Source organism: Salarias fasciatus, chromosome 11, assembly GCF_902148845.1.
Source record: "Salarias fasciatus chromosome 11, fSalaFa1.1, whole genome shotgun sequence".
Taxonomy (NCBI): domain Eukaryota; kingdom Metazoa; phylum Chordata; class Actinopteri; order Blenniiformes; family Blenniidae; genus Salarias; species Salarias fasciatus.
The window spans coordinates 25,850,895-25,920,476 of NC_043755.1; the positions used below are offsets into that span (position 1 = coordinate 25,850,895).

The 69,582-nt window shown below is 48.8% G+C and overlaps 4 protein-coding genes across 8 annotated transcripts in view; all 4 read right to left on the reverse strand.

Moving 5' to 3' along the window:
* Nucleotides 1-14,161: 14,161 nt before the first annotated feature.
* On the reverse strand, nt 14,162-31,450 carry hace1 (HECT domain and ankyrin repeat containing E3 ubiquitin protein ligase 1). 3 transcript variants are annotated; one of them, XM_030103319.1, is made up of 26 exons: nt 31,172-31,450; nt 30,588-30,642; nt 30,034-30,123; nt 29,733-29,837; nt 29,087-29,162; nt 28,761-28,892; nt 28,586-28,668; nt 28,333-28,429; nt 28,155-28,256; nt 27,908-28,014; nt 27,613-27,763; nt 27,055-27,072; nt 25,300-25,410; nt 23,713-24,005; nt 21,496-21,564; nt 21,280-21,367; nt 19,411-19,522; nt 18,883-18,980; nt 18,701-18,788; nt 18,449-18,598; nt 18,178-18,374; nt 17,930-18,061; nt 17,752-17,850; nt 17,557-17,627; nt 16,977-17,090; nt 14,162-16,098 (listed from the first exon to the last, which is right to left on the reverse strand). In XM_030103319.1, exons 1-26 carry the CDS (start codon nt 31,257-31,259, stop codon nt 15,996-15,998), a joined length of 2,829 nt encoding a protein of 942 aa, XP_029959179.1. In that variant the 5' UTR covers nt 31,260-31,450; the 3' UTR covers nt 14,162-15,995. The 3 variants fall into 3 exon arrangements, with proteins under 3 accessions (XP_029959179.1, XP_029959180.1, XP_029959181.1); XM_030103320.1 differs by lacking the exon at nt 27,055-27,072; XM_030103321.1 differs by lacking the exons at nt 25,300-25,410; nt 27,055-27,072.
* Nucleotides 31,451-35,135: 3,685 nt separating this feature from the next.
* On the reverse strand, nt 35,136-47,298 carry popdc1 (popeye domain cAMP effector 1). 3 transcript variants are annotated; one of them, XM_030102679.1, is made up of 9 exons: nt 47,248-47,298; nt 45,601-45,864; nt 44,021-44,145; nt 43,155-43,342; nt 42,489-42,597; nt 41,097-41,264; nt 40,743-40,884; nt 38,341-38,382; nt 36,694-36,785 (listed from the first exon to the last, which is right to left on the reverse strand). In XM_030102679.1, exons 2-8 carry the CDS (start codon nt 45,827-45,829, stop codon nt 38,360-38,362), a joined length of 984 nt encoding a protein of 327 aa, XP_029958539.1. In that variant the 5' UTR covers nt 45,830-45,864; nt 47,248-47,298; the 3' UTR covers nt 36,694-36,785; nt 38,341-38,359. The 3 variants fall into 3 exon arrangements, with proteins under 3 accessions (XP_029958537.1, XP_029958539.1, XP_029958538.1); XM_030102677.1 differs by lacking the exon at nt 38,341-38,382 and having other exon boundaries at nt 35,136-36,785; XM_030102678.1 differs by lacking the exons at nt 36,694-36,785; nt 38,341-38,382 and adding an exon at nt 40,269-40,352.
* Nucleotides 47,299-48,717: 1,419 nt separating this feature from the next.
* popdc3 (popeye domain cAMP effector 3) lies at nt 48,718-52,653 on the reverse strand. The gene is made up of 3 exons (XM_030102438.1): nt 52,097-52,653; nt 50,626-50,734; nt 48,718-49,035 (listed from the first exon to the last, which is right to left on the reverse strand). The coding sequence occupies exons 1-3, from the start codon at nt 52,600-52,602 to the stop codon at nt 48,718-48,720; spliced, it is 933 nt and encodes a 310-aa protein (XP_029958298.1). The 5' UTR covers nt 52,603-52,653.
* Nucleotides 52,654-67,023: 14,370 nt separating this feature from the next.
* Nucleotides 67,024-69,582, reverse strand: part of stx12l (syntaxin 12, like) — an 8,457-nt gene continuing 5,898 nt past the window's right edge. Inside the window, exon 9 of the mRNA XM_030103257.1 lies at nt 67,024-67,133. Coding sequence (XP_029959117.1) covers nt 67,041-67,133 — 93 coding nt within the window. The 3' untranslated portion in view covers nt 67,024-67,040. The remainder of the gene's footprint in view (nt 67,134-69,582) is intronic.

Below are 69,582 nucleotides of genomic sequence, written 5' to 3' on the forward strand. Positions count from 1 at the left end.
CAGTACCGTTACACACTGGTTTGGTTTATTTATTTTTTGCCTAATCTAAAAGTGCATTTGTTTTTTTATTTATAACTTTATTCAGATTCTACAAAATATTTTCAAATAGAGTCAAATTCTATGCTTAAGTTGTGTAAAATGTTACTACTGCTTTGGGAGCAGTGAGATAGATACCTATTATTTTATATATTTTTTGTCAAGATGGTGGATTTTGTACAGTTTTTACAAAGTGCTTGTTCTTATATTTCTTGGAGCATTTAAATAAAAAAATCCCATTTATTTAAAATTGTAAATCTTATTTTATTCATACAAATGGAAAGAACATTTTACACTAAACAGATTTCATGTTGTGTTGGTCATATTTAAAACAAATATTTATGGCTTTTTTGGGGGAAAAAGAAGATAAAATAATAAAATCGCATTTTAAATCGCAATCGCAATATTAGGGGAAAAAATCGCAATTAGATTATTTTCCCAAATCGTTCAGCCCTAGTGGTCTAGAGCTTAGAGAAGAGAGCTCGAGGTCAGAACTTTGCAGGTTTCAATCCCAACAGCTGACAAATCACCAGTTTTGCTCCCTGAGCCTGACCCCTGACCCCTGACCTCTGACCCCTATCAGCTCTCCAGGGTGCTGCAATGTGGCCTCATGGTTAGTTTATTGTTAAACAATTCACCTACCCAGCAGTGATCCATCCACTAACATTAAAACAATCCTCTCAGTGGCACACTGGGACAGTGTTTGATTTTTTTATCTTTGGTTTAACCTTAATTTAAATAAATGATTAAAAACAGATTCTTACAAGGACGAGCTGCAAAACACAGGAACCTTGACATTAATAAAATAATAGAACAGAGGAATACAAATGCAAACTGTGTGTGTGTGTGTGTGTGTGTGTGTGTGTGTGTGTGTGTGTGTGTGTGTGTTGCTTGACAGACTGATCGCCATCAGTTCATTAATTCATTTATTATTAATTAATACATTCATATTATTGAGTCTGGAAAAGGAAACCACATTATTTGTGGTTCATGGCCGCTCTCTGCTCTCTACAGATAAATGAGGTAAAGGAAGATGAAATCTTCATTTTTGTTTTGTTTTTTTTTTCAGATGGTGGAAATATTAATAGCGAAGGATATTTAAATAATGAAGACGTCAGAGAAGATCTCTGCGCTCTGCTCCGCTCCTCTCCCCTTTCATGGAGAGATTTAACGACCAGCCGGCTCGTCTAATTCCCCAAATGCACCACGGATGTATTTATTATTTCTGCGCTGAGGGTTTATATGTCAATCAGGGTTGGATTTAGCAGCGTGTGATGATTACAGCTTTTCACTGCGGGACGCATTCAGAAAGTAATCAGAATAATCACTCTAATGAGGTTTCTCTGCAAACCACGGCACGGCTCGCCACTTCCTGTGTGGCCCACTTTAATGAGAGGAGAGAGGAGAGACCAGACGAGTCTGGTCTTCATCCCGCCCTCTCCTGGCTCGTCACTGGACCGCACCTTTGAGTCAGAACGCCCTTCGAGGCTGCCGTGTGGCGGCGTTACGACGAACACATCCAGCAGAACGAGGAGAACTGGCTTTACTCTGGTTCCACAACTTGACAAAAAATTGTCCCGTTGAAGGCAAATTTAAGCAGAAACTATTGAAAATGATACGAATCGACTTCTGAAGAGAACTTTTGAAGTGTGGATCTGCATTAAGCATGTAATCAATAAAACTCCCCGACGATCGCCGATCAGAGGAGGACAGAACATTTCAATGGAAGTCCTGCGTCATCTTAATTCAAGCTGAATATGTATGTCGGTCCGACCTTCCTCACCTCCACCGTGACCTCATTACCCAGGATGCTCTTGGAGGGGCAGCGGAGGCCTTTAATTACCCCGTGGTGGCACACATCAATCAGGAGTCGGCGGGACCTTGTAAGCCACAGAAAGGCAGACCAGACAAAAATCCGTTTGACCTGTCCGCGGCTAAATTAATTATCCAATTACTCCTTTCCGAGTGACTGTGCCGCCCAGATAACTTCCCGGCTATTTACAACAGACTGCCGGGCCAAGATAACAAAAGGGCCAGTCGCCGCATAATCACTTCACGTGGTGAACGATCGGCTGCAAACTCCTGAGACTGCCGGAAAGTCCGCGGACCTTCCAGAAGTCATCAGCATATTTTACAATTCCCCGAGAAGAGTCCACGATAAGGTGATGAGCACAACTACTCCGGGGAAGGAAAAAAGAGGGAGAAAGAGAAAATAAGATGCCGCAGAGGTGATTTAACACCAGGAACTCTCTTATTTTGTCACTCATTTGCTCTCACGTCCATCCTGCGCCCGTCCTCAGCCTCTGCTGCTCCCTGTTTCATTACTATTGCAGCCATCCATTTTCTTTTTATCTTGCCCAAAGCCGCGAGCGGAGGGGTGGGGGGTGGAGGTGCTGCAGGAGTGGGTGTCGCTTGTGTCTGAAGCCCAATTACACCCTCCATCCACTCATCACCTTGGCGAGGAGAGGAGGAGCGGCAATGTTTTAATCCCGAGTTTTCAGCACCGCGGCCAAGGACGGCGGCCGGCGGGGAGATCTATCAGAGCGCTGATGAATCAGACGCCGTTCGGCGGACAGCGCCACTCTGCACGGGGACCATGGATCCCACTGCCCGCCTCCTCCAGGAGAGAACGAGTATTTTCCACACTAAAACAAGAAAGGGAAGAGTTACATACATCTTTCTGCTGCTTGGAAACAAGTGTCAAAAGGCTGCTGCCTGTTATCTTTCTCCGAGCGCCGCAGCTCAATCTCCTCCTTACATATGCTAATGGCGGCGCGTCCTTGCTCCCGTCACACTGCGCTTTGTTTCCTTTTCTCATGCCTCCGCTAGAGGAGAGCCACCTCAAGAGTCTCTATAAAGACGAGCTTCAAAAGGACGACTGGAGAGAATGGACGCTAAAAACAGGAGTGGAACACAAAGCCGGCAGTGGCGGCGTTTCAGCCAATCACGGGCCGGCGAGCGGCGCCGCCCGCCGAACCACTCGACACGCGGCTCGGAGAGGGGAGCCGTGAGATCCGGTGGCGGTCGGATGAAGGTTTGGAGGGCCGAGGGCGTCGGTACGAGCGCCGCAGCCCCGCTCGCTCCACGACCTCCCGCTTCAGAGCGAGTTCAAACGCAGCGGCGCGATGGGCGACCTCTCAGCACGCTCACACTTCATGTGTATTCATGACTGACAAGTTTAAAAAGAGCCAAGGTCACAGTGTGAGAGAACACACACACACCTACACACAGAGACACACATTACAGAGCAGCTAATCTGCGTTTTGATGCTCTGACCCCGGTGCTGCTGCAGGCAGCAGAGTGAAAAACCCTCAGCAGCAGGGCGGCCCTGGCACTGACCTCTGACCTCCACAGGCAGAGCCAGAGTGGGAGGATGAAAAAACAACCCGAGGCGCCCCCCCCCCGAGTCACGGCTGCTCCTGCAGGTGCAGCCGGCTGGCTCCTTCCTCTCAGCTGCCTGCCAAAGTTCCTCAGTTCGTCCTGAGTGGGATGGTTATTGCCCCGCTGTGGCTGCTGGAAGAAAAGCTCTCATTACAAACCGGTGGGAGGAGAAACATCCCCTCAGAGATCATAAAACACTGCAGCAGGGAGGAGTGGGGGGGTCCTGCACAGTGAAGAGGTTTCAGCTTTACCACACGTCCAGCTCTTCTCTGGTGAAAGGCTTCGGTTTGAGGATGCTCTATGTTAGTTATATCTTGATATTTTGAACAACTAAACGCTGCTGATGCCATCGTGATTTAAACAGCAAACTCCCAGATCTGAAGGCACGGTGCAGGGACAATGCTAAATGCTAAATGCTAAATGCTAAATGCTAACCTCCAGATTCCTGCAGGCAGCAGAGTCTCCAACATCAGCTGACTTTAATATCCAAACACAAGCTGAGGCTTCAAATCATTCCACACTCTTTCAGGATCTTTTTCAACCACGAGAAATACAACCTTCTGCAGGCCGACATCTGGAAGCAGCTGGACGGAGCCGAACTCCAGACCGAGCCTCAGGAGAGAGAGTCCAGCGGCTCTGAATAGAAACTCCTGTAAAGGAGTGAAGAAGCGCTCCTGGAACCGTCAGAAAGACCCGTTATTAGACGAGTTATACACAAACCTGGAAGCTCAGTCACAGTAAAACACACAGTCATCACCACACAGGGGGTTTACCACAGGTTAAAGGCTAAAGGTCAGAGGTCGTAGAAACAGGAAGAAGACGGCGCTGGATGGTTCTGATGGGACTAATGATGCTTGTATATCATGATGACAGAAAATAACAGTTTACATTTATTTTAGAACTGAGACTTACGCCTGTTCACCGGGTGTCCCTGTTCACCGGGTGTCCCTGTTCACCGTGTGTCCCTGTTCACCGGGTGTCCCTGTTCACCGGGTGTCCCTGCTCACCGGGTGTCCCTGCTCACCGGGTGTCCCTGCTCACCGGGTGTCCCTGTTCACCGGGTGTCCCTGCTCACCGGCTGTCTTTGTTTCGCTGCTGCTCGCAGGTGAGCTGGGCAGAGAGCCTAATTGTGCTTCTGTTTCGCTCAGGAAGACCATATATTGATATTTGTTTGTTTGTCGCTGCACCTTAATTAATATCTGTTCGTACTTTCAGGCAGCGGCGCCGCGTCTCCGTCTCTTGACGTCGCCATGGTAACAGCGCCGCTGCCATCCGGGAAACATGGAGCCAGAGAGAGAAGTTGCAGAGTAATTGGACATGGTGGCTGAACAAATCCTCCACGTTACCCAGCAGTCTGGGCGGTCTGCCTCAGACGGCCGCGGCGCCACGCAGCAGAGGTCTCCAGAGCGCCATCAGCTGGACGGCTGGACACACCTGAGACCGGCTGCCCAGCGTCAGGGCTGTCCTCATGAAGAAAAACTTCAACCTGCTGTCTGTTTCCAGGGTTCTGACTGGCTAGCCTGGCTTCCGCTCCCGGTCACACCGCCCCCTGCAGGCGAGGCGGCTCACAGCAGCTCTGAACCAGCTTCGTCTCAGCAATTTATTTATTTATTCTGTAAATACCCAGCGATGTGCCATCGTGTCCACAGATAGAGTCTTTGTTCTGTGTCTCCCCTGCATGGACAGACGGGGGACGGACAGGACGGCGTGTTGAAACGTTGCTCAGAGCCGCCGGAGTCCCGGTTCGATTCCCTCTGCTGACTGAGAGCGGATGGAGGCAAATAGCATCAGTCAAGCCGACTCCTGCTGAATATTCAGCAGCACTGACAGAGCAGTCAAACTTGTTTTTTGGTACCTTGTCGGGGGCTGTGACTCACAGCACAGATACCCCCCCACCCCCTCCACCCACCCCACCCCCACCTCCACCCACCCCCTGCTCTCTCTGAGGCCCGAATTAATGAGTGAAAGCAGCTCCGGTAACGAGGATGCCAGAGCAGGTTAAGGCTGCAGCCCGGTCCCGGTGAGCAGCGGTGAGGGCTGCAGTCTGTTTCAATGAAGAGCCGGGAGGGGTAGGGAGGTGGGGGGGGGGGGGGGGGGGGGGGGGGGGGGGGGGGGGGGGGGGGGGGCAGCTTCAGGGAGGACAGCCCCGATTCCTGCCAGAGCTGCAAACATCACCTGATACTCACTTATTCTAGCACGCTAAAGGATTTCAAGTGTGAAGAGCTCTAACATGAAAATGTATGAGGAGACGGACCAGGACACCCGGAGACGGACCAGGACACCCGGAGACGGACCAGGACACCAGGAGACGGACCAGGACACCCGGAGACGGACCAGGACACCAGGAGACGGACCAGGACACCCGGAGACGGACCAGGACACCTGGAGACGGACCAGGACACCCGGAGACGGACCAGGACACCAGGAGACGGACCAGGACACCCGGAGACGGACCAGGACACCCGGAGACGGACCAGGACACCCGGAGACGGACCAGGACACCAGGAGACGGACCAGGACACCAGGAGACGGACCAGGACACCAGGAGATGTGAGGGACCCACAGGAGGACAACAACTCAACATGGAGGACGTTCTGCTGCCTGCACCATCCTCTGGAGGAGGGTCAGTGATGCTGTGGGGAGGCATTTCTTTGGAGAACCACACAGCCCTCCATGTTCTCTCCAGAGGAACCCTGACGGCCAGGAGCTACCAGGATGAGACCCTCAGAGCCGCTGTGAGACCCTCTGCTGCTGCAGTGGTTCCTGGGTTCCTTCTGGCACAGAGCAGAGCTCGGCTCCATGTGACTGACTGAGTCAGCAGTTCCTCCATGATGAAGGTCTCGATCCTCTGGACCACTCTGCCGGTTCCCCACACCCAAATCCAGCCCAGAACATCTGGAACATCAGGTCTGGTTCCATCCACCAACAGACTGTCCAGGAGCTGAATGGTTCTTTGATCCAGGTCTGGAGGAGAACCTCAGGAGAGCCTCAGTGTAAACTTCCTCCTCACCATTGGGTGCTGTCCAGGCACCGTATGGAGGCCATAGAGACAGGTGGAGGGCTCACACACTGCTGCGCCTGTGGAGGATTTCCCCCTGAGGCTGAATCAGCCTGTGAAGTGATTTAACCTTTTATTTTACACATGATTCCAAATCCAGGCCTCCATCGGTTGATAGCTTTGATTGAGCTGCAGCGTCTCTCAGCCTGAGGGAGGAGACCCAGCTCCACAGGGCATCCTGCTTCACCACCCGCCTGGTCATTTCTGAATGAAGACAACGACTGAGGGATAGAGAGGCTCCACGTTTCATAGCACACCATCTTCTTTCTCTGTGAAACAGTCACCCAGGCAGTGGAGTGTGGCTGCAGCCATGTGGGACTCAGACCGGAGTGTGAAAGCACCAAGACAGCTTCAGCTGATCATTAAACAAACTTCACACTCAAACAGGACATTACAGAAAAACGGCTTTTCAACAGATTATATCTGTGTGATCTACTTTCATGTGCAAATGTGATTTTTTTTTATAATGTAAGGTTCTGTTTCTACTGGTCATTTTAGACTTCAAGAGGAAACAAAAGTCATCAGTATCATCTCATCTCAAACTCCAGCAGCTTCCTGGTGTCTTCGCTCAGGCTGGCCTTCACTGAAGCACCAGGCCGCATCCTCACACTGCCACCTGCTGGTCTGACCGTGGAACAGCACCGAAAGAAAAAAGAACCCGTCTTCTTAAGAACCAAACACCTAGAAGAAATCGGATTTTACTGCATGTAAGACAAGTGAATTCATCCAAAATGAAGATCCAGACAGTGGACGTAGTTCTGGATGAGGAGTGTGTGCAGAACGAGGCAGGAGGAGGTGTGTTACCGAGCGCTGTCCAGCTGCAGCGGAGTGTGTTTCTGTGTGTGGGAGAAATAATCAGCATGTAGAGTCAATAACGCCACATGGGGGGAGAGCAGAAGTGACTCTGTCTCTGTCAGCGGAGCGTGGACCAATCGGGGGAAGCCGGCAGGTGGAGGCAGGAGAGCACCGCCTGACGGAGGCCGGCCAGCCATGAAACACCAGCCGTGAAGAGTTAACGGCAGTCGTTACAGATGCCGGTCCACGCTGGCCCAGGTGAAATTTACCTGAAGGCTCCGTTTTGATGGCACGAAGCTTCAGTCGATAAAAACCTGCGTCGTTAATGCTGGAGTCCCGTAATTAACTTGATACAGTCATTTAAAAAGCAGGACGCTGTGTTAGAAACAACCTTTAAAGTCACCAAGTTCTTCACAAGTCAGACCAGGACAACCAGGTTCACCCGGGTCCCGGGATCAGGTCTGGGCTTCTGGGGCTTAGTTTTGTGGGCTGGCATGGAGTTTGTTTGTGTACTTCAGAAGGCTGTAGCGTCATTCCACTCTGGACTGGACAGAGTGTTGGACGACACACACCTGTCTGGGTACATCGCGGCCTCTGATCCTGGACCTGGAGGCTCCCGGTCCTGCCTGCTAACCTGCTCTGAAGGAGACAAAGCCATGACGGAGGTTTTAACCTGGGTGAGGGCGGAGCCAATTCTGACTCCAAGGTTGTTAATTAATGCAGAGGCGAGAAGAATCTGAGGAGGAAATGCAGGAAAGCAGGTTTCAGGCAAATAACTGAAGTGGTGACGAGGCCACAGGCCAGTCCGTGCTGGTCTTTATACCCAGGTGTGGGCCATCAGCACAGCACTCCATAAATTAACTGAGTTTGAAATTAGCAAACGAAGTGACTCAGCGATGATTCCTCGGTCCCCTCTGTTTAGAGTCAAGCTGAATCTTCAGAAGTCTTGACGTGAGTCCAGAGACGGTCCTGTGTGGGGACTTCCTCTTTGCTTTGAGTCTGTTCAGATCGACAGCGGACCCAGCACCAAATCGGGAGGAACTCCACAGGTGAATGAACATGTGGAGGAGAACGTTAAGACTCTCGTTGGGCTCTTTCAGACTGACGGACTGGTTCTGCTGAGGTCTGTGGATCTGGGCCGTGGAGCGGTGACCTTTGACTGGAGGAACTCAGTCCAGAATGTCAGCCTGGACGAAGACAATGAAGGACAAACTCAGCATGGAACCATGGGAGATGTTCCACAATCGCACGTAATTCATCCACAGCTCTCTGCTCCAGCATTTTTCCTTTTCCCATGATGACCAGCTCTCTGGTTCTGGCATGCAGACATGTGCCACATGTCAGGTTATCCCGTCACGTGTTGACGTCCACATCATCTCACAGCATCCATCCTAAAGTCACGTACCAGACGACCTGGCTTCTGCAACAGAACGTATCCCGTAGTGAACGAGGTTCCATGGCTGAGGTTCCAACCCGGGGGTCCAGAGAGGGTCCAGAGAGAGGAACCCGGTGAGGGTCCAGAGAGACAGAGGAACCCGGTGAGAGTCCAGAGAGAGAGAGGAACCCGGTGAGGGTCCAGAGAGAGAGAGGAACCCGGTGAGAGTCCAGAGAGAGAGAGGAACCCGGTGAGGGTCCAGAGAGAGAGAGGAACCCGGTGAGGGTCCAGAGAGAGAGAGGAACCCGGTGAGGGTCCAGGGAGAGGAACCCGGTGAGGGTCCAGAGAGAGAGAGGAACCCGGTGAGGGTCCAGAGAGAGAGAGGAACCCGGTGAGGGTCCAGAGAGAGAGAGGAACCCGGTGAGGGTCCGGCCTGGCCCCACACTGTCTCCTCTGAACTGTGTCCTCTCAGGTCGCTCTTGAAGAGCTGTGGCCATGGCAATGCCAGACTAATGTGGTGAGGATGTTGTTGCCATGGTGCTGAGGGGAGAGGAGGAGGGGTTGCCATGGGGACCAGGTACTGTGGTGAGCTTGGGCAGCAGTGGAGAGTTTCAGGAGAAAAAAAGCACAAATATTATCCAGCAGGTGTCAGACGTTGTGTCTTAACTGCTAATGACAAAACTCCAGAGGAGAGAGCAGCACCTCCACAGGATGGAAACACTGCACTTAAACAGCCTCCAGATACAATGTAGTTTTACATGAACAAGAGAAATGACTAGACAGTTATTCAGTGAGACTCTGGGATTTTACAAAGATAAAGAAGTCTGAGTCTGGTTCTGCAGGAAGTCTCCTCTGGGTCTGGTTGTGTCGGTCTCTCGTTCTGTTCCACTGTCTTCTTGTTCCTGAAGTGGAATTCTTGGTTTTTCTCTGTGAAATGCGTTGAGGTGACCATGTTGTATCTGGAACTACAGAAAAGAAAGTTTGACACGAGGTTGTTATTCTCTGACGTTTCTTTAAAAGCGTGTGATAAAGTGTGATGGCTGCACGTCGGAGTCTCTCCAGCAGGCCTGATGACAATATAATGACTCGCTTTTCATTTCTTGCTGAAATAAATAAATGAACCAAATTCTTCCAGGAGAATCACAAAGCTTGTCAAGATTTAATGCGTTTTTAATCTTAACACACAAAAAGGAGCTTTCAATTCAAACTTTGCACTACATGAAATGTGTGTGTTGAACAACACACCCTCACTCTGAAGCACTTTGTTGGTTCTGTAGGAGAAACACATTTCACTCCATGAGCGTTCTTCAACTGATGGACAGACTTCATCCACAGGCTGTAACAACATTTAGACTTTTCACACCGTCCTCAGTCTTCGACACGTTTTCTTTCTGGGTCCATCATGCAGTGTATTCCTGTCAGCTCCACAGTGGTATTTACACACAATATCAAGCCCTCCAAATTTATTCCTGTGTAGCTAACTGGAGTCCAGGGGTCTCTAATCTGGTCCTGGATCGTCTCTCATTTGGTCCTGCAGGGTCCCTGGTACAGTAACCTGCTTTCACTGAGCAGTCCCAGTCAGTGTCTTGAGGTTTGTCAGATCATGATTCGAAGACTCCATACAAACGAGTGTTTTCATGTGAAAACAGTAGGGGTGTAACGATACACAAAAATCTCGGTTCGATACGTACCTCGGTTCTGAGGTCACGGTTCGGTTCGGTTTCGATACAGTAGGGAACAAAATGCAAAACCTAAATGTTCTTGTTGTCCATGCTTCCCATGTCCGCGTGTCTGTGTCGGCTTCGCGGCACATCGCCGATGCCAACGCTCTTCTCTCCTGCTACATTTGGGCTCAGCTGTGTACGTTCCATGCAGGCACACTGATCCAACCATCCTCGAGAAGCTTTTCCGGCTCTCTAGACTGTTTATCTGCTCCTTTATTTCAGATTATTTATAGGAAATGAGGCGCATACATTGTCAGTACGTTATCATTTAGCATCAGAGTTTATTTAGCCTTTTTTTTTTCTGTTTCTGAATCTCAGGGCGGCGCCCGAGCGATTAGATACTTTCACTCAGGGTGCGAACTATGGGGGGGGGGGGGGGGGGGGGGGGGGGGGGGGGCACAGGGGGGTCTCAGCCCCCCTTGATGAGACATGAACCCCCCTGAAAACATGATTTGTCAAAATTTTTTTTGGGGGGGGGCTAAATATTGGAAAAATCCTTTAATTTATTATTATTGATTTTGTATGATCATAATCATGGATTATATGCAGAATTAGGCCAATTTTAATGGATGATTTAGATGCCGACCTGCATGCAGTACTTGTCCTCACCATTGAAGCGTGGGGGCGCTATGCCTTAAGCGTCACTTAAAGCAGACATATTCCCTCCGAGGCACGCGCATCCCCCCCAGGAAGTGAGCCCCCCGACAGCGGCGGTACAGTTCCACACTGCTTCTCTTCAGTGACAGACCTCCTCCTCCTCCTGACAGAGTCTGCTCTCTCCGTCCTCCAGCTTTTCTCTGAGTTTCTTCAGACGGAGTTGCAGCCTGTTCGCTTCACAGACTCACTTTTCACAGTTAGCGTCTGTCACGGTTTGTTTGCTGTGGCGCTCTGGCGCATGCGTGTACCGGCGCGACGTGCGCATACGCGCAACGCGGTCACAAAGTCTGTCCTGCACGCGGACGTCCGTGGACAGAAATTCATGAGATTACGTCCCAGGGACCAATGCGCCACGCGGACATGTGGAGCCTGGACGAAGCTGCTAGCAGTAGCAACCATGGCTGCAGGTGTAGCTGCACAAGCTAGCAGCAGAACGTAAACACACGCACCACCCGGCCTGTGAGCCGGGGGAAAAAAAACTTTGGCCCGTGAACTCACCCGTACACAGTCCTGTACCGAACCGAACGGCCCGTACCGAAACGGTTCAATACAGATACATGTATTGTTACACCCTTAGAAAACAGCAAAGTTGGTCTGGGAGAACTCCAGGGTCTCACCCCAACACCTGAATATACTGGAGATCTGAACGCTTCAGCTTCACCTGGAGCTCTGCACGTTGCTCGTCATGCTCCTGCACCACCTGGTGGCCTGGCAGGAAGACTGCAGCGAGAGCCAGTCCTCATCGTCATGGAAACATGGCCTGAGAAGAGCGCAGCCAGAAGCAGCGGTTTGATTCCATGTACAATCTGTCTTCAGGAAAAGAAGGTTCCGTCTGCAGGTTCGGGAGTTGATGTGAGCGCCGCTGTGATGGAGGCTGAATCAGATGAAGAGGAGAAGAAGGATGGAGGATCGTGTTTGGTGTGGCGCAGATTGGAGCCTCGTACACAGTTCTTTTATCGATTCTCACAATACGGGTCTTTCTTCTGGTCCGGCCGGCTCTCTGTGGTTCTGAGCTCGGATTCCCTCCGTCTTTGGTCTGGTTTCATGCTCTCTGCATTGTGCGCCGGCTGAATGGAGCACTTTCTCCTGCAATCACAAAAGCAAGTGAGCGGCGGCGACGCTGCTGGTGGGGCCTCGCAAGATTGAAATTCTAATGAATAAAAGATAATCACTTCAGCAGAGCCTTTGTCAGCCAGTTTCAGCTCATTTTCAATTATAACCCCAGCCTCCCCTCCACCCCTGTCAGCGCATTATGCTCAATAATATTTAAAGCCGCTGCTTCTTTTTCCTGCTGTCAGCTGGGAGAATGTGGCGCCGGCGCTGGAGGCTGAGGCAGGACCAGCATTCCCCTCCAGCCGCCTGCAGCCACCAGGGGGACCAATCAGGACTTCACAAGGCCAGCGGTGAACGGTGGAGCAGTGGCTAGCACTGCCAGGGCACAGCAGGATCTGCCCGGTTTGATCTGGAGGCCTGTCGGGGGTGAGTTTGCATGTTCTGCCTGGTTTCCTCCAGGGGAACATGGATCATGGCCTCTTTACTGCTTTAAGTGAAAGAACTTCACATAACGTCAAAGAAAAAAGTCTTGAATCAAATGCATGAAGGTTCACTGTCCGAATGAAACGATGGGAAAAAAAACCAATAAATAGTCACCAGATTTTCTGCTTCAACCTGAAGATGCTTTGGTTCAGACCAGAAGGAAAATCCACCAAGAGCTTCATGAGCAGCTCAGTTTGTGAATAAATGAAGCTGTAATTCATCTTTCCTGCAGCCTGATGCAGACAACATGCAGCTGTGTGGAAATTTAAGATCAACCAACAGTCAGTGGTTCTGAAACCCAACGCTGGAAAGCTCCCACACCGTTTAAATTCTAAATGTTACAGTGATGTCCTCAGGTTTGTTCACAATAACACCCAGTAGAAAAAGAAGAAGATATTTCTATCTTACATTATTGTGACTTAAAGCTGCTGTAGGCAGGATTTTGCTAGTCAATGCTAATTTTTCTGTGTTTTCTTTGGATTAAATGTTAGAGTATCCATTGATAATCCTTGAGGAGTGTAGCATAACTGCTCTACCGCGAGGGCGCAGCGTTTCCATCTGTCTCTGTTCTGAGCTGAAAAGGAATCTCGACAGCTCCAGGTATCTTTGACCAATCAGAAGAGCTCATGAGGCTCTAAGCGTGATTGGTCGAGGGGCGTTCGTCACATGTTCTTGTGGGAGGGGCTTAACTTACGTAAGGGCGTGATGTCAGAGAAAACAGGACAGGATCGGCTGCGCTGGGTTTCACAACGCCATCTTAGATGGGTCAAATCGCCATCTTGCTTAGGTAAACCTAAGCAAGATGGCGGAGATGCCGAATCCTGCCTACAGCATCTTTACCATAAAATAATTTAAAAAATGTTTCAGTTCATGTTTAATTCATGTAAGACGTTTGGATTTGTCACTTTTTGAATTAAACTTTCTCATTAGATCAAATGTTGAAATGCAGACACACAGAGGGCTGCTCCTCTTTGAATCATTACTACATTTTTATTTCTCCTTCAGTGTGGTAAACACAGATTTAAGTGAAAGGTTAACAGCCATATTTAAAGGAGCACAGCGCAGTTTGCTCGTTTTATGCGAAACACCGACCCCTGCAGGCCTCAGGCGTAACTGTAGCTTAGTGAAAAGCTCGTGTCTGTGGCTTGTGCCCATGTACATGCACAGAAGAGGGGAACTCCTTCCTCGCTCTTTTAGCAGCGCTCGAGTAAAATGTAAGTTTCTTCTGCCTGGTGGGTCTGTGCTGGAGCTGTGGCAGTACTAGAAGCCGGTCTGTTCTTACTTTCTGGAAGCTCCATCCTCAGTACTGCTCAGTTGTTGCTGCTAAGCGTCTGGCGGAGTAATGGCGGACAAATCGAAACTTAGGATTACCAGGCCAGCGGGAGGCGCATTACGTCAGGCTCAGAGCGATTCGTACCCGAATCACTCATATTGCTGTGCCTTCAGTAAAATAGGAAAATAGGAGCGTCTGCGATCTTGCAAAAATAGCTCTTGCTGCCCATCAGGCAAAGGTGAAAACGTGTGTGAGTGTGAATAATTGATAATTTAATATTTAAAACTGCGCTGTGCCCCTTTAAGAAACTCACATTGAGGCTCCTGCAGTATCAAAACCAGATTTATTCCAGAAAGTCTTTGAGCACGACACATATTCCCAGATAAAATACATCATTTGATACGGAGACGTTTACAGTACAGGTATAAAGGTTCATGTCGTCTACAAAACAATACTGATAAATGAGCGAAGCCAGCAGAGGATCCCTTTACACCCGGAAACAGATACATTCAGGACAGGACGTCCCTCTCAGCAGAAGATAATCAAATAAAAGAAGGAGTGACAGAAGATTCCAGCTTCGGCTCTTTGGCACTTTAAATCAAACATTTGTCATGCAAACGGAAAAAAACTCCACAGATACAGAGAAAGACGTGACTGAGGCCGGGAGGTCAGGGAGGCTTCTCATTGAGCACCGCTTTTCTGTTCTTTTGATGTAGCCAGTCCAAAGCTTCCCTGCTCACAGCGATGCTGGCGTGGAGCCTTCCGTCTCTGAAATGTGTTGCACTCTTGATTTATTTGTATATTTCTCCAAAGCTTCAATCAAACCAGCAGTTTTCGTTCTGCGAGTCCGAGCTGAGCGTTTTCCTTTACTGGCTCTGAATCCAGACCTCACAGGAACGCAGCAGGAACCCGATCCGGAGCTCCTGCTCTCTCCTGGGATCAGACCCGGATCTGCACCGGAGCAGGTTCCAAACCCGGACCTGACCAGGCCAACATCTGCACAGACAGATGTGATCTAACTTGTAAAGCATGTTGGATGATTGGAGTGGCGACTGCGGTCGTCTCGCAACTGGAAGGTTGTTGGTTTGATGGTTTGATTCCCCATCTCACCCTGTCCATCTGTCAAAGTGTCCTTGAGCAAGACACTGAAGCCCAAACTGCCTCTGGCGGTCGGCCTGAGGCAGACGCCTCCGGTCCAGTCCAGGACCACTTCCTGTCTGCCACCGCAGTGAAGCAGCTCAGCTTCCTGCGTCTGGTTCAGTCTTTGGTCTGATTAACTTCGAACTTAACAAATCAGCAAAAAGCAGCAGAGTCAGTTCAGCGAGCGAGAGCACAGCCTGCTGAGGCTCAGCCTCACCGCTCCACCCTGGAGCCGGAGCGCCGTCTCCCGCCCGCCCGGCGTCGCCGCACACAGCTCAGTTTGGCTGCAGTGCTGAACAAAAGGCTCCGGTCTCTTTACAGTCACTGACGCATGATCTGGACACGTGAGCAGCGTGACGAGAAAAGAAAGACACAGAAACACTGATGGAAACACACACCAGCTTCAGGAGAGTCTGGACTCTGAATCAGTCTGATGTGAGAGCAGAAGGTCTGCAGCCCTGAAGACGAGGCTTCACGCTGATCACTCCACTGAGTCCCATCCAGGCCAAACGCCACCAAGCTACACTTCACAACCAACGAATGAATGAATGGATGACTGGATGAAACACTGCAGGCCTGGCTGGCAGGCACGGTGGAGGCAGCATCATGGGGAGGGGCTGCTCCACTGCTTCTGAAGTTCTGTAACTACATGACGGACATGGCGGAGGGTGAGGCGGTGAAACGGCCGCCGCCGCTCACTCTGGAGGAACAGCAGAGCTTCCTGACCCTCAGTCCTCTGAGCTCCTGTGATTCAGCCACGTGGGACTTTGTCTCAGCTCGCATTTGGATGTAGGTTTGTGGTTGTAAATGCTATTTATCCTTAAATAAATATAGACACAAAAAGATTTAAAGATAATTATAAAGATGTCTTTGCATAAATTACCAGATGAACCAGCTTTGACTACAAAACTAAACCCTGAAAGTCTGGCGGAGGTCCGAGAGCCTGCAGAGCTCGGCTTTCCCTTGGTCGTCCGGCGAGAGCAGCACCTGAGGGGGCGGAGCCAGAGCGGCGCCCGGCGCTCACGCCATGGTGTAGCCGTAGCTCCCGCAGTGCAGAGCCACCAGCAGCCGGTCCCGCAGCACCTCCTGACTGGGGTATTCTGGGAGCTTCAGCATGTTGATGCTGCAGAGGAGGAGAAGGGAGTGAGGACACACACACACACACACACACACACACACACACACACACACACACACACACACACACACACACACACACACACACACACACACACACACACACACACACACACACACACACACACACACACACACACACACACACACACACACACACACACACAGTCTTGTATTTCTATCCTTGTGGGGACCGTCCATTGACTCCCATTCATGTCTAGCCCCTAACCCTGACCCTTACCCTAACCCTAACCCACACCACAACACAGCCTAACCCTAAAGAAATGTTTTTGCACTTTTACTTTTTTCAGTAACAACAACATGGTCAAGAAAACACTGTTTCTCCTACTTAGGACCAGAAAAAGGTCCCCACAAGGCACGTCGTTCCACGTTTTGCTATCCTTGTGGGGACATTTGGCCCCGACAAGGATAGAAATACAAGAACACACACACACACACACACACACACACACACACACACACACACACACACACACACACACACACACCCCTCTGTCTCATAGAGCTCTACTGCCCTCTAGTGCTCAGTTCAAATATTTGAAATCTGCTCCAAACACAAATGTGTCTAAAAAAGCAAAAATCATTATTTCAACTTTTTCTTCATTTTAGGAGTAAAAATCTCACATCCAGAAGATTTAGTGTGAGAAATATATTCTTAGTTTCAGCGTTTGTGTCTAATATCATCTTGACAGGACACTACATTTAATAGTTTCTATGTAAAATAATGTGTCAGATTCACACAGGAGCTTCGCTGAGGAGGCTGATCCTCACTGCAGCTGCATTTTAAACCAGGAACAGCCTGACAGGTCAAAGGGCAGGAGGAGCAGGGGGGCGGGGCCTCACCAGGTGCTGGAGGTGGGCAGCAGGTTGGAGGTGTACGGCACCGCCGCGATGGTGAACTTCTGCAGCCCGCTGCCCCCCATCAGGAAGGCGAAGCCCCCGTGAGGGACCCTGGAACTGAAGCACAGACACAGGCGCCTCTTCAGTTTGATTTTCAGCTTGCGGGACGTGGAGGCTGCTGCTGAGGGCGGAGCAGCGCCCCCTGTCTGCAGGTCTGCCTCTACATTCAGAGCCTGTCCGCACGGCAGCGGCTCCTCTGATCTTCTACATGAGTCCTGAACCTGTTTCTCACGTCTGTTCTCTGGAAACCAGTGTGAACATTACAGAGCCGCTGATCCATTACTGAAGCTGGAAACACAACAACAACAACAACAACAACAAATCTGATGAAGTCGCTTTATTTTGAAAGGTCAGTTTTCAGCAGTGTGACGTCAGCTGGTGATTTGACGCCAGCCTCCTTATGCTTTTCAGTTGTTGAGCCAGTGAGTGTAAAGTTTCTAACCCCAGACTTTCTCTCAACACTGATCTCTCCTCGGCGTTCCAACAGAAAACAGCTGATGAGAGGAAGTGAAGCCGGACTGACCTCCCAGTGACGAACTGCAGCAGCAGGACCCGCTCCTCCTGAGTCAGGCTGTTCACCACCACCCAGAACCACTGCAGCACACACACACACACACACACACACACACACACTGATTCCCTGATCATATTCAAATTTCAGCTCTGCAGCTTCCGAACACTGAGACAGGAAGTGGAATGTTGGTCCTGACAGGCTCACCTGGATGACCGGGTCCTGGGGGTCGTAGCCGCTGGTGTACTCCGTGTTCCTGCACCAGTCCTGAACGTCGATCTCCGGCATGCCCGACAGCAGCAGCTCCTGAACACACACACCAGGAAGATGAGGAGGAGGAGCAGGAGGAGCAGGAGCAGGAGGAGGCCGCGGCGCTGGGACTGACCAGCTCGTATTCGTCGAAGAGCTGGATGAGCGAGGGAGGGATGAAGGTGTGGAAGCCCTGCAGGAAGGCGTTGATCTGAGGCTGGATGGCCCGAGTCATCCTCAGCTCGGTCACCAGCTGGACGTACTCCGCCTGGGAGGACACACACACACACACACACACACTTATTTATTTATGTTTATCAACAACTGACCTTTGGCTAAGCCCCGCCCCCAAACACAAACAAGCCAATAGACAGAGTCTCGGACCTTGTTGTCCTGAGTCACCAGGATGCCCGTCCCTCCCGGCTTCAGAGGAACCTCCTCCATGGCGCCGAAGACGTCGGTCTCCACGGAGAAGGTGAGCTCCAGGCCCAGGTCGCTGATGTCGTTGTCCAGGATCCACTGCAGGTTCTTGGCGTACTCCGGGTCGATGGAGGACACGTCCTGGTAGTTCACTGGAATCCCTGAGCAGCACACACACACACACACACGTGAGGCGGTCGGGTGTGTGTGTGTGTGTGTGTGTGTGCTGCTTTACCCAGGATGTGCTTGTAGAAGGAGCGGGTGAAGTAGATGTTGACCAGCTGCCGGTGGTACAGAGCCAGGCCCAGGATCTGACCCGCAAACCGGAAGTAGTTCAGGTGGTCCGGATTGACCGAGGAGTTGCTGTTGGGCTGGAACGTGGTGCCTGGACACACACACACACACACACACACACACACACACACAGAGCACAGAGTCAGGAGCGAAGAGCAGGGCGTGGCGGCGGCGCCCCCCGGAGGTTCAGTACCATCGGCCGACTGCGTGAACAGAGCGTAGTCTGGGTTGATGATCTCATTGGACAGGATGTCGAACCACTCCCGAACCACGCCCTGACCCTGAAACACACAGCCGGCAGCTCAGCGTCTCACACACACACACACACACACTCTCACACAGACACACACACACAGAGCACACGTCGGCACTCACCATGCCCTCCTCGCCGTGGAAACGCACGGCGATGCCCTGCTTAAGCTTCTCGTTGGTGGACTTGGAGACCATCTCACAGCTGCTCCGGAAGATGGAGTCTGAGGAGAAAGCAGAGACGTCCTGTGGTCACAGTGACGTCTGGACGGTCTGTACCAGGGTTCAGCACCAGTGGCGTGGCGTGGCGCCCCGGTGTGTGTTGTGGTGTGGCGTGATATGGCGTGGTGTGGCCTGGCATGGCGTGGCGAGGCAAGGCGAGGCGTGTTGTGGCGTGGTGTGGCGTGGCGTGGTGTGGCGTGGCGTGGCACGGCATGGCATGGCGCGGCATGGCATGGCGCGCCATGGCATGGCGCGGCGTTGTGTGGTTGGGCTTGGTGTGGCCTGGTGTGGTATGGTGTAGTGTGGTGTGGCGCGGTGTGGTGTGGGGTGGTTGGGTGTGGCGTGGTGCGGTGCGGTGCGGTGCGGCGTGGCGTGGCGTGGTGTGGTGCGGCGTGGCGTGGCGTGGCGCGGCATGCACAGGGCGGTGTCTACCTCTGTGGATGAGCAGGATGTCGTTCTCGTTGACCGGACGGTGAACCATGTCAGTGTCGGGCTGCCCGGCCAGTAGATGCTCGTAGAACCACTCGGATCGGTCCTTGAAGGGCTGGGGGGGGGGGGGGCACAAAACAGAAGACTTCTTCCCACGCTGCACTGCTCTTCACCAAACTAATTACCGCCTGGCTTTCAGCTTTCACACCGCGGCTCTCAGTCACAGCTGAAGGCTCAGACTGAAGGAACCCGGCTCATTTGCATAATATCTGCCTTTGTTCTGTGAGAGGAGGGCGGGGGGCCGAGGAGAACGAGGCTCTCCCCGAAACGGGAATCAGGAGGAGGAATCGAACCCAGCAGGTTAAAGAGTGGTTAAAAGCGGGCGTCCTCCCGGGCGAGCGGGCTCCATGACCGAGGAGAGACCAGAGTCTCAGAGCCGCTTCACAGTCACCAAGCTGTGGAAGTGGAACTGAAGACGAGCGCTCCTGCAGCAGGCTGCTCGCTGTCAGACCGCCCTGCAGCCAGGACGCTCAAACACACACACATACACACACTCCTCAGATAAAGACTTCAGTGGACTGGCAGCGGTGGACCGGTTCTAATCCAGATCGCTCCCTGAATCCGGTGGTTTGAGACATATTCCGGCCACCACCAGGAGAACGTTCCAGCTGCGGGTCAGATGTTAGAACTTGCTGCAGGCTAATCCAGCACAGACGACGGGTCGGCGCAGTTTGACCTCTGGTCTAAAAGGAGCCCCGGTTTCAATCCCAGAGTCAGTGAAGAGGAAGGACCACCGGCGTTGTGCCAGCGACCCTGGCGCCTCAGCATGTTGAAGCTGCAGAGCTGACGGAGTGAGCTCTCCCTCGGTGAGAAGCCGCTCGGCGGGTGTGAATGGAGAGTAAACTGCTCATCTGTGGTTCAATAAAAGCTCCATCCCGGTTTACCATGGCCTCAAAGGTCCTCGGGTGTAGAATGTAGGTTTATCGCGGATGGGGGGGTGGGGTGGGGGGGGGGGGGGGGGGGGGGGGGGTAGTTCTCAGTGTGTTGACTTGTAAGAAATGAAAGGCCTAAAGGTGTAGCGTTAAATATGGACACATCAAAACTATACCTGAGATTTCTCAAATAAGATTCTGAGCTACAGTTTGGAGCAGCGACACTGAACTGAACTGCTGTTTGGGGTTTTTTGGGTATTTGATCAGATCTTATTTGTAGATTTAGATGCTTTAATCAATTTTAGCTTTCTTGGCTGGCTTACTGTAATTTTTTCTGTGGTTTAAGACATTTTACTGATTTTAAGCCGCTTTGTGAGCTTTAGCTGATTCATTCACTGTAGCTGTTTCTCCAACGAGTCATTTAAAACGGCGAGCCTGCCCTCTGGGTCCTCTAACTTATTTATCAGAAACCAGTCTGACCAATCCCCAAACTCCCTGGGCTACAGTTCACAGAGGACCACAGAACTGGACCAGAGAGGGTCTGAGGAGTCTCCGTTTCTGCTGAAATATTCAGAATTTGGTGAATTCTCAATGGAACACTGGATCCATTGCTCTGACTGTTTCCTCTCAGAAGGTAAGGCTGTGTGTGTGTCGGGGTGTTTTGTGAGCCCAGTGGTCTAAACACATTGATATGTATGAAGGTGACTTTCTGTCCAATGTCATGATAGATGCTCTTTGAAACACATGTGTGTGTGTGTGCGTGTGTGTGTGTGTGTGTGTGTGAGAGAGAGACGCGATCCCACATGGTTTGACGTCTGATAAACCAAGATAATTAATCCATGATCCTACAGCTCCTACATGAGGTGAATTTAGCTCCATCATCACGACAATATTCCATCAGTGGAGCTACAGACGGACTGACGGCCTCCAGCCTCCTTACCTGGCCCTTAATGATGTGCATGAAGCGGGACATGAGCTCTGGACACTCCAGCAGGAAGTGGAAGTGGTTAAAGATGATCTTAGGATTCCTGGACAGAGTGGGCAGAGACAGCAGCGAGGAGCAGGCATAAATTAGAGCAGAATAAGTCTGGGGATCGATGCCCAGTCTCTGGTGTGCTGAGAGCTTGACGTATGGCAGAGGGCCACATTGACTCACCTGGACACAAAACACTTGAGGACCTCGTCATGCTTGCAGACAAACTCGATGAATCGGGGAGACGTCATTCTGCGGAGAGTCAGAGGAAGTGAGGATTAAGAGAGAAACATCAAACATCCTCAGACTGACTGGAGACAGGGTGGAGGGAGCGGCAGAAACAACCAGGAGCATCGACGGCTCGTCTCAGCTGATGTGTCCTTAACTTTCTGCAGCGTCTTCGTTAAGACGAGTATTAAGCCGTCGCATAATTACAGAGCAGGAGGATTCAAACACAGACAGATCGATGTGCGAACAGCAGGTAGCTGAGGCGTAAGTGGCCACAGTGGGAGCCGTCCCACTTCTCTGGAATCACCCTCCACAAAGCCCCACAGAAGCACAACTCCAGCAAAGTTGAAGAACAGAGTGTCTCCACCCAGCAGTCCGTTCATCCTTCTTCTGCAGAGATTTGTCCACACGGGGTCGCAGTGGCAGCTTCCAGTAAGAAACCCAGACACCTCCGACCCCGAAACTTCCTGCAGCTCTCCGAGGGGGGCCCACGTCTCCCCCGGACCAAACCAGTGACTTAACCTCTCCAGAGGGTCCTGGACCCCGCTGGACGAGCCTGGCTGACACACCTTTAAAGAGAGCCAATCAGGGGCCGTCCTGATGAGGACTCCCCTCTGAGTCTCTCACGGAGGGCGGAGCTCCTCACTCTATCACAGAGAAACGCCGTCCCGCCTGCCGAGAAAACTCATTCAGCACTTCTCACAAGACGTGTCTGGAGACGGCTGCTGGCCTTCTCCAGGTCTACAAGACACATGTAGACTGGACTGGTAAATCCCATCATCCCAGTCAGTGTAGACGGAGTGTTCTGCAAGACTTTCCCAGCATCCCGCACTGTGCACTTGGGCCTGCCGGGTCTGGCCCGCAGCCGCCCGATCCACCTCACAACCGGCTGGTTTTCAACGGCCAGCTCGGTCCCTGTCTTCACCCGAGTGTCCAGGACAGACGTTTCAGGCCGGGTGACATGAAGTCCATCCTGGGCCGGACACCCAAGGCGCTCTGCGAGCAGGTGCTGAAGAGCATCCTTGTGTTTAAACACGCCGTTTGTTTGGTTGAGGTCGGGCAGGGGTAACCCCTTCATCACCAGCCCGCAGGCCCAGAGCTGCTGAAGTGTCTCAGTGAGACCATGGGGTCCATTAGCCGTGCCCTTCCAGGACCTCACAGACCCGCACCGAGATGGACGAAGTTTATCGATTTTAAATCATAATTTAACTATTAACTGAGCCAGATATTAAAAAAGGGAAAATCGATTTTTGCCATGCCCTGCCTGACATGTCTGCCGCCTCCACTGGTGTGTGAATGTGTGTGTGAATGGGTGAATGTGACCAACAGTGTAAAGCACAATATAAGTGTCGTCCATTCACCATTCATCATAATTACACCGCAGCACACACATGCATACTCCCTCTCGCTTATCTTTGGGCTGTTCACCTCCAGGCCAACGAAGTTTGGAACCACTTCCTGTCCAACAGTCTACTGACAAAACTACAGAAGCTTCAAGAGCTGCAGAGAGGTGGCTGGGCGAAACGAGTCACAGGTTCTCCTTCATCGCAAAGTAGAATTATTCACTGAATTTTGTACCGATTTCCAAACGATTAGATCAGTTGAGAATGTCACACCTGTAGCTCGGACACAGGACGCTGGATGTTTTAAAAACGCCAGTTTTACCATCCAAACAGAGAGGACAGACTGAATCCATCCGCCCTGCGTCCGGGTTCTCTCTATAATAAATCATCTCACTTGACATTATTCCACGTGTCACACATTTAACCCTAACCCTCGTCAAAATGGCAGTCCTCAGGCTGAGAACTCAGAGAAGCATAAACAACCGAGGTTTCCTGCCCAGCAGCTGAAACTGCAGGGAGAGGAATGCCATAAAAATGAGTTTATGTTCCTGGATCTTACAGTTTCTGAGGTTCACTGGCAAAACCTGGTTAACAGAGGAGGACAGGAGGGAAGGACAGAACGGATGGACGTCTCCGAGGTGAACTCACAGAGCTCCAAACAGCTCCCAATATGGAAAGGACCAACAAGACCAGCATCATTTTATGTACATGAAGAACATGCCTGTGCAGCGGACCAGATACAGGAAGTGAACTGTGTTACCATGGCAACATGCCACAGGGTTTGTTAAATAAATAAGGTGAAATAATCTAAAGGTGGCGGAGGACGAACCCTTGAGGCATCTGGCAGGAGCAGCACATGTAGAAGGCCTGGATCACGGCGCTCAGCCGATTGGCCGTCATGGAGATCACGTCCTCCCCGTCGGGGTACACCTCCACCTCCACGCCCATGGCCTGGTCCAGCACCGAGGGCAGCTTGGAGTGCTCCGAGTCCCGCTGCTTCAGCAGCAGGGAGGCGATCTCGCTGCTGGAGGACGAGGAGGACGGGTTCTTCTGGGTCCTGTCCAGCTCGGTGGAGATGAGGACCAGCCACTCATCCAGGGAATGCCACAGCAGCTCCAGAGGCTGGCGAGAGACAGACGGGAGGGGGGGGCATCAGAGAGGGGGGGTATCAGAGAGACAGCAGGAGGGGCATCAGAGAGAGAGGGGGGTATCAGAGAGACAGCAGGAGGGGCATCAGAGAGAGAGGGGGGTATCAGAGAGAGAGGGGGGTATCAGAGAGACAGCAGGAGGGGTATCAGAGAGAGAGGGGGGTATCAGAGAGACAGCAGGAGGGGCATCAGAGAGAGAGGGGGGTATCAGAGAGACAGCAGGAGGAGTATCAGAGAGAGCCAGAAAGAGAAAGGATCCCTAAAGACACCACAGGTCTGATCAGCAGAAGCTTTAAATTCATCGTTCAGTGTTTTTAGCGACTCGTTTCACATCATTTTGAAAGAAAGCACAAGCTGAGCAGCAGCCACTGGAGCTGCACCGGCTCTTCAGGAGCTCAGACGAACTTCCTCCTTCTAGAGTTCAGTTCAGCCAAAAGTCACTGGGAAAACCAATCAGAGAACAGCAGAGAAGTCCTGTCCAGGTGGATCTCATATCAGACTGATACAATTAGAGCAGGAAATCCTTGAAAGAATGACTTCACAGGGTCTTTATGAAAAAATCCACACTTGTGTACTTCTGGTTTGTCTGAAGTGTTTCCCCTCTGGGGCTGCAAGTTTCCACAGAACGGATTTAGATGATGTGATTTTGACAGTAAAGGGAAGAGTCTGCAGCAGACAGTGTGTGCTGATCACTGCAAAAAAAAAACCCTCAGCAGCAGCCGGCCGCTTCCTTCTTTCACTGTGCCATCAGCCGGCTTTAGTCCCGGGCCGCATGTTTGACACCTCTGAACAACAGAAGCATGTTTACTGCAGTTGGTATGTACGTTCATGTATGGTGGGCCAGTTTCAGGGACGCCAGAGCTGTGAGAGCACACGCATGCTAGCATAACAGAGTTAGCATCAAGGTCAGTACTACTCCAAGACCATCCTCATTTCCCAACACACACACACTGCATGCAACCTGAGAACAAACCAAACCAGTAATGGCATTCATACATCTGGATCAAAGACATCAGATCCTAAACAAATAATACATCTGGCAACACTGGCCAACTCAGAAAAACTGAGAACAGGACAGATCGGAGCAGTTCGTCCTGCTCTGTGACAGTTGTGACCGTGCTGTAGTCCCAGTCCGTTCACGTGAAGCACAGAGAGAGGGAAACGCTGGAAACACAACGCATCGGACTGCTGCTCACACAGAGGCGTCACAAGAGGAAAGAGTGTTCAGGAAGTGAAGAGAGTGAGCCGAGGATGGGGAGTATACATACAGCATCAGTCCCAGCCAGCATCCACTGCACTGGCCTGCTGCATGCTGGGTCGGGGGGCTTGTAGCGCGGACAGTCTGCACGGGCCTCACACTTAGGGCTGCCGCTGGACAGCTACATACAGCAGAGGAGTGACGACAGCAGGTCAGGGACGGCTCAGAGGGTCAGGCGGCAGCAGAGGGGGGTCCAGGGAACAGCGGGCTTCACAGAACTCAGGCCCGCTCCGATAGTTCAGATCAGCTCCCATCAACAGTCAGCTGCTGGAATCAGCCAGCAGGCCCCAGATCACCAGAGGAGTCAGCGCTGCAGCTACACCTAAACCTAAACCTACACCTATAACCTGCAGCTACACCTGCAGCTACACGTAAAACCTACACCTACACCTAAACCAACACCTACACCTAAACCAACACCTACGCCTACACTTAGGCCTACAGAGACTACAGCGATAACTTTACCTAAAGCTACACCAACACCTATGGTAACAACTTCACCTACAAACCTACAATGACTACACCTAAAGCTACACCTACAAACCCACAGTGACAACTACACTTACACCTATAGTTACAAACAGTTGCACCTGCAGCTACACCTGCATCTAGGCTTACAAACCTACAGCGACAAGTACACCTAAAGCTACACCGACACCTATAGTAACAACTACACTTAAAGCTATAACTACACCGACAAACCTACAGTTACTACACCTAAAGCTACAGTGACAACTACACCGAAAGCTACACTGATACACATTTTCTTGTAGCTACAAATCAATAAATGTACCCACACCAAAACACCTACAGTGACACTACACCTAAAGCTAAACCTACAAATCTACAGCGACAAACACCTAAAGCTACACCTCCACCTAAACCTACAAACCAACAGCTACACCTACATCTGCAGATACAGCTGCGCCTGCACCCACACCTACAGCGCCACCTACAGTACATATGAACAGCTACAGCTGCTGCTACAGCCACACCTACACCTGCCAGGCGGCCAGGCGAGGGTCATTTTTATTCAGGAGAACCATCTGAAGACATAAAGCAGCTGCGTTCCTCACAGGGACGTGAAGCTGAAGGTTTGATTTCAGTTTTATTAAACTCATCATCAATCGGTCATTTTCATCAGATGATCAACTCACTGGAGGATTGTTTTCCCAGAGTTCTGCAGCTCTGCAGCGGCTCCAGGACGCCAAGCGTTCAATGAATTACATGGAAATAAACATTCTCTATCTTTTTTTCTTTTCAATGGTTTATTTTATTTGCAGAATAAATTATGTTTCAAAGGGCTTGATTTGCAGTTGATAATTAAACTAAAAGCACGTCTCCTGCCTCTCACTTCCTTTGAGAAATGTCATCTCTACATAAGATAACCAGGATTAAATAAAGTCTCGCTCCTTCACTCTGATCAGCTGCTGCTTCACCTGGAGCTCTGAGAAGTTGACACTAAAACAGATAAAACCAGAGAATGAACCATAAAACTGCTTCTGTCAAAGCAGCTCCCACTGCTCAGTGTTCAGTTAAACATGGAGGAAACTCATAAATGACGCTCTTTGTTATCCTGATGTCAACATGTGGAACAGACACATCACTAAAGGCTGAACTGTGATTTTTCTTGAGAGATTCACAAAAATCAAGCAATTCGGCGATTAAAGGATTGAGATGGATTAACAGCCCGCATTATTTCACACCTGGACGGAAATCGGAATTACAGAAAGATCAGAATGCCCAAAACAACGAGTCAACAAACCTCCGCCTTTCTGAAACGCTGCAGGGGGAAACGGCAGACGGACATGTGATGAAAACAAGAGCAAACAAACACACAGCGGCCCCTCTCAGCTGGGGCAAATCAGTGGCAAGAGAAAGAGCACTGTTATTGAGAACAAATCTCCAAGCTGCTCATAAAATGTGTGTGTTGTAAACTGTACATAATGTTCTGTATTACTGCGCAGTGCTGAGCGCTGTGCTGTTTTCATTTTAAAACTTAAACCTGTTTTACGGCTTCTGAAGACGTTGATTTAGTTAAAAGTGGTAAACACATCTCTTTTACTCACACAGGCTGCAGACCTGTGTTCTACACTGAGTGTGTTGTGCACGGCAATTTAAAGCTTCATAAAACTGTCTAATGTCTGAAGAAACAAACTGACAGAAGCCTCAAACTTCTGCCTGCATGTTGGCGCGTTTCCTAAACAGACCCTGTCTTTAAATGTTCTTCCTGTTTGGAAAGTGGAGTTTCGGCCTGATGTTGAAGTGTGCAGCGTCTCGCCGTGGCGCCCTGCGGCTACATGGTATTCACTGAGGAGCCCACCTTGAAGACCTGGCTGCGCGGCGTCTTGTTGCCGTTGTAGCCCATGTCGTTGCCGTTGTTGGGCGACGACGGCCCCAGGCGAAACACGTGGCAGAAGATCCGGACGATCCTCAGCAGACTCTTCATCTGAGCCTCGAAGCTGCTGGACAGGCTGAGGAGGAGCAGGAGGAGGAGGAGGGGGAGGAAGACAGGCGTCAGCGCCGGCCTGCAGCTCTTCACTCAGACAGACAGGATGCAGACTGAGGAAAACATGGACGAGGCGTCAGTTCCAGCTGAGATCTGATTGGTCGGTCACCTGAGCAGCTTGTGTCCGTTGGTCGTGGCCACTTCAGCCAGGCTGGTCAGTATCCTCTGGTAGTGATTATCACTCTGCTGAGAGACGTGCTCCAGGACCTGCCTGAGCTACACACACACACACACACACAGTGAGCCCCGGGGGTCCAGCCCCGGGGGTCCAGCCAGCCCCGGGGGTCCAGCCCCGGGGGTCCAGCCAGCCCCGGGGGTCCAGCCCCGGGCGGTGTGTGCAGGCCAGCTGGACCCACCATGCTCTCCTTGATGTCTTCGTTCTGGGTCATCTGGACCAGAGTCTGGAACAGCCTGCCGTGGTGCTGGATGAGGATCTCGCAGGTCTCTCCGTACCCCCCCTGAAAGACAACGACACGCTGGAGGGGGGGTACCGGAGCAGAGGCGGAGCCTGTTCACCCGCCGGACCCTGCTCACCTGCACACACAGGTCCAGAGGGGTGACGCCGTTCTTGTCGGCCAGGTACTTGGCCCCCCGGGACAGCAGGATCTGCGCCGTGTCCCTCTGGCCGTGGCTGAAGCAGAAACACAGCTGACACACAGCGCTCCACACCGCAGCTCAAGACAACATCATTTCAATGTCGTTTATTCTTCTATTTGATCCGAAACACAGGCTGAGAGACGTCAGAGAGACGTGAGCGACGGGAGAACAGCAGGCGAGCTGCGGTCACCTGCAGGCGAAGTAAAGGGGCGTGGCCCCGGAGACGTTGGGCCGGTTGATGTCGGCTCCGCTGTCCAGAAGACACAACACCGTCTGAGCAGAAGGCACACACACACACACTCTGATTGCTGGTTTCCAGGCCTGACCCTGCACTCTGACCCTGCCGGTGCGTTCGAGTGACTGACCGTCTTGTGTCCGTTCTGGCAGGCCACGTGCAGCGCCGTCTGGCCCATGGCGTCCTCCACGTCCACGTTGGACACGTGCTGCACCAGGTCGTGCAGCAGCTCCGTCCGGCCGTTCACCGCCAGCCAGTGGATCTGCGGCAGAGCGGGGACTCTGGTTATCACCGGCGGCCCCACCTCCAGCCGCACAGCCGGAGCAGGGCGGGCCACCGTCAGCCCGTCCCGCCGAGGCCGAGCCACAAAGCATCCTGGGACAGTCTGATCGTTCAGTGAGGTGAGTGAACAGGTGTGAACCGAGCGTGTGCCGGTCTGAATCCCGGGGAACTCACAGCAGTCAGTCCCTCGTTGTTGCAGATGTTGACGTCGGCGTTGTACTCCAGCAGTTTGCCCATGCACTTCTTCTGCCTGAGGACAGAACGCAGCAAGGTTTAATCACTGAATTGACGACTTTCTGCTGGGTTTTCAGAGGAAACAGGAAGTGGCCGTCTGCAGCCCTCCTAACAGAGCAAAGGTCACGCTGTCCTTCAAATCTAAGCTGAGCTGATCTTTATTAACACGACAGCTGACGCGTCTCTGATGCCCGCCAGCTGCGAGCAGACGCTGCTCTTCGTTTTGTTCTGTGCTTCAGTGTGAAATCTGATCCGCTCACTCTCCGGAGGACCAGAGCACCGGGCTGCGGTCCAACGGACGCCATCTTAGTGGTCACCAGCGTGAAGGGAAACATTCTGCACGGGTTGATATCGTGATGGAGATGTGGGAAACTGTCCTACCTGAAGCCATGTTGTGTTTGTAGATGACTGATCTTCACCCACAGTAACAGATCATGTGAAATGTGAGCATGTATCTTCACCAGCCGCTAGATTTACAGCCTAGATCTGCCCATCTCTCTCTGTGGGACCGATCGACTGGAGTCGAACCAGAGAGCACTGCGGGGTTCACTTCCCCGGAGGAAACAGAAGACGCGGCCCGTCGTACCCGTTCCTGGCGGCCAGGTGCAGCGGCGTGCAGCCCGAGATGTCCTGGTAGTTTGGGTTGGCTCCTCTCTTCAGGAGCAGAACCAGGCACTCCACTGATCCACAGCTGCACCAACACAACACACTGGTCACACAACACGGGCCAACGCAGGTCTCACACACTCACACTGCCGTCTGTGGAAAGCGCTGGACATTACTTCTCTCAGGACGAGGAACACTCCCAAAAAGCCATTTTGAGTCTCAGCTTTGATTTATTCTACATCATCAAAAGAATTTAAAAGAAAGGAAGTGGAGCGTCTCACTTGGCAGCGATGTGCAGCAGACTTCTCTTCACCCGTCCAAAGGCGTAGTTCACATCGAACTTGGAGTTGAGCAGCAGTTCAGACACTGACCTGTGAAAGCAGGAGACACAGCGCTTCTGTTACTGCGGCGAGTAAAGACACGGCCGACCGCACTGAAAGAACGAGGACACGAAGCAACGACGGCTGCAAGACGCTTCAGTCTACTGCAAAATCCCGACCGGACTGCTGTAAATGATGTTTCCATGTCCCCTGCCTGTCAGGATGCTGCGTTTCCCCCATCAGATTCAGTCAGTCTGTGTTGACAGCAGATCATATCTCACTTCAAACGTCTGTTGTTCGGTTGTGTTTGGTCTAATTTTGGACCAAGAACAGGAGAAAAAAACAGTCTGAAGGAACAAATCCCCACACTGAGACATTAGCGTCACAGGTCGTTGTGTATTGATGAGGAAATCATCGCCACACTGAACAACATGACCACATGTTGACCACATTCAGCTGGCCCATCAGCACCACGGCGGCAGGCCGGCGGCGGGGGGGTGGGGGGGGGGGGTTACCTGTGCTGGTCAGCCATCACCATCGGCATCAGGGTGTACACTGCCGTCTCGTTGTCTGTGGACGGAGAACAGGAGAGCAGTGAAACTGTCCGACAGCCACAGCTGACATTCACTCAGTCAAACTCAGCTGGATCAGCCAGACGTAGTATCACAGTAAACACAAAGCAGGTCCTGCAGCAGTAAACTAGCTGGACATTTGGATAAAGGCTCTTGTGAATGAAGTGTTGCTCTTGCTGTGTCTGTGTAATGCAGACCGAGAAGAGAATGAGCTGATTTATTCTGTGAAGGTGTCGTGATTTGTCTACAGAGAAGCTTCCATGAGTGTTGTCTACAGATCCTCACAGGAAACAGTTCACTCAGCTGCCGCCTCCACGGAGGAGGAAATGGAGTTTATTACTTGTAGAGTTTCTTAATAACGATAATAAAAACCCCTCTGCCAGATGTGGTGAATCGTCCACATCTGGGCTCGAACCAGCGACCCACGGTCCGCAATCCAGCAGAGTCACGTCGCAGCTTCGCCCCCACCCCCCGGAGTGACGGAGGCCGGGAAGCCCCCGCTGGCCGGCCCCACCCCGCTGCCGTACCTTCGGGGAGTTCCACGGTCCTGGCCCGGCGGAGGGAGCGGGTCAGCCGGTTGAGCTGTACGTTGAGCTGCTCCATCGCCCGTTCCATCCTCGGTGAGGGTCCGGAGCCTGTTCACTGCTTCCTGGTGGGCTGCCGCGGCTCCCGGCTCTGGGCCATCGGGCCAGGAGCAGAACCGGCTCGGTGTTCTCCTCAGCAGGGCGGTACCGGCCGAAGCGAACCGGGTTCGACTGCACTCAGTGGTTCCCTTTGCTTTATAAAACCCCGTTACCGCCCTGCTCCCGCACTTCCTGTTGTGATGACGTCAGGACGAGGTGCATTGTGGGTGAGGTAGTTTACAATGGAAAGACCCCGCGAAAAACGGACAGAGCGATGTGGTGGAATGGCCACATGAGGGCAGCAGAGTTCTACTGACAGCAGCACATTTCACCCCCACTGACTGACAGGGTCCCTCTGACTGGAACACAAACCAGTCTGACTGTAACAGAAACCAGTCTGACTGTAACACAAACCAGTCTGACTGTAACAGAAACCAGTCTGATTGTAACAGAAACCAGTCTGACTGTAACAACACAAACCAGTCTGACTGTAACAACACAAACCAGTCTGACTATAACAGAAACCAGTCTGACTGTAACAACACAAACCAGTCTGACTGTAACAACAGAAACCAGTCTGGCTGTAACAGAAACCAGTCTGACTGTAACAACACAAACCAGTCTGACTGTAACAACAGAAACCAGTCTGACTGTAACAACACAAACCAGTCTGACTGTAACAACACAAACCAGTCTGACTGTAACAACTGAAACCAGTCTGACTGTAACACAAACCAGTCTGACTGTAACAACACAAACCAGTCTGACTGTAACAGAAACCAGTCTGACTGTAACAACACAAACCAGTCTGACTGTAACAACAGAAACCAGTCTGACTGTAACAGAAACCAGTCTGACTGTAACACAAACCAGTCTGACTGTAACAACAGGAACCAATCTGACTGTAACAACTGAAACCAGTCTGACTGTAATGACACAAACCAGTCTGACTGTAACAACACAAACCAGTCTGACTATAACAGAAACCAGTCTGACTGTAACAACACAAACCAGTCTGACTGTAACAACAGAAACCAGTCTGGCTGTAACAGAAACCAGTCTGACTGTAACAACACAAACCAGTCTGACTGTAACAACAGAAACCAGTCTGACTGTAACAACACAAACCAGTCTGACTGTAACAACACAAACCAGTCTGACTGTAACAACACAAACCAGTCTGGCTGTAACAGAAACCAGTCTGACTGTAACAACACAAACCAGTCTGACTGTAACAACAGAAACCAGTCTGACTGTAACAACACAAACCAGTCTGACTGTAACAACAGGAACCAATCTGACTGTAACAACTGAAACCAGTCTGACTGTAACACAAACCAGTCTGACTGTAACAACACAAACCAGTCTGACTGTAACAGAAACCAGTCTGACTGTAACAACACAAACCAGTCTGACTGTAACAACAGAAACCAGTCTGGCTGTAACAGAAACCAGTCTGACTGTAACAACACAAACCAGTCTGACTGCAACACAAACCAGTCTGACTGTAACGACAGTCAAACTAGTCTGACTGTAACAACAGAAACCAGTCTGACTGTAACAACAGAAACCAGTCTGACTGTAACACAAACCAGTCTGACTGTAACAGAAACCAGTCTGATTGTAACAGAAACCAGTCTGACTGTAACAACACAAACCAGTCTGGCTGTAACAGAAACCAGTCTGACTGTAACAACACAAACCAGTCTGACTGCAACACAAACCAGTCTGACTGTAACGACAGTCAAACTAGTCTGACTGTAACAACAGAAACCAGTCTGACTGTAACAACAGAAACCAGTCTGACTGTAACACAAACCAGTCTGACTGTAACAGAAACCAGTCTGATTGTAACAGAAACCAGTCTGACTGTAACAACACAAACCAGTCTGACTGTAATAATAGAAAGAAGTCACATTGACACATCTGGAGCACAGCTACAGGTAATTAAAGAGCTGAACAGGGATTTAGAACAGAGGTGAAATATTTTGTCTCCGTCTGATTAATTCAGAAACGTCCATCTCATTTCAGTTCACACACATTTTTACAAATCTGATCTTGATGAGCTGGACCAGTAAACGAAGAATCTAATAATATCCTGAATATCAAAGTGTCTAAAGCACAAGAGGATATCAAAGCCTACACGTTATTATCAGTCTGCATTTGATCAAATGTCTAATTGACTGAACAACATTTTGAAGCAAAAACAAAAACCAGTGTATTCTGAACATTATACCAATTTTAACAGAGTGTTTGGATGCAAAGTACAGTGAAATGTCAAAATATTGCGTTTTCCTTCTGAGGCCCATATTCTTTTTCCTCTACGAATTTATTATATCCAAATGATTTGATTTGGCAAATCTGCACAAAGCAGTGAAATCCTGTCCGTCTCCGGGGAATTCAGCTGAAAATAATTCCTACAGTCTGCAACATGCCTGTTTTTAAAGACACACTGCGGTTTGGCTGCTGATGCCTTGACGCCAGCTTTTGGTTGGACACTTCATTCTGTTTTTATTCATACGTTATACACTGGAAGAAAATTATGAGTTCTTTAAAAGTAAAGTTAATGTTTCATTTTAAATAGCTTTAGGGGAGAGGACCATGTAGTGTGAGTGAGTGTGTGTGTGTGTGTGTGTGTGTGTGTGTGTGCACTGTGACCCCAGAAAAACAAAGTCATTCAACATTTCCTGCTGGATCAAGCCACACTGATAGACTGAGACATGTGACATAACACCTTTATTTCTTTAAACACACTGTGATCTGCTTTCAAACAATCATTTCTAATAACACACACTTCCTCTGCAGTCAAAGTGACACTAATGCAGCACAAACTAACCGACATCCTCATCATAATAATACTGACGCAGCTTTGGTTGTGAAAAGGAAACGTGTTGAAGTCTCTCTGTGGTGAAGGAAACAGAGCATAAACTTAACTTTAAGACACTCATCTTAAAGATTTAGAACCACACACACAAAAACATTCATATAAACAACAGCTGGATTTTGGCACAATGAATCCACATTTAACCTTAAAGTTGATCAAACAGCAGATTAAAGGAAAAGGTGAGAGTGAGGTGAAGCTCGTCCAACAGGACGGGAGACTACAGCCAGCCTGGACGAGAGATGTCCATGCTGTAGGAGTTGATTTTCAGTAAAAGCTGGATCAGACAACACCAGAGGAAAGACAGAAAATGACTCTTTACCGTCAGATTTAACCCTGAAGTCAGGAGATTTTCCCCATCATTCAAGATTAAATGTCACAGTTGTTACTTTTTTCTCTCAATTCTGAACTAGAATTTAGAATTCTCAGTGTGATCTAAGAACTTTCACTTTTTCCTGTTTTCAGAATTCTGACATGTTTTCTTTCATTATTCAAAATTCTGCCTTTAAGTTACGCAATATTCGTAACTGGTAATTTATTCAAATACTTCTGAGTGAAAGTTAATGTTCTGATAAAAGATCAATGCTTTTGACCAAGGAATAAAAGTATACCTGATTCACAGGTGAACAACCCAAAGTAATGCAGAGATCAGAACACTGCAGTTTTGTATGAAAAGGCAGCATTATGTGTGTCAGATTACTTTAAATAATCCCATCCTGATGTCCCGATGGAGGATTTTCACTGCTCTCACAGATTAAACACGTGGAAGAAAGTAAGGATATATTATCATAAATAACGTGGTAAAAACAAAGCTGTGTGTCTCTACTACGAAAGGCAAGGTAGTCTGACTCAGAATTACTCTTTAACTAAGACAAAAAATGTATAATATTTTAAGTATTCTACCATTGCACTTCAAATGTGCCTTCAACTTATTTCAAATAGCAGATAAACAAGTAAGCTGTCAATAGTAATACTTCTTTTGGGGACATATATATATATATATAATTTTTTTTGTTTGTTTTTTTTTGTTTTTTGTTTTTTTGTTTTTTGTTTTTTTCTTAGTGGGACCAAAGAAGCCAATAAATCCTCAATGTTTCAATCAAAGCCTAATGTCTTGGTTGTTAAATATATCAATATCAATATATCTGCATCTATAAGTAGGCAGTAATTACAGAGCAGGAGAACTTTTCATCCATTTTCTAACCACGAGGAAGTATACTGTATATAGTGTAGTGTATTTCATTTTACGTCCGTCTTTTCAGGATGGCGGGTTTTTCCTTCTGTCTTCGTCAGAAGCTCGTCTGTTGTGTGACGTGTATTTTCATCTGATGGAGACGGGAGACGCCTGGAAGGCCGAGCTGTCCTGTGAAGCCTGAACTGGACCATAACCCCGGCTGCAGACTGTCAGACTGTTCAGGCCTGTTGTCTGGACTCGCTGTACCGACTGGTGCTACGATTTCTGTTCACTCTGCTTAAACTACCAGCAGCTGCAGTCACACGTTGTTGAAAAGTTACTGAGCAGCTTTTTTGGTTTAGAATTCTGCTTCAGCGGGTTTACTGAGACCAAAAACTGTAGAGTGGAGAAACAAAGCAGAGGGAAGAATGTCTTCAGGTTTTCAGGGGATCTGGTCAACGTCAGGAGCCTTCAGAGGGAAAAGTCCTCAGGATGCCTCTTCCTCTTATTCTTCTCTTCTTAATGTGACTGATGGCTGTTGTGGTGCTGTGACTCCAGGTGTTGTGGTGCTGTGACTCCAGGTGTTGTGGTGCTGTGATTCCAGGTGTTGTGGCGCTGTGATTCCAGGTGTTGTGGCGCTGTAGTGCTGTGATTCCAGGTGTTGTGGAGCTGTGATTCCAGGTGTTGTGGTGCTGTGATTCCAGGTGGTGTGGCGCTGTGACTCCAGGTGTTGTGGTGCTGTGATTCCAGGTGTTGTGGCGCTGTGACTCCAGGTGTTGTGGTGCTGTGATTCCAGGTGTTGTGGCGCTGTGATTCCAGGTGTTGTGGCGCTGTGATTCCAGGTGTTGTGGCGCTGTAGTGCTGTGATTCCAGGTGTTGTGGAGCTGTGATTCCAGGTGTTGTGGTGCTGTGATTCCAGGTGTTGTGGCGCTGTAGTGCTGTGATTCCAGGTGTTGTGGAGCTGTGATTCCAGGTGTTGTGGTGCTGTAGTGCTGTGATTCCAGGTGTTGTGGCGCTGTGATTCCAGGTGTTGTGGTGCTGTGATTCCAGGTGTTGTGGTGCTGTAGTGCTGTGATTCCAGGTGTTGTGGAGCTGTGATTCCAGGTGTTGTGGTGCTGTAGTGCTGTGATTCCAGGTGTTGTGGCGCGGTGATTCCAGGTGTTGTGGTATTGTGATTCCAGGTGTTGTGGCGCGGTGATTCCAGGTGTTGTGGTATTGTGATTCCAGGTGTTGTGGAGCTGTGATTCAAGGTGTTGTAGTGCTGTGATTCCAGGTGTGACGCTGTGATTCCAGGTGTTGTGGTGCTGTTTCAGGACACACACAGAGGTGTCCATGTGGTCTGGGTTGTTCTCACACCTCCTCGGTGGACGTGTTGGCTGCAGGCTGGGAGGAGGCGGACTCTTCGAAGACGTCGTCTTCCAGACCTTCTTCGATGGGCTTCATCTTGGTACTCGGAGACTTTTCTAGGAAACAAAGACATCAGTGTACTCAATCCACTGGAGGACATTTTCACCAAATAGACAGAAACGTCCAGGATCAGCAATCAACAGGAAGGGGGGCGTTCACTCTGGAGGGGGGTTATTATTGTGACCCCCACGCAGGCCAGCGCTGGCTGTAGACCAGGAGAAGCTCTGAGTGTCTCTCCATTATGTGAACTCTGAGATCGCTCCATGGAGCTAAAAGCTTTGTGAAGAGCAGCGATCCACTACAGGAGCTTTTACTCTGAAAGCACAAACATTTGGTTTATCTGCTCCTAATGCACCACATATGCACATCCATTCAAACACTTCATTTTCAACTCCAGCTATGTCCTTAAAGGTCATTTCCACAGTGATTTTAAAACGTCAGTGCCTTTTTAAACACATCTGCAACAAACATCATTTTGTGTTTCATGCAAATAATCTGTGAACTTGCTGAAAGATTACAATCATCTGACCAAAATCACACACATTTCACACGATCACTGAATTTCTGAAAACATGTTTCCAGTGTGTGTCAGCCATTGCACAACACAGCATCCTCCTAAAACCAGGTTTCCCGGTGTGGACTCAGTTAGAAGTGGCGTGATGTTGTTAACGGGGTCGAGCAGGTTAAGGAGACACAACGTTAGAACCAGAACAAAACAGCAGCAAGAGAAATAATGTGAAGCCATTTATTCACAGCAGCTCAATGACCATCCTGACCAGTCCGGTCAGCTGTCACAGTGCTGCTGCAAAGAGAGGCAGCCCACTTTACATTTAAAGTAGACCTGAAAAGAGGAGTTTTATTTGGATTTCTATGCAGATGAAGCCTTATTTCTATGGACTGTTGTCAGAGTAACTGAGGCTCAGTGGAATTTAACGATGCAGCAGGACACTGACTCCAAACAGGGAGGCAAATCTACCACAGAATTTATAAAGTGAAAATCCTCTTCTGGAGTGACCTGACAACAGTGTGAATCCAGCAGAGACACTACGAAATGAGTTTAAAGAGCCGAATCTGACGAAACCAAGCAGTTCCACAGTCGTACAGCTCAACCTCAGCTTCTCTTTTTTCCAGCAGCACAGCCCGTTGCAGTGGATGTTCCACGCCTGTGCTTCGTAACGTCTTTAAAGTGCTTCAGTTTTTTCTCTTACAGTTTTCATTAGGGTTGAACAATATATCACAGATTTCCCATTTCACATATGGCAGAAAACTGACTGAACTGCGCTGAATACTAAGTTTCCGCGCGCGGTGCATCCATGCCCTGCATTACAATCCACTTCTTTACTACAGAGTAACATCGTCACCAAAGCACAAAGACATCAGCATCATCTGCATACCTGTTCATCATAATAGCTACAGGATGTTGACTGGAACTGAGCCCCGGTTCACATACTTTCTCTTGCCACCGTGTCGAGACCAAGGAAAGTGGGAGGGTCAATCCTCAATAACCGATTTAGAAGGTCAGGACTCGGTTATGCGGTGAATATCAGAGCAGTCAGTTTGGGTTGGGGTGGAGGAGGTGGAGGTAGGGTGGAATAAAAGAGGGAGTCTTACAGCTTGGTCAGGGAATGGCTCAATCTGAGGGAGTGTTCAGAGCTGGAGGCAGGACAGGAGGGAGACGTCAGAAATAAACACTGCTCAGGTTAAGGGTACAACATCACAAGACAGCTGAAGGTAAACCGATCAGCTCCGGATATCTCCAGAGAGGGAGGCCACGTCACAGAAGGAGGATCTGAGGACCGGTTCCTCCTTTCTCCTGCTGTCTGAGGGCTTGTTGTATTCATCTCGAGTGACTCAATGCCTGAAGTAAAGTCTGTGTTGGACACTGACTCCAGTGATGTATGAAAATGTCTTTTTTCTCAGGTCTTCATGTGCATTTAGAGAGACATTGAGAAGCAGATGTCTCAGTGATGCATGAGGAGCTGATGTGGACATTACAGCATCACATCAGAGACAGCTTTACAGTCTCAATCAGACTGCATGTTGAATTCTTAATAAAACATGTACAGTGGGTATCTTTACTGCTCGTTTGTGAATGGAGGAGTCAGTGTGCTGCTCACTCTTTAACAGCTCTGTTCCAATGAGAGGAATATTTCCTACCATTCATTACTCCATCATCTGCACACAGGGAGAACATTTCTTCCTTACAGATACTGAGTGGACCTTTTCTGGATTTTCCCCATGTATGAGGGGGTACCCAAAAGTTCCTGGAATTTTATTGTAACTTTTTATTTCTGACATTTCAAAATAAAACACCACCGTCGCCTTCAAAATAATCTCCATCCGCATTAATGCAGCGCTCCAGCCGTGTCTCCCACTTCACCAATGTGTCGTGACACCCGCGCATAATTGTGCCATTCAGGGCCGGCTGGGATTTGTCTGTCACCTCCTCCACATCTGCAAACCGCTGTCCCTTCAGCTCTTTCTTCAACCTGGGGAACAAGAAAAAGTCACTGGAGGCTTCATCTGGCGAATCAGGCGGATGGGAGAGGAGATTCATCTCATTCTTCTTCAGAAACTGCGTGAGGCGCAGCGCCGTGTCCGCTGGCGCTCTGTGGTGGTGGATCAACCGGCTCCACTCCGCCACGACGCTCTGCTTCCTCCTCACATCCTCACGGAGCGTCTGAGGACTTCATGTCTTCCCAGTCAATGTCACCATTTTGGAAAAAGCGCAGACCGCTGCGGCACTCTGTTACTATAAATAGCGCCTGACAGGCGTCAGTGTCACTCTGGGAGCTCAGCCTTTTCACAGATATGCACGAGGCTTACCTGCAGCACATCTGACGGCCAGAAGTCCAAACTCATTATTATTATTATTTCATGACCAAATTCCAGGAACTTTTGGGTACCCCCTCGTATAATGGTCATTTTAAAACAATGATATCTGAACATTAAACTTTACTGAAGCACAAATGGAAAACTTCTTATTCCACTTCCTCCCATCAGCTTGTATTTATGTTCAGTGACGACTTGAGACGATAAAATCTTTTAGATTCAAAAGTTTATGAAAAAAAACTAACTTTCTTCACAGCACTGACCGACTGAACTCATTTACAGTAACATTTCTGAACAGGATCTAGGGAGACCACCTGTCCCGTTGTGTCCCGGACACACCGCGCTTCAATCTCATCCCACCTCGGGGTGCTCACGTTTGAACTAATCCTTCAAAACCCGGCTAGCTCGTTGCCAGTGGCTCAGCTAACAACTCACTGACAGTCAGTTAGCTGTTAGCTTAGCCACCTGTGACCTACCCAGCTGAGTTTTGAAGGATTTCTTCTTTTAAAGGTAAGGTGAGACAGAGATTAAAAGACTGAGTGTCCTGCAGAACAGGTGGTCACCTCAACAGAACCTTTCAGTGAAGTCATGAAGAAGCAAAGATTGTTGCAGACTGTGGTTGGTCTGTTAGAGATATCCATGCCTCCAATTTGGAGCAGAACAACACTGAGAAAGAGTTTGGAAATGATTGTGAGACAGAGTGTGATCCTGAGAGACATCAAGGTCTCATGAAGACGATGCATCCAGCTCTGACGGGAATCTGGACCAGTTGTGTGTCAAAGAGACTGACACTAAAGAGAGTGAAAGAAAACTCAGCGTAAGAAGCAAGCTTTGACCCCTGAACATTTAAGAAAACAACTTCCTGAGTGTAACAGGACTCAGTGATCACATGTCTCCGTCCATGGAAGGCTGCTGAACTGTGACAGAAGGCTGAGGGTGAACAGACTGACAAAACTCCTTCACTTCATGAACCAAACAACCCGCTGGGGGTTTAACCGAGGACTCCGGTCCGAGTGAAGACACTTCTGAAGAGAAACCCGAACATACCTTCAAGTACAAAGATGGCCGCCGACAGCTGACTGACAGAAAACGTTTGAAGACTGAGAGAACCAAAGGAGAGTCTTTTGGGAACATTATCAGAACGTTGTTCCGATGCTCTCAGCTGCAGCAGTGTGACTTACGGAGAGAGGAGCCGGCAGACCCCCCTCGCAGGATCTGGTTCAGGACGTCGTCGGTGTCGCTGGTGCTCGCCATGCTGTTCCTCATCTGTGTCATGGACAGCTGAGAGCACAGGCTGGGCTGGCGGTCCATCTTCTTCACCGCCTGGAACACATTTCACCAGCATCCCATCATCAGCACCATGGGGACAGCAGAGGGAGACTGAGACATGCAGGAAGCGGATCACGAGGACCAGTCCTGACTTCATGCTCTGACAATTAGTTTCTGACAATTGACTCAGGCAGGAAATCTGATCCCAGCATCAAGACTTGCAGTGTGAATGCGGCCATGAAGATGTTAAGCTGAGGTGGACCCACCTTGTCGCTGAGCGTGGGGTCGTTCAGAGAGTACAACTTGTTGGTGATGTCCTTGCCGATGAGGTACCTGAACACCTCATTGAGGAAAGTGTCCGACTCCAGGAAGTAGGTGAGCCTCTCTCTGGACCAACAGAGGAACTTGCAGTTCTCCTCTGCCATGATGGTCACCTGTCGACGCCACACAAACCAGTGAAGACCTTCATCACCCGACGACGCAGGTTATTTTAAGGTTGTAACGATGTACATCGTCACGTTATCAATCATGCACTGATACGTTCTTCACATTGGACTGACTGTGAGTATGGTGTAATATGTTTGAAGATATTTGTGGTGAAGTCATGATCGGATGCAGCCTCCTCCACCATCTGCAGCAAGTACAACCCTCCAGACGACACCTGGAGGCAGTCAGGAGGCAGACAGGGCACACCGCTGGCCGGTGTGAGGATCAGTCCTCCTCGTCAGGCTCACCGTTCGCTCTGGTTCTCTCCAGTGCCTGGTGGCGTCTTCCTTGTTCCAGGAATCCAGTCTGGCTGTGCTGAGAGCAGCTCCCTCCTCTCCAGTGTGTCCGCCTCACTTCCTGTTTCTGGACTAGTGTTGTCAATTTGTCTCATCCTTTGTGTTTTATTCCAGCGTTCTGACTCCAGCTTGTCCTCTTCTAGCGGTTTAAAGTGTTCAGTAGAGAACACAGATTCTGCTGCTCTGGATGCAGAACAACAGAACGGAACCAAAGAGCCACATGGCTCCAATTTAACTGAACTAAAGCTGCTTGTTAATTAATCATAGATTTAAAGTTTTTTGTTGTTGTTGTTTTTAAAGATCTTTATACTCTTCCTCCTCTTCAGAACATTTGAGCTGAGAGCGCCACCTCCTGTTGATGTTTTTAAAAGTCAAACTTTTTTCTCCATTTGTTTATTCTCAATTCAAATAAGTCATTTATGTCACTGCTGTCAGATCACTAACATGTTTTTACATTGCTTTTTCTTTCAGTCTGATTCAGAGGTTTGTTATCCTCATATTAACTTTTAGCATTAACCTCACTTCATAAAATAAAGAAAATGTTTCCTCACTTGTCTCTTAACTGAAAAATAAAATATGAACAAACAGTGTGGTGAGGGAGGGATGTTGTAAAGTTTCATTTTTTTTTTTTTTGAATGAAAGTTGCTTTGTAAATAAAGCTTGCTCTAGTTTAGTACTTCTATTTCATCGTCCTTTGTGAAGCTTGATTTTCTGTTGAATCCACTGTGTTCCTTTTAAACCTGGTCAGTAAGCAGAGATGTGTGCTGCAGTAGCAGCCGTTAAAGACCTTTACTGAGGGTTGTGTTATCCTGCCTGCAGCCTGAACGCATCTCCACCGTGCTTCATGTGAGCGAACACTGTGAATGAAAGGATTACCTGGAACTTCTCCCCTCGGTGCATCTCGGTGGACCTGAACTCCGGGGAGTCGATGAAGGAGTTGGGATGGATGTTGTGGAGGAAATGTCCTCGATAGGAGACCTTCATCCTGCCAGGAAGTCAGAGTCATTATTCTGATTAATGTGGTAAACAAGCAGAGCCTGCGAAGCCCTCAATGAACTGCTGACACACAGAGATTCACTCATCCCAGTGTGTGTGTGTGTGTGTGTGTGTGTGTGTGTGTGTGTGTGTGTGTGTGTGTGTGTACGGGTTTTTCTATGCTTGTGGGGACCAAATGTCCCCACAAGGATAGGAAAACCTGCACGATGTGCCTCATGGGGACATTTTTTGGATCCTAATGAGGGGAAACAGTGTTTTCTTGACCATGTTGTTGTTACTGAAAAAAGTAAAAGTGCAAAAACATTTCTTTAGGGCTACGCTTTGTTTTGGTGCAGGTTAGGGTTAGGGTCAGGGTCAGGGTTAGGAGTTAGACATGAATGGGAGTCAATGGAAGGTCCCCACAAGGATATAAATACAAACGTGTGTGTGTGTGTGTTGTGGAGAGAGCTCCACTTCCTGTGTGTATTTGCGGTGAAAGCAGCTCACTGGTGAGCCCTCAGCTCCGTGTCGGAGCCCCGAGGTGCAGGACAAGGACAGAGCACCTACTTTCCTTTGATGAGGATGCTGAGGCGCTCGTCCACGGAGGTCTTGTCCTCGGCAGCGTAGGTCTGTCCCTTCTTCATGGTCTGGACGGTGCAGAACTGTCCCGTCAGCCTCTGGAACAGCGCCTCCTTCACGTGGAGCGGCTCAAACATCCGCCTGTAGACCGTCCGCAGCTCCCGGTCGATCTTTATCTGCCATGCCACAGCAAAGCCACAGCTGTGTAAAATGTTGCTATTTTCCTCATTAATATTGCAATTTTGTGAAATTATTATTGATGCTTTTTATGTATAACTCAGCTGCACCTACTGTAAAAGGAGACTTCTGCACTCTGGGCTTATATCTTCAGTAAAGGCAGTTATTCTGGCTGCACAGGTTATGTGTCTGTGATGCAACAGCTCTTTGTACTGTATGACGGTTTTTATAGACATAAACCGGTCACTGAGGGGTGGATTGAAACAGGCGGAACGGTTCTGAAGGCCTTGGTATGAAATGCACGGCCACCGCTGCATTGAAGCTTGAAGTTTGAGCCATTTGTTGGTCATTTGGGTTTCTTTTCTTACATTGGACTGTATAAACTGGATTTTGAATGAGGGGGGTATATTAAAAAAAAAAAAAACTATTTACTTTTCCATGGTAACGTGTTGGAGTCTCTCAAAATGTAATGAATTAGACCTTCATGTACTTCTTTACATTAAAAAGTAAGCATTTGTAATCATGGTGATCAGTAGGTTATCATGCTGGTCTGGCCCACAGATACTTTTAATCCAGACCAAACAAAGGAGATCATCCAGCAGAGACCAACACTGAGGTCCAGAAATAATACACACCATGTTCCTCAACGCGGAAGAGGAAGCGGCAGCAGAACTCACCGGCCTGCGCTTGTAGAGCAGGAAAAACAGGTGCATGAAGTTGACCAGCAGAAAGACCACGTTCCAGACCATCACGTCCAGATTGCACCTGTACAGAGTCGCCCATGCGATGAAGAGGCCACATCCTGGACATACAGAGGACAACACACCTTCAGGACCTCAGCGCGCACAGGCCACGTGACAAGAGACTAAATCCAGCGAGAAGCGTACTTCTGACTGGACGTACGAGTCACTGGAACCGCAAAATCAGGTTTAAAGTGCTGTTAAACGAGTGTTAAATCACTGTCTGTCCTTTATACAGTGATCAGCCGTCCTTTAAATCTGTTGTTGTTATTCTTTGTTTCTCTCATTTAGACTTTATGAAACAGTGACAACATGTGTGAAACACATCTCTTCCATAAACACAGAGGGAAACAAACAGCACATTATCAGAAACACCTGAGACGTCTGAACCTCCCGCCTGCTGTCTGACCTGATTTACCACCGTAAGAGAGTTCTGTCCACATGCCATCATGTCCAGCGTGTCTCTGCTTTTCAACCTCAGGACTGACTCCGTCTGTCCTGTCTGCTGAAAACATTCACTGTTTCTACTGGTCTTCCAAATTCAAAGGTCGACCTGGTGAAAGCCTGATGTGAATCGGTGTGTCATCTGCATAGAAGCATGATCAGGTTAAACGGTAGTGTATCCAGGATGGAGCCTTGAGGAACTCCACATGTGGCTGTGTTCAGACACAGAGAGGTGTGTGGTTTTAAGAAGGGATTTAAATCAGTTCAGTGCTGAATGCCTTCAGTTCAAGCTGTCACGATGAACAGTGTGAATGACAGTCATAATTAATATAAAGAGTATTTATACTGTAATGTCAATGAACATTTTAAGTAGAGCCCAGCTGTACGTCCATGACAAGATGAGCCGATGAAAAATCCTAATCCAGCCTAGATTTCTAGATTTCAGGAGATAAAAATGAAGTTAATGAGAAAATGCCTCATAATAGAACCACAAAATATCCGTGAACACAGTGGAAAAGGGTGTATTTTTAAAATACACTAAGAACAGAGTAGAAATACTTTATTACTCCCTTGAAGAGCCCCTCTCTGTGTGTTTAGCAGCTCCCGTCGTGTGAGTGATGCTTCCTGTACTGTTATCACAGGCCGTGGATGCATGGAGCTGCTCCTTTCTGTCCCTCCTCCTCTCCTTTCCATTTCCTTTCCTCACTGAATCCTCTGAGACTAACTTGGCTCGTCCCAAAGGCCACTAAAAATACACAAATACTGTCAACTTTACAACCACATTTCCCATAATCCCTGCTGCTTCCTGTCCCATCTCTAGTTCCAAGTCTAAGATAAACATGCTTTTTTGGTGTGTTTTTCCATCCCAGGCTATCAGAGTCTTTTCCAGCTGTGTGGATCAGATCTGTCTGCTTTTTAACCTTCATTCAGACTAACTCCAGTAAACCAAACCTTCAACAATAGTTCACACGTCTTTTAGGCCAAACCAGACGAGCCGAATGAACTTTAACCCGCTTCAGTGTCCCTGCTGTGAGTGTGAGGAATGTGTCCAGCAGGAGGCGCTGTAGGCCGACCTGTCACCAGCAGGAGGCGCAGCAGGATCATGTGCAGACCCAGGGTGGTGGGGATGGCCAGGCCCAGCAGCAGGGACAGGTTCCCCAGGTGGAACAGCAGGTGCTGGGCCTGCTCCCACTCCTGGCAGGAGGTGGCGTTGGGCTCCGGGGCCACGGCGCCCGGGGTGGAGGCGGCCAGCGACGGCAGCGTGCTGAACAGGAAGGGGGGCAGCTCGGGGGTGGCCGACATCCTGCTGCGGGGGCGCCTGGAGAAGGAGGGAGAACCTGGGGAGAGCAGAGGGTTCAGACACAGAGCTGGCTGAGCCAGTGTGGAGCCCGACGTCACAATGTGTCCGGCGCCGTCCGCCATCTGGGATTTACACTGGCAGAAAGAATAACGAGCTGCATTTGTAATGAGATCACTGAAAAAACAACGTACAAGAGCTCTAGAAAACACCGGGTGTATTCAACCCTGTGTGGAAAAATTCATTTACATCAATTTTTAACCTCATTATATGGAAGGTGATGTTTTTGTCGCCCCCTGGAGGCCATGGCGCCCTGATCATAACACCGAGTGGAGCAGCCCGCTCTCTTCACACAGTTTAGCTCAGATGTGAGTGAAACAGTTTGAACACCTCTGGATTCCAAAAATGATCGTACATAGATGCTAATTCATTCCATTAAATCTGTACTCGCTCCTTGGGTTCATTCTAACATCTAACGTCACTGCATGTGTGATAGTGAGCCGTCCTTCTGTCTACATCAACACCAGCTGTAGCCCCAGTTGTTAGGATAATGATCCACTGAGAAGGTTCTGTTGATGTGTGATGGACACTTAAAGAAGACAACGTGAAAGACGTGACAAACGAAGGAGTTTTAACAAGACGAAGAAGAAACCACGTGGCTGGAAATGAACGTCGGAGAGCTTTGCGATCCCGACTTGAGATACATAGAAAAAGAATAAATGATACTGATCTCACTGATTTAGTAACTGAAAAATACTGTTTGGGGTAATCCATGCTCAGGTCAACACATTGAGCCTGTACTGCTCTCTTTGGATCCGTACCGTGAGGTAAGTTGACTGATGGTTAAACTGAATCCGGGGACATTGAATCAGACAGCGCCGTCCTCAGGTCCCTGAACCAGGTCTCTGTCTCAGACCTGGAGTCTGGACGTCCTGAACTGTTCTGGGCTGAGTTAGAGAAGCAGTCTGATGATAAACACTTATGTGTCCACTAATAAAGATCTACAACATTTCTAATTGTAGCACACATAAAGACATCCATTACACAAACCAAAGTTCATGACAGTCTCACACTGCATGTATTAGAAAATAAAATGAAGTTAATGGTACGTTAGTGTGCCACCCAGCAGCCCCCTGGTCCCCCCAAGAAAAAGCTGTAGACACGCCCCTGCTCCGGAATAACTGTGAAAAATACAGATTTCTTGTGAAGCGGCTCACAAAACCCCGGTTCTGGTCTATATCCTCCGAGTTAGAGAGGCAGGAGGTTAAAGCCCACTTCATGCATCTGTGAAAGTGTTTTTAATCCTGTTTTAAGGCGCTCAGGAGGAGCAGAGAGGAGGATCCAGTAACATAAAACTCGGCAGGATTTTCCTCTGCTCCACGTTTCTAACAGCCGTGAAGTGCAGAGAGGAAGCGGGACTTACCGGAGCCGCGGCAGGCTGAGCACCGAGTGGCGAGCCTGTCCTCTGGCCGGGTCTGCACAGTGTTGGACGCACATTCCTCTCAGCTGACAGCCGCGGACCAAAATGGGCAAGAGGCGGCGTGCAGTGCGGCGGGGACCCGACAGGGGGCGACAGATCACACCTCACCCCAAGGTCAGCCTGGTTCAGCTGGATTCCTCCTGGACCACACGTGGAGATCAGCTACTAATGATAATGCAGAATAATCCAATAATAATCCAGATGTTTCCGGTTTGTTTCAGAGCCTGATGGATCACTTCGTCCATGTTTTTAATGCTGCCTCAGAAACTTTTCACTATAATAACATTTTAATGACACATCCTGCTGCTAAAGACTGTAAGATGCTTCCTGTTTGCAGGATTTTCTTATTTAATGTGGTTTAAAGGTCCCATAAAGCGAGTGGGACAGGAGGTCACCTGACACCCCCACCCCCCCACCCCACCCAAGAGAAGACACCTGTCATCTCTTTATCGTGAATGTGAGCTCAAACAGGTGACATGCAAGGAAATAACCCCTTCCCCTGGAAATAACCCCCCACTGGAAATGACCCCTTCCTGTAGTGGATGCCCCCTTCGCCCCTCCCACAGGTAGATGGCTGCTACTGTGAGCAGAGACTGCAAACCACTGCTCCACTGTGCTGAGAGCTTGAACTGGTGTTTTCATCCTCCGTTCATCAGGTTGAAGTGTTTTTATTTCTTCAGTACATCAGCAGGATTTAAATCCACATGGCAGCAGTGACGAGAGGACCTTTATTCTGAAAACACATTAAGATTCATTCAGCTTTCAGCCGTCACTCTGTACATCCAGGCAGCTTTCAGCTACAAAACAACTAAACCAGGAGTTCTTCTTCACATTTAAACACTACAGAGTCAAAACACTGAACCATATTCCAGAGAACAGCTCATTCAGCGCTTCTCTCCGTCTCTAACAGCAGCAGGGCTGCAGTCTAAAGGTCTGCAGACGCTAACCTGGTCTAGATACAACACGTGGCAGAGAGGCTGCTAAGAAAAAATACGAGGGAGAAGCTGGAGTCAAATTACAAGCACTTGATGCCACAGGCCGAGCAAGCAACACAGAAATGAAATCACAATGAAACATCAAGTTGGCATTGCATTAAATGACTGTTTGTTTTCTAAAAGTAACTAAAAGGACAATCACAGCTGGATATGGGATCATGTGATTGTGTCACAAAGCATCATGGGATTGAAGCCTGCACATCAATCTGATCGTTCTCGAGCATCAAACCTAGAAGCTAACTGGAATCTTACATGCTGCATCCTTAAAGGAGCCAACTCTGAACCTGACTCAGTTCTCTGGACCGGCTCTGAGTTCAACGCCATCCGAGGGACAAACCGACGGCGTTTCTTCGGTTCTCCTGTGTGGAACCCAGTTAAAGCCCCCAGCCCGGCCGTTAGCGGCCGCTAGCAGCAGCAGCTAGCTGGCTCCCTCCTCCACGCGCTGCGAGTGGCGTTCTCGTGGCGTCCGTCCGCCCTGCACCGGCACCTGCAGCAGGTCGTCCGGCCTGTCGGCGCCGGCGCCGGGCGCGTGGCAGTAGCTGGGCAGGCGCAGGTCGTAGCGGTGCCCCGACTTGTCGAAGGCCTTGTCGTTCAGGGAGTACAGCTTGTCGGCGATGTCGTTCCGAACCACCAGAGCGAAGATCTTGGCGATGTAGCGGTGCTTGGCGAAGAGCAGGTAGAGCTTCTTCCTCCTCCAGGAGACGTAGCGGCAGGGGGCGTCGGCCCGCAGGGTCACCTGTGGACAGCACAGCAGGTTCTGATCCGGACCGGGACGGACCCCGTCAGCCCACCGTCCCAGCAGCTCCACGGAGCCCGGAGCCCCGGCTGCAGCAGTCGGTCAGGGTTCAGCGTAGCAACCGCACTGATTAACAACACCATGAGCCAAAACATTATGACCACTGAATGATCGGTAACGGCCCGTGTCAGTGAGGCTGGGGATCAGCAAGTCGACACTCGATCTAAAAGAAGCGTTTTGGATGAAGTAAAAAATAAAGTACATCCCATACCAAGTGAAAAGACTGAAGGGTGTCAGAATTTGTGGTGGATTTCTAACATATATGGCCTCAGAATCTGCAATACAGTAACCCTTTTACATTTAAATGTTAAATTCCAATGTCAAGTGATTGTTACACTTTCTTTTTCAACAAGAGGTGCTGCTTCTAGTTTAATTTCTAATCTATCTCAACTTTCCTTTTTTGTTTCTCTCTCTTCTTTGCTCTTATCCAATCTCTCAAATGTAAAACATAAAGTTCAGTGCAGTGGCTGTTTATTCTCGTTCTCCATCAGTCTTGGGTTATGGTCATTTTGCTCTCCAATATACTGCATGTTTGTATTGATGCTCAAGTATCTGAACTGGTACAGACTCTGTACCAGAGTGGTACAGAATGGAGGGACGGACCTGAAGGGGTGGGCTGAGAGGGAGGGAGGGTGGAAGGGCTCATCATGTCCATCTGAGTTATTTTAACCAGTTCCTTGGTTGTTATATGGAAAACAAAGATATGGTTGAAAAAACAAATTAAAGTACTGCCACCTCTCAAAGTGGTCATTGTTCTCTGGTCTCAAGTAAATCTGTATAGATCATTAATTGGTGTATTGGTTGATCAGGATACATTCTCGATGTCTTCCACCTGGAAACTGTTGACAGTAGATTATTAATCAAAATGGATGTGATTCCAGCACTTTGCTCAGGGAGGTGCTTTAGTCTACGTTATTGTGTTCCTGTGTGTTTGGTGGCTGCCATCTAATCCTGACTGCTGGAGAACAGGAGCTGGGTTAGGCCGCTGTCTTTTTAAGGAATTTAAACATGTGTGACGTACACCTGAATGGGATTGGTGATGCGTAGAGAGTTCAGAGCGTGTAAATGTGTGTAAATCCGCCCTGATCAGTTGCCTGTCGTGTGTGTTGTTTTCTTGGTGTTTTTCTTGGAGCATCGGCCTCAGCTCTGGCTTTTGAAGGACGACAAGCTGCTTAACTTTGTCACTGAGCTGCTGTGGTTCTTTCTGCAGTAGGCTTTTTGCTTTTCTTTTCTTTTTTATTTGTTAGATTTGTTCAGAAGAGAAGAAAACTAAAAGCCAGGGTTTACATCACGCCAGAACACGACTCGATCTAAGACTCTGAATCAAGTGGATGTGGCTCTGGACGCTCCGCTGACCCACAGCAGTATCATGACAGAGACCGACTCCTCCTCACATCCGGACGTCTGCTCTGCTCTGGCAGCAGCGACGGATTTCACTCAGCTTCATCCTATCATGACATACTCCTCACATAAAACAGCACTCAACGTGTTGAAAGAGAAAACAGGAGTGATGTGGAGTGTTATGAGAACCTGGAAGACGCCCTCCTCCGAGGGTCGGAGAGAGTCCCACTCGGGGGAATCCAGGAACTGGAAGGGGTGGATGTAGTGCAGGAACTCCCCGTTCACCGTCACCCGGATCCTGCCAGACAGGGGAGGGAGTCAGGACGTTAGGAAGGTCAGGATGGGCCGACCGGATGAGTCTCACTAGATACACCAACAACTCCGAGTGGTTCAGCTGTAATGTGAGCTCGTTCACGTTTTCGTAGTGATCAGACTGTAGAATCCTGGAAACAGGATTCTGAGCATCCTGCACTGTGAACTCGACACCTTCCTGTCCTGAAAAGCTTTACAGTAATCAGTACTCTGAGATAAACTCTGCGGCTTTTAAGACCAATGGAGACATTTTCACTGTTTCCCACCAAATAAGGGCCGCAAAAAATGTAACTCACTGAAATGACAAAAAAAAAAAAATCTTTAAAAATTGCTGTGCAAGCAAAACTCAAAGTTAACTTCATAAAGTGTCAAAGGTCCTACTCAGATGGGTTTTATTACATTTTTATTTCTTGAAGCCATTTTTAGTTTTTCTTCTTTTTTCTCAGGATGTCGCTGTTTTTTCTACTTCAGCCTCTTCAGCTATTCAGCTGTTGACAGAGGCTCTGCGGTTCCTCACAGTTAGAGCACTTTTAACTACATTAGTAGTTTTATTTATTCCTCTTTCCCTTTTTTCTTTTCCCGTTTTCCTTTTATCTTCTGTTCTTTTCCTGAAAAACGCACTGAACTAGCAATTTTAATCATTTTTTACAATATTCTTCTTCTTTATTATTAGAGCAGTTTCAGCTTTTTCATTTTTAACGATTCCAGCTGTTTCGCATTATTTAGCTGTTTTTAGCCTCAATGGGACCGTTTTTGAAAATTGGTGTGGAATGCAAATAAAGTAAAGATATCAGCAAAAGCGCTGATTTACTAATAATGTTCAGGAAGTGTGTGGATGCTGAGGAGCCTCAGGCGTCTCCGGACCGTCGCTGTCCTGCTCACAAACCCGGGACAGCTCCGGTCCTGAGAGCAGAGCAGACCGTCAGCATCTGCAGAACTGGGATCAGTGAGCAGAGAGTCCCGGTTACCGTAGAAACACTAAGCAGTCCTCATGAAGCTGATCCAATGAGAACTTCAACACCACAGACAGACCTCCGGTCTGGGCTCCCCTGGAACCACAGGAAGACGCCGAACAGGCACAGGGCCGCACAACAGCATCACACTGCAGGACTCAAACCAGGATTCAGGCCCAGGTGAGGCCAGTGAACAGCACACTGCCTCCAAGGACCACTGGACCACCAACAAGACCACCTGGGACTTTCCAGGTATGATAGCAAAAACCAAAAGTCAAAGGAACCTGGGAAGACTTCATGAACACATCCATGGACTGGTTCTGGTCTACATGTAGACCCTCACATGGGTCTATGTGTAGACCGGGTCAGGGTCAGGGTCGGGGTCGGGTCATCACCTTCCAGACAGCAGCACAGACAGCCTCTCGATGGGGGTCTTGCCCTCCACAGCGAAGCAGTGGTCCCTGTCCAGGACCTGGACCTGCGCCTCGCAGCACGACACGATCTTCCCGAAGCAGGTGAGCGACACGCCGAGCCTCTGGAACAGGACGCCGTACAGCTCCTGGAAGTCCCGGTCGAAGGACACGCTCCGCAGGCGGTACGACACGTGCAGCAGCTGCGCCACGCACGCGCAGAAGAGCGCGAAGGTCCAGAGGAAGGGCTCGGTGGAGCAGGGGTCGGTCCAGGCCCACAGCGCGGCGCAGAAGAAGCCCAGGCTGAGCAGCGACAGCAGGTACAGCAGCCCGTAGAAGCCGCTGCCGCCCATGAAGCCCAGCAGCAGCAGCACGTGCGCCAGGTGGAACACCGAGCCCTCCGAGCCCGCGCGCCACGCCGCGCACAGCGGGTACGCCGGAGCCGCCGCCTGCACCGTGAAGTTCAGGGCTTCGAAGTCCGGGGGCTCCATGACGGCGGGGGCGGGTGGAGGGGCTCCGGGGATCCGCTCAGGACGAACCGGGAGTCCGGGGATCCGCTCAGGACGAACCGGTACTCCGGGGATCCGCTCAGGACGAACCGGGGCTCCGCTGGAGACTCGCTTTTCTCAGGACGCAGCAGTAATCCGCTCGGGACGCACCGGAGACTCACTTGGGTTCTGCTCAGGACGCACCGGAGACTCACCGGAGCTCCGCTCGGGACGCACCGGAGCGTTAAAGAGCTCCGCTTACTACACTTTATTAATACCGGCGGCAGGGGCGGAGCGCAGCGCAGCGCAGCGCACAGCGCGCACCGAGGGGCCCACGGGCCAAGGCACCTGCAGCAAAATCATTTAAATACCAAAAACACTGAAACATCTGCAAAATGATTTAAATAACTAAAATGTGTTGTACTTCTGACCCCACATCCAACAAAAGAACAAAACAATCTAAATGTTTGAAAACAGAGTAGAACTCAGCTTTATTCATAAAGCACTTTAAAACAATCCTGCTGCACCGAAGTGCTCAACATAGAAATACTTTCATTCAGTCCATATTAAAGCTTCACAATAAATAAAAAAGGCAGTCTATATGAGAATTATTCTTGTTTTATTAGATAAATATTAATATGTGTGCATTTTTTTGTAAACATGATCCCTTCCCTCACGCATTAAAGTTTTTCTGATGATTCCAGGAGCCATTTCTCTGTTGGGCAGAGCTGCAGTGTGTTAAATTCCCTCTCTCTCTGTAGCTATTTTAAAATGTTCTCAGGACTGTTTAAATTGTGATTATGAAGTTTTTAGCCCAAATCACTAAACCTGACCTGAGCCATTCTCCAGAGCTCATTAGCAATTCACCTGTGGGCTGTAGGCGGAGTCAGTGCTGCTCCTGTCCTCGTGGCTCCGCCCAGTGGCACAGTGACTCCAATTCAGTCTTTTGATTCAGCATTTTCTGGTGGGATTATCACTAACAGCGATTTGAATGCAGATATGTACTAATGCAAATAGATACTAAGAAATGCAATTTTCAGTGTAGTTTTCTCAACACATGTCCTACAGCATAACAGAAATGTCACATGAACAACATGAAAAACACCATTTTCATTGGAGTGAAAATTTTGTAGAAAGAACTGACATTACCTGGCAGAACAAATGTTACAGGATATCAGTCCCACAAGTATGAAACTGGCAGTTTCTTACTTGTTTCAAACAGTTTCAAGCAGTTTCAAACTGCAGTGTCACAGCAGCATGGAGGAGAGTAAGAGGTACCCACAAACTATAAATAAAAGTATATAAAATATAAAATTGGTCACTCTAAATTGCCCCTAGGCATGAATGGTTGTATGTCCATGTGTGTTAGCCCTGCGACAGACTGGTGACCTGTCCAGGGTGGACCCCGCCCTCACCAACATCAGTTGGGATCAGCTCCTGCCAACCGCAACCCTGAAAAGGATGTATATATCTATATATATCCATCTCAGGTGTGGATTAATGCATAGGCTGACCTCGGGGCCTCTGATTGGTCAGACGTGAAGGCTCCCTCTGATTGGTCTCACTATTTAAATATACTTCAATGGAAAATTGGATTGGCCTCTTTTGGTCTGTAGAAGAAGCACCTGATTGGTCGGTCATGAGTCACCTCTGTCCAATCAGCAGCTGCCCTCGTGTCCTCAGACAGCAGGCTAACAGTGTGGCTGCTAGCCGCAGTTAGCTCCAGCCCAGGTAAAGTTAATGATGAGGCTGACACCGGCATGTTGTGTCTCCAGTGAAGCGGGAGTTAGCCACAATGAGCCAGACTCCACCAATCTATGCGCTGATTTTTATAGATTAAAACACAATAAATAACACTGTGGAAAAAAAAGTCCACTAGCTTAATGCTAACTTCAATGGGAAAGTCCATTGACATGCTAATAGTCAGCACAACAATCACAGACCTTGAAGGAACAAATTAAACTGAGCAACATTTCACTGAATGAATAAAAAACACCAATACTTATTATTTCAGTCACAACAAGCATATGTTTTTCTCTCTCAGAAAATGAACAATGATGAAAAACTGAAAACTGTTTGTTAGCCTGCAGGAAGTAGCTCTTTGAGCCCGAGAGGCTCAAAACGCAATCAGAAATTCCATCCCAGGTTGAACCCACCAAGTGGTATATGGCTGTTAGAACGGCTGTAGCACAAAATTTTGAAGTTTCTGCAGCTTATTTAGTAGATCCTCCCTTGTCCATAGAGGAGGAGCTGACGTCACTTCCGGTGAGTGTTTTCCGTGTTGGTGAAGCTTGCGAGCGACTGAAGTGCTCTCTCTTGCTATTACTGTTAATTCACGAAGCAATCAAAAAATCGGGGTTATTTACGCCCCCAATTGACCAGTGATCTCTCGTGAATTACATTTCTTCTCCGCCATTAGCGCAATCGGCGTGCTAACTAGCTTGGTCCATTGGGACCGCTATGGCGTCCTCACCTCTATCTTCTTTTCTTTCCTGCTCAGTATGCCGTACGTTGAGTCAGAACCCTGCCTCCCTTGACGATAGGGGTATTTGCGTAAAGTGCAGTGTATTGACAGCGCTGGAGGCCAGGGTAACCGAGTTAGAGGAGCGGCTGCGCAGATGTGAGGGGCAAGGCAGCACAAGCTACAGTGAGGTAGCGGCAGGGCTTGCAGCCCGCTCCTGCAGTGAGAGAAGTGTTAGCAAGCCTAGCCCCGCAGCATGTCCCGAGCAGCCGGGGCAAGACCAGGACTGGTTTGTGACGGTCCGGAGGAAGGCTAGTGCTAAGCACCGCAGCATTCCAAGAACCGCTTCACGTCTACAATAGGTTCTCTCCCCTCAGCGACGACACACCGGCTGAACTGGAACTGGTGATTGGCAGCTCCATAATTAGAGACGTGAAGCTGCCAGCGGTGAAGGTTAGGTGTTACCCGGGGGCCAGAGTAGGGGACATCGAGGGGAACCTTAGGCTTTTAAAACAGGAAGGTAGGAGATTCCGTCGAGTCGTGATTCACGCAGGCGGTAATGATGCCCGGCAGAGACAATCAGAGGTGCTCAAATTACAAGTAGCCTCGGTGTGTGAATTGGCTAAGTCGATGTCTGATGCTGTAATATTCTCTGGTCCCCTGCCCAATTTGGTCAATGATGAAATGTATAGCCGACTTTCATCATTCAATCGCTGGTTGTCTAGATGGAGTGAGGAAAACGGAGTTATTTTTCTAAACAACTGGTGCACCTTCTGGGGAAAGCCTGGGCTCATCCGCAGGGACGGCATCCACCCAACTTTGGATGGTGCAGCCCTTTTAGCTCACAATATGGCTGATCGGCTCAGTACGCTAAATTGACAATCCAGCTATGAGCCCCGGGCGCAGAGCAGTCGTGTAGAACGCTCCTCTGTTGATCCCGTCACTAATCCTGCTCCCGGATTTTTACAAGTCAAGCATGGAGGTTTACCTAGGCTAACAGAGACTGTGTCTGTCCATAGTGCTCAAAGCATTAGAAAAAAGTCAATGGGTAAAAAGCTTAACACCTGTACAAGACAGAATAACTTTTCCAGTAGGAAAGACATAAAATGTGGTCGACTAAACATTAGAGCAATCTCCACAAAATCTCTGTTAGTTAATGACCTTATCGGTGACAATAACATTGATCTCCTTGCTCTAACAGAAACTTGGCTTCAGCAAGATGACTATGTGAGGCTCAATGAATGTACCCCTCCAGCCTATGTTAATTTCCAAACAGCTAGATCAACAGGTCGAGGTGGAGGTGTGGCAGTGATAACGCACTCCAGTCTTCTTCTTAAACCCAAAACTAATGTTAAATTAAACTCTTTTGAAAGCTTAATACTAACGCTTACTTGTCCAAATTGGAAGAATCAAAAAGCTGTGCTATTAATTATTGTGTATCGACCTCCTGGTCCTTACTCTGACTTTTTAACTGAGTTCTCAGAGTTTTTAAGCAATATAGTATTGACTCATAACAAGATCCTTATAATAGGTGACTTTAACATCCATGTGGATGATTCTGGTGATAGTTTGAGTAATGCGTTTATTGCAGTAGTAGATAGTATCGGTTTCACTCAAAATGTTGATGAATCCACTCATAGTCACAAGCACACCCTGGATCTGGTCTTAACATATGGGATAGAGGTCAGTGACCTAAATGTTCTCCCTCAGAACCCCATACTCTCAGACCATTTTTTGATTACTTTTCAGGTTGTGATTGAAGACTGCTCTGCTCAAAAAGATAAAATTCAGCTGATACGGACATTATCTGAAAAATCTGTGGCTCGGTACAAAGAATTGATCCAGCCTGCATTTGCTGCACTATCTTGTGAACTCACAGAAATGAGCTTATTGACCAGTGGTGATAATAGTGATCAGTTCGTTGACAGTGCTATGCACTCACTAAAATCTGCTCTTGACGTAGTGGCTCCGTTGCAGCTGAAAACCAATCGACCCAGGCGCGTTGCTCCATGGTTTAATTCTGAAACCCGTGTTCTCAAACAAAAAACTCGGTAATTGGAAAGACTGTGGCATAAATCTAAATCGGAACAATCTCTGAAGGCTCGGAAATGTAGCTTGTTAAGCTATAAACAAACTCTTTTTAAAGCCAAGACATTATATTACTCTTGTTTAATAGAAATAAACAAAAATAACCCTCGGTTTCTGTTCAACACTGTAGCCACACTGACAAACAGTCATACTGTAGTGGAACCAGTAATCCCAGAATCTTGAAGCTGCCATGACCTTCTTAAATTCTTTAATGATAAAATCATAACCATTAGAGGTAAGATCAGTGAAGCGCTTTCCTCAGATCAAGCTTAGGGAATCCAGCCACTGCCTCCACCTGAAATACTAGATAGTTTCTCATGAGTAGATGGGGCTGAGATTACTTCGATTGGAATGTCTTCTAAAACTTCAACCTGTCTCCTAGATCAAATTCCAACTAAGCTTTTCAAAGATATTCTTCCAGTTATCTTAAATACGATCATAACTATAATAAATACGTCTCTAGAAATTGGCTATGTGCCACAGTCATTTAAATTCACAGTAATCAAACCACTGCTGAAAAAACCTAATCTTCATCCTGATATTCGAGCCAACTACAGACCGATATCAAATCTGCCTTTTATTTCAAAAGTTCTGAAAAAGTCGTGGTTAAACAGCTTCGCCGCCACCTACAGGACAATAGTTTATTTTAGAAATTTCAGTCAGGATATAGAGCTTATCACAGCACTGAGACTGCGTTAGTTAAAGTCACTAATGACTTGCTATTGGTGGCTGACGCAGGTCTAGTCTCAATCCTGGTTCTCCTAGACCTCAGTGCAGCTTTTGATACAATTGACCACAATATTCTCCTGCAGAGGTTAGAATGTGAGGTCGGCATCAGAGGAAAAGCCCTCTGCTGATTCAAATCCTATTTATCTAACAGGTACCAATTTGTTCACGTTAACCAACAGTCCTCACCGTGCTCCCAGGTCAGTTATGGGGTTCCTCAAGGGTCCGTGCTCAGGCCAATTTTATTTCTGTTGTATATGCTTCCTTTAGGGAACACAATGAGAAGTCATGATATCAATTTGCATTGCTATGCAGATGACACACAATTGTATTTATCTATGAAACCTGATCAAACTAATCAAATAGACAGACTCAGTGACTGTATCAGAGAAATTAAAACCTGGATGACGACGAACTATCTCCGTCTTAATCCTGGCAAAACAGAGGTCATTATACTAGGCCCCCATAAACTGAGAGAGTATCTATCTGAACAGATTATCACCTTAGATAACGTCAGTGTATCCTCCTCCTCTACTGTCAGGAACCTCGGGGTCTTATATGACCAAGATATCTCCTTTAAAGCTAGGGTCGACGATCTTGGAAAACTAGCACGTAGCACAAATGTCGCATCTCCCCAAGGCTCCGCCCAGCTCCCACCCCATTGGAGGAGCTCCCGTTGGCAGCGAACACACTGGATGCGGAAGCGTGCGCACGCCGGACCGCCACTCGTACAGAGTTTGTGATCGCCTCCAATGTTATTAACCTTTCTGACTGCCCGCACACAACGCGCATAGGAGCGCAGCGTGCCCGCTCCACTTCGTTCTATTTTTCACACGAGCCGCAAGCACCGTGAGCGCCTTGGCAACGCGCGTGCGCACTGAACCAGGGCCAGTGCACGCCATTGAAATGTACGCGCAGGGGGCTGGTAGAACGGCGAAGGGATTTGATTGGTTCCTGAAGAGCAGTCCACGCCTTACGATTGGTCGGCGTTTTTGCCGTCCTTTGGCCGCTACAGTTGACAGATTTTTTCCGCACCCTTTTCCGTCCACATAATGTATTGACTTCTCCCAGGGGGCAAGCAGCATTTCACTCAGTATGACTAAAAGTGCTTTTGGACAACATCGTCTATCCTAGCTTTAAAGCACACATCAACCTGGCTTGTAAAACAGCATATTTCCACTTGCGCAACATAGCTAAAATAAGAAACATTCTACCTAGAAGCAATGCAGAAAAACTCATCCATGCATTTGTTTCTACTAGACTGGACTACTGCAACTCCCTTCTTGCAGCCTGCCCAAAAAGTGCATTAAAAAACTTTCAGTTGGTTCAAAATGCGGCCGCCAGATTATTAACCGGAACTAGAAGACGCGAACACATTACTCCCGTTCTAAAATCTCTTCACTGGCTTCCTGTCGAGTATAGAGTTAGATTTAAAATCCTTCTCCTCACTTACAAAATCCTAAATGGGATGGCTCCGACCCATCTCCAAGATGCTTTAACGCCTTATCAACCAATCAGAACACTTCGCTCTCAAAATGCAGGGTTACTGGTGACTCCTAAACCCCTTTCCCACTGGCCAAAAAACCCGTTTAAACCCGCCAAGTCATGGCAGTGGGAAAAGGTTTGACCCGGCATTTCGACCCGGGTCGTTCAACCTGCAATCGACCCGGTAAATTCCCGGGTGAGTTTGTACCGGCTTTTAGTGGGAGCGACACATCCGGGAACTTACATGATGACGTCGACGCAGCCCGGCTAAGTTAGCGCGCTAGCTGTTGTCTCTGGACACAGCGTGAGATTTCCTTCGTCAACATGACCCAGCAATGGCAAGATAGCGAGACCAGAGAGCTTCCCCTGATCCGTGGGGAAGAGGAGATTCATCTACAGGTAACAGGGACTGTTTTCCGCTGCATTGTTTACTTTCGTTCTGCTCCGTCACGCTGATGATGTCATCAACGTGGGACACCATCAGTGCGGGAAAACGCAGCGACGCGGCTCTCCAGCAGGAGGTGAGACGTGGGTCTGCAGGCGGTAGGAAAGGCATCTAAAAAGGCGATAGTTAGCGGGTCGCAGACATGGGTCGACCCACTAGTTGCAGTGGGAAAGGGTTACTGGGGTCTCTAAATGGACACTAGGTGGAAGAGCCTTTAGCTATCAGGCACTGTTTTTATGGAACCAGCTTCCAAGTGGTGTCAAAGAGGCAGACACAGTCTCCACATTTAAGGTTAGGCTCAAGACGTTTCTCTTCGATGCAGCCTATGATCAGGTCAGCTAGGGATTCTAAACCATCATTATTAAAAGCTGCCCTAGGAGCTAGAATGCTGTGCACTGAGCCCTATCCTCTAATGTCTGAATGTTATTCCCTCTAGTCCGTTCATTGCTTTTCACCTGTTGTCCCCCCCTTCGAGGGGGAGTCTTCTCGAGTTTCAGTTGCTGACTCCATTATTACGAGCGCCTACGAACAAGCTCCGTCCGGACCAGGAGGACACTCCTGTCGGTGCTGTGCCCGTGGACTGGCTTCCATTCTACTTCTGGGATCTGTGGTTCTTGTGCTGGACCGTCCAACGGACTGTCCTCAACATAGTCCTAAGCTTTACTTCTTATTGTCTCATGCTAGCTGTTGCCAAAGCTGTCCGTCCCTGAGAGTGGGATCCCTCCATACTGTGGTTCTCCCCAAGATTTCTTCTTTTCCCACTGGATTTTTGGATTTTTTTCTTCCTGGATGTGAGGGTCTAACGGCCCGAACGCACTGGACGCGGAAGCGCCGCGCACGGCGCTTCTGATCGCCTCCCATGTTAACCTATCTGACCGGACGCACACAACGCGCAGGGGAGCGCCGTGCGCGCCGCGGCTTGCGCTCTGCAGCGCGCCCGCTCCGCTTCGTTCTATTTTTCACGCGAGCTGCGAGCGCCGGGAGCGCCATATGTCAAGCTGGATCAAGCAGATCGGACCAGACAGGAAGTCGGAAACAGAAAAGGCAAGAGAATCCAGTCAATTTTCAAAATAAAATAAATTAAATTACGATTAGTTACGGACGGTGTTGCTTGTCCGTCTATAATTTGTCACTTGGGTCTAATCACAAGAGAGACGGACACACAAACAGACATACGCACGTACGCACCCAATCAAACAAACACACACACACACACACACACACACACAGACAGAACAACAGACATTCACGTGATGCAGAAAAAAAGAGGACAGGAGGAGAAAAAGTCTCTCTACAGGTCACCAAAACACACACATCCATACTGGCAGAGCAAGACAGAGGGAACAAACATGAAAACCGAGAGCAGGCGGAGCCAGCTGAGTGCAGTCGATGTGTGACCAGCGTGGAGAGCGCAGGCAGCAGATACGCCTTCAGTGCGAACAGCCAAGCGCCGGCGCGCTTCCGCGTCCAGTGCGTTCCCTGCGTAAGGCAGTGGTTGCTTCGTTTTGTCTCGTTACTGTGAATTTGACATATTAACATTATGCTTGCTTATTCACTGTTTTTATTTTTACCAACCAATGTAACATCTTGAAGCCCTCTGAGGCAACTGTTGTTGTGATACTGGGCTATACAAAAATAAATTGATTGATTGATTGATTGATAGATATGTATGCTGAATCACTGAATCACTTCTCACTCACTATTTCTGAGTGAGAAGAAACATGAAAGATCATATTGCATATTGGTCTGAAGGTTGGTATAGTAATGCAAGGACACAGAAAGGGAGAGAGAATGAGAGATAAAGCAGGAGGTGTGTACTGTGTGGTGTGTATTATGGTGTGCGCTGTGTATTGTCTGGTGTGTACTGTGTGCAGTTTGAGCCTGAGTGAGTGTGTAGTTGGTAAAACTCGATGAGCCACTTCAAGCTTGCGCCAGTTGGAATTACACTGAACTCTATGATTAAAGAATAGAGTCTTTATTTACATTTTTAATTCAGTTTGTTTATTTACAGGTAAATGTGAGAACATGAATTTATTTTTACACTCAAACATTTTCACAATGAAATGTTTTTACAGCACTGACGGCGTGTTTCATTAAACGTCCTGCACACATTAAAACACTGCAGGACTCAGTGTGTGTGTGTTTCTCACACACATTGTGTGGTTCTCACTCTGCTGTAAGTCACACGTCTTCTATTGAACTGAAAGTGTGGAAACATTAACACTTAAAGAATGGTTGTTTGAAGACATTTTAAGATATGAGACAAACTATATGAGTTATTTTGTCTCTGAAACTCACAGCAACATAACATTTCTAAAGTGTTTTAATGGCCGTTTGTAGAAAAACTTAATTTTAATTGTGCATTTTTAAAGTGCTTTTTGATTTTCTTCATCTAAACTGACTGAAATGAGTCTTTCAGTGTGAACAAAACTGATCAGTGAGGCGGTGGAGCAGAGAGAGAAGATCCAGAGGCAGAGATGGGTCGTTAATCAGAGCTGAGAGCAGCAGCCTGGAGGTGAGTACCTGCTGAAGGTGACTTTGACCACCTCTGTGTGTGTGTGTGTGTGTGTGTGTGTGTGTGTGTGTGTGTGTGTGGGGGGGTGGGGGGGGGGGGGGGGGGGGGGGGGGCTATCTGGGGCAGCACGGCCCTGGTGGCTGGACTCTCTTCATGTCCTCGGCAGCTTTGGCCTCTTTTCTTCACATGAGGGAAAAAAACCCAGAGCCCTGTTTTACCCCGAGTGACAGGAAATGACAAAATATTCAAATCTGTGTGTCTCAAGTGTCTTGTGTTTGCTTGAAAACACACACACACACACACACACACACACACACACACACACACGGCCCATATAAAGCAATTCATCTCCACACATCACCAAACTGCTAACAGGCTATTTTTAGCACATTTCAACCCCTGTGTCTGTGTGTGTGTGTGTGTGTGTGTGTATACACAGCCTGAGAGCTCAGACGACAAAGTGCCAATTAGCCGTGTTGCTGGTGCATGCTGGGAGAGCCGGCCGGCCCCGGCCCCTCCTGGTCAGAGTGGCCCGGCGCCGCCGCTCCGCTGGAACACGCTCTCTTCTATTTTTATCCGGCTCTTCAGGCGGGTCGCGGCCGCACCGGTCTCAGGTTTCAGCGGGTGTTTCAGCAGCTGCCGGCGTCTGTGTGTGTCTGATGAAGAAACTGGTGCGGCCGCTGAGCTTTCGGCTGCAGTCAGGGTGGAGTTCAGAGCCTGGAGGCAGAAAGACGCTCAGCCAGACTTCACTGGGGAGTTTGCATGTTCTCCGTCACGGCCGGGGCTGGAATGTTCCTCCTGTGTGTGTGTGCTCGGAGTTACAGCGAGTTAAGCTGTCTCTCTAAATATAGCGTGTGTGTGTGTGTGTGTATGTGTGTGTGTGTGTGTGTGTGTGTGTGTGTGTGTATTTGTGTGCGCGCGCTGTGTTCTCTGCTGGGTCCAGACGGTCCCTGATTGGAGACTCTCCTGGGCCTCCATTCAAATCTCCCTCACTGGTTTTCATGCCAGTTTGGGAGATGTGTGTGTTTTGATTGCTTCTGTCTGGGAGAGAAAGAAAGTTTCTATTATTGCTAAAAGATCACTCTGAATTTTATTTTCTGAGCAGTAATAATAAGATCATGTCAAAGCACTCCTACAGAGAAAAGCCTGAAATTTCACAGGAGAAAGTTTCAGAAAAGGAAAGAAGAAACCTGCAGAACCAGAAGAGACGTCCTGCAGAACCAGACTCTGAACAGTCTGTTCCTCTCATGTTCTCCTGATTGGTTCTGATTTTTCTTGGTTATTCCTTTGATCTTTCACCTGATTGGTCTTCTGCATTTTCCTGTGATTATTTCTGTTTTTCCCTCCAGTTTCCCTCTAGTTATCCCTCTGATTTCTCGTTTGGATTTTTCCTCTTGCTATTTATCTCATGCTTCCTCTGCTCTTTCCTGATTGTTCCTTAGTTTCTTCCTCTGATTATTCCTCTGATTACTTACTAAACACTCTCCATCCATGACCCCCTGCTGATGTCCTTTTTATGGTGTTTGTGCTCTCACTGTCTGAGGAAGAGGAGGTGTGATCCATGAGGATGTCTCTGTTAGAACCTTGCTCTCCCTGCAGTGGAGGGACTAAAACCGTCCACGGATTCTGACCTGAAGCTTGTTCCTCTCCTCTGTTCTGGTCATCTCAAGATGTTCCACTTTCCAATCAAGCTATGTGAGATCAGTTCATCAGCTCTGGTTTGATGAATTCTTACAGCCTGCCGGCGGTCCGCGCGGGTCAGACGAACAGAGTTTATCTGAATAAGCCCAGTGGTGGAGGGTGGCGTTCTGGCAGATGGTGGCGTTGTGGCGGACCGTGGCGTTCTGGTGGACGGTGGCGTTCTGGTGGACGGTGGCGTTCTGGTGGACGGTGGCGTGCTGGCTGTCTGTCTGGGAGCAGTGAGCTCCGTCATGTGGAGCATCCAGCAGTCACCTTCCTCTCAGCGGCCCTCAGCGGTGCTTCACGGCCTCAAGATGCTCCGTCACCAAGACGACTGGCGCTCGCCTGCTGTCCTCCTCCACCCTCCTCCTCACTCATCCTCACTCCTCCACCCTCCTCCACACTCCGTCCTCTCATCTTCATACATATACTGGATTTAAAAGCAGGGCTGCCAGAGGTAATCAGGTAGGTAGGGATGTTTTTTTTTTTAGTCATGATTAATCACATAATTAGGGCTTTTTTCAGTTTGAAAACTGTATCTTTAACAGAGACATTTTATTAAGTTGGTCTACATGGGAATTTATTCAGAAAATCCAACATGGTCCAAAAGGCAATTCTTTCCCTGTGTTTGATTCCTGATCAAGACGCTCTGGTCAGAATTCAGCATCTGCAGGAAGGAGGGCCTTCACAGGAAGTCTCTATACTCCATACAGTCAACAATGACTTTAAATTCAGCTTCAGAAGTGATGGTTTGGCCTCTGAAAACTGACTTTGAACGCAAAACAACAGGATTTTAGGAATGCATTTCAAAGCGTGAAGGGAGACAGGCTTTATTTGTATTGTCATGGTTGTTCAGACTTGCAGCAGGTGAAAACTCAGAGACATTCTGAGGCCATTTCAGGGAGTCTGTAAGTCAGCCATGGAGGAGCGCGAGTCATTTTGTTCAGCGTTACACTCATCGTTTCTCAGTCACTGTGTTTCCGAGCCGAGGGACTGCTGTCCTCCACTCCCTGACCCTTTGATTAGACGACCGTCCTCAGAACTCGTCTCTCTGATCAGTCCAATCAGCACAGCTCCTCCAGTCTCAGCGAGGCTGAGAGCCGCAGAGAGCCGCTCAGGCCGGACTGCTTTCCTCTCGCTGAGCAGCTTCAGTCGGCCCGTCAGCTGCAGCAGGAAGAAAGACTTTCCACTGAGGCGCCTCAGCTCGGTGGACTGAAGGTCATGCAGAGGAACAAACTCTTCAACACATGCAGTAATGATGGTGTTAGAACCCAGACTTCAACTAAACATGGCCTTGTGGACAAACTGCAGCATTAATCTGGAAGATTTCATAGAATAATAAAAACCTAATCTATCGCTTTGTTCCTCTTTTATCTCCTGAGATTGCCAAATATTTATTTAAAATGATATATTTAGCCAAGTATTTTGTTTAAGATTGTTACCTTTTGCACATTGTAGATGTGCCCTGCTGCTTTCTGATAAACACAAACTTGATGGAAAACAAAGAAAAGTGTGCAGGCTGTTAAAAAAACACACATTCGCCAGTTTTTGAGCATGAAAATAAAGAATAGAGGAGAATCCAAGCAGCAAATGGAAATAAAACTCAAACACTTTCAATGGTCTCAACATGTTTTAATTTACAAACATCAAGTTAAAAAAAAACAAACAATAATTATCTAAAAAGCATTTTGAAACGAAGAGAAGCCAAATCTTCCTGTCTGAACTGAGTGAATCACAGGAATCCGTTTCCTTCAGCGCCTTTCTTCTACTGAACATCATTTATTTCACACAGACCTGATGTTTTGCTGTGGCGTGGCTGTGACCTTTGACCTGAAGCTGTTTGGAATCAGTGATCTCCACTCTGACCCAGTGCCAGATCCAGAACACACTGCAGAGTGAAGGTCTGCCTCTGAGCTGAAATCCACTGTATTTCTACTTCTAGCTCCTGAAAGACATTCGGATTCCTCACATCGGCCGTAAGAGGTGAAAGAGAGGTGGAAGTTAAAAGACACACTTGCTTTGGGATGGGTTCCTCCTGACGGTGAGAGCAGACATCAGTGTGAAAACCAGCAACAAATTAGACCTGACAGTCTAAATAACTGCCAACTTCAACCAAAATAAAAGCCTTGAAACATCCGGAGCGTCACTGAGGAGTAAATGCCAACAGTAACTTTCTCATTTCCTCCCGTTAAACAGGTAAGACTGAGACAAAATATGGACGTTTCTGAGCTGTGGGCTTTTCATCTGTTTCAGGATCAGTTAATGAGTTAAAACTGAATCTTCACTCGAAATGAAAGCAGAGAGCAGAGCTCCTCCTCCTGACAGTCTGAAGGGTCAGAGGCCAGCAGATCAGCTGATTGGGGAGAGTTGGAGGGGAAGCAGGGTTGTTTCTGCCCTAAAAGCCCACTGCGCCCTCTGCTGGACAAACACACGCCTCAACATCACACGACTCTTCAAAATAAAACCTGCTTCATGAGTGGGAACTCTGTTCATCAGGAGTTGAAGAGAAGCGGTTGGAGTCTGTCCTCACAGCAGTACGGTCCCGTGTTTGAATCCGGGAGAGTCTGTGACTCGAGCAATACTGAAGACTCCCTTTTACATCGAAATACCATCAGAGTCACTTCAGCATCAGAATAACTCTCACTGGTTTTAAGGTGAAGATCTGTTACTTGAACATCCCGCTAAACTGCATTTCACTCTGCTGGGTCGTTTACGGTGGATTTATAAAACCATCCTCAAACTGCGTAACGACGCTTTATTCTGAAGAGCTCTCCAGTGAGGAGGAAGCTGCAGCCTCTTCAGTCACTCCTCTACTGTCAGAGGGAGAACACTGGAGAGGGGGCGGAGCTTACTGGAGACCAGTTAACCGGTTAACCAGTTATTAACCAGTTAACCAGGGCAGAATGAAACCTTTAATAGGAGTAAAGAGCTTTTTTCTTTTAAATAAACGTCTACATACAGTGACACAATCAGAACACACACACACACACACACACACACACACACACACACACCCTGGTGTCTGTCCGCAGCGTCGGCTCTCATTTGATGGCCTGCCAGATGATGATGATGAGGATGAAGAGCACCAGCGACGCCACCATGGCCAGCAGACACAGCCTCTTCCGGGACTTCCTCTGCACAGCAGAACGCCACCACGTTAGGACCAGGGAGTGTGTGTGTGTGTGTGTGTGTGTGTGTGTGTGTGTGTGTGTGTGTGTGTTCCTGTGCTGCTGCTCCACCAGTGTCAAGCAGCTCATTGGCACTAAAGAAAACTGTCATTCTCTCTGTGTTCACCAAGCCACTGTCCTACAGGGGGGTCAGACACCTGTGTCAGGACCCTCGGGGTCCTGCTGGGTCCTGCTGGGTCCTGCTGGGTCCTGCTGGGTCCTGCTGGGTCCTGCTGGGTCTCCCTGGCCTGACCAGTGACCCAGAGTCTCCTTTCAAAGAGTGTATTGAGCCGATCGAACAGCTGAGAGGATCACCAGGCAGACCAGGAGCCAGGGAGTCCAGAACACCAGCAGAGACTCCAGGAAACACGGGAGGACAACGACCAGGCAGCTCAGGGAGAGACACGGGGACAGGCATGGACACTGGAGAGGAGGGGGGACCCAGCCAGACCCAGCAGGACCCGCAGGGTCCTGAAACATGGTCTGGGGAGCCCAAAGGGGCCCGGGGGGGGGCCACTGGATCTTGATTTCCAGGCACTCTGGGACTTTGTGTTTTCTCAGTATTTTGCAGCAGCAGGAGGAAGAAGAGGAAGAGGAAGAGGAAGAGGAAGAGGAAGAGGAAGAGGAAGAGGAGGGGGAGCAGCAGCTCAACACTGTAGCTCCACACCATCACTCTGGTGAACCCAGAACCTTTCTGAAACTCTGTTTCTACTTTCTGAACTGGACGACTTGACTCTGCTTCTCATCTTGTTTTCATCCTCACTCTGGTTCTGTCACGTTCTGGTTCTGTCACGTTCTGGTTCTATGTTCTGGTTCTGTCACGTTCTGGTTCTGTCATGTTCTGGTTCTGTCACGTTCTGGTTCTATGTTCTGGTTCTGTCACGTTCTGGTTCTATGTTCTGGTTCTGTCACGTTCTGGTTCTGTCACGTTCTGGTTCTATGTTCTGGTTCTGTCACGTTCTGGTTCTATGTTCTGGTTCTGTCACGTTCTGGTTCTGTCACGTTCTGGTTCTGTCATGTTCTGGTTCTGTCATGTTCTGGTTCTATGTTCTGGTTCTGTCACGTTCTGGTTCTATATTCTGGTTCTGTCATGTTCTGGTTCTGTCATGTTCTGGTTCTATGTTCTGGTTCTGTCACGTTCTGGTTCTATGTTCTGGTTCTGTCATGTTCTGGTTCTATGTTCTGGTTCTGTCACGTTCTGGTTCTATGTTCTGGTTCTGTCACGTTCTGGTTCTGTCACGTTCTGGTTCTGTCACGTTCTGGTTCTATGTTCTGGTTCTGTCACGTTCTGGTTCTGTCACGTTCTGGTTCTGTCATGTTCTGGTTCTATATTCTGGTTCTGTCACGTTCTGGTTCTATGTTCTGGTTCTGTCATGTTCTGGTTCTATATTCTGGTTCTGTCATGTTCTGGTTCTGTCATGTTCTGGTTCTATGTTCTGGTTCTGTCACGTTCTGGTTCTGTCACGTTCTGGTTCTGTCACGTTCTGGTTCTGTCACGTTCTGGTTCTATATTCTGGTTCTGTCACGTTCTGGTTCTGTCACGTTCTGGTTCTATATTCTGGTTCTGTCACGTTCTGGTTCTATGTTCTGGTTCTGTCATGTTCTGGTTCTATGTTCTGGTTCTGTCATGTTCTGGTTCTGTCACGTTCTGGTTCTATGTTCTGGTTCTGTCATGTTCTGGTTCTGTCATGTTCTGGTTCTATGTTCTGGTTCTGTCACGTTCTGGTTCTATGTTCTGGTTCTGTCACGTTCTGGTTCTGTCACGTTCTGGTTCTGTCACGTTCTGTTTCTGTCACGTTCTGGTTCTATATTCTGGTTCTGTCACGTTCTGGTTCTGTCATGTTCTGGTTCTATGTTCTGGTTCTGTCATGTTCTGGTTCTGTCACGTTCTGGTTCTATGTTCTGGTTCTGTCACGTTCTGGTTCTATGTTCTGGTTCTGTCATGTTCTGGTTCTATGTTCTGGTTCTGTCACGTTCTGGTTCTATGTTCTGGTTCTGTCACGTTCTGGTTCTGTCACGTTCTGGTTCTGTCACGTTCTGGTTCTATATTCTGGTTCTGTCACGTTCTGGTTCTATGTTCTGGTTCTGTCATGTTCTGGTTCTATGTTCTGGTTCTGTCACGTTCTGGTTCTATGTTCTGGTTCTGTCACGTTCTGGTTCTATATTCTGGTTCTGTCATGTTCTGGTTCTGTCATGTTCTGGTTCTATGTTCTGGTTCTGTCACGTTCTGGTTCTGTCACGTTCTGGTTCTGTCACGTTCTGGTTCTGTCACGTTCTGGTTCTATATTCTGGTTCTGTCATGTTCTGGTTCTATGTTCTGGTTCTGTCATGTTCTGGTTCTATGTTCTGGTTCTGTCATGTTCTGTTTGGTGTCTGAACGTCTGCACTGGAGGAGAATGAGGATTATTATCTGATC

What these genes read in the sequence shown, in the direction of transcription:
- popdc1 (XM_030102677.1), bottom strand. Translation starts at nt 45,829, where the DNA reads ATGTCGGCCACCCCCGAGCTGCCCCCCTTCCTGTTCAGCACGCTGCCG. An exon ending in ACCCCACGCTCAGCGACAAG is followed by an intron (nt 40,885 to 41,096) that starts GTGGGTCCACCT and finishes AATGTGTTCCAG; the next exon opens with GCGGTGAAGAAGATGGACCG. An exon ending in GTCTGCCGGCTCCTCTCTCC is followed by an intron (nt 36,786 to 40,742) that starts GTAAGTCACACT and finishes TTTGTTTCCTAG; the next exon opens with AAAAGTCTCCGAGTACCAAG.
- popdc3 (XM_030102438.1), bottom strand. Translation starts at nt 52,602, where the DNA reads ATGGAGCCCCCGGACTTCGAAGCCCTGAACTTCACGGTGCAGGCGGCG. An exon ending in TCTGTGCTGCTGTCTGGAAG is followed by an intron (nt 50,735 to 52,096) that starts GTGATGACCCGA and finishes CCTGTCTGGCAG; the next exon opens with GATCCGGGTGACGGTGAACG. An exon ending in CGGAGGAGGGCGTCTTCCAG is followed by an intron (nt 49,036 to 50,625) that starts GTTCTCATAACA and finishes TGCTGTCCACAG; the next exon opens with GTGACCCTGCGGGCCGACGC.
- hace1 (XM_030103319.1), bottom strand. Translation starts at nt 31,259, where the DNA reads ATGGAACGGGCGATGGAGCAGCTCAACGTACAGCTCAACCGGCTGACC. An exon ending in CTCAAGTGTTTTGTGTCCAG is followed by an intron (nt 21,368 to 21,495) that starts GTGAGTCAATGT and finishes CACTCTGTCCAG; the next exon opens with GAATCCTAAGATCATCTTTA. An exon ending in CTGCAGTTCGTCACTGGGAG is followed by an intron (nt 17,091 to 17,556) that starts GTCAGTCCGGCT and finishes TCTGTGCTTCAG; the next exon opens with TTCCAGGGTCCCTCACGGGG.